The sequence below is a fragment of the Adiantum capillus-veneris genome, chromosome 7 (genome assembly GCF_014529385.1).
Source record: "Adiantum capillus-veneris isolate H3 chromosome 7, ASM1452938v2, whole genome shotgun sequence".
Lineage (NCBI taxonomy): Eukaryota > Viridiplantae > Streptophyta > Polypodiopsida > Polypodiales > Pteridaceae > Adiantum > Adiantum capillus-veneris.
In genome coordinates, this window is record NC_140937.1 from 93,578,386 (window position 1) to 93,650,474 (window position 72,089).

At 43.1% G+C, this 72,089-nt stretch overlaps 2 protein-coding genes across 2 annotated transcripts in view; both read left to right on the top strand.

Annotated features, from left to right (window-relative positions):
- The first annotated feature begins 21,278 nt into the window (after window positions 1-21,278).
- LOC147454234 (polyadenylate-binding protein RBP45-like) lies at window positions 21,279-47,629 on the top strand. Its single transcript, XM_086516244.1, has 6 exons — window positions 21,279-21,679; window positions 44,479-44,956; window positions 45,799-45,872; window positions 45,953-46,083; window positions 47,059-47,155; window positions 47,242-47,629. Exons 1-6 carry the CDS (start codon window positions 21,425-21,427, stop codon window positions 47,419-47,421), a joined length of 1,215 nt encoding a protein of 404 aa, XP_086372370.1. The 5' UTR covers window positions 21,279-21,424; the 3' UTR covers window positions 47,422-47,629.
- Window positions 47,630-71,720: 24,091 nt separating this feature from the next.
- The window catches only part of LOC147454235 (peroxygenase-like), a 2,565-nt gene continuing 2,196 nt past the window's right edge, over window positions 71,721-72,089 (top strand). Inside the window, exon 1 of the mRNA XM_086517300.1 lies at window positions 71,721-72,089. This exon is cut by the window's right edge and continues 20 nt beyond it. Within this exon, the coding sequence (XP_086373426.1) occupies window positions 71,974-72,089 (116 nt within the window). The 5' untranslated portion in view covers window positions 71,721-71,973.

Genomic DNA, 72,089 nt, shown 5'->3' on the forward strand with positions numbered 1-72,089 from the left:
AGCGACCCTCTAAGTGATACGCTTGTTTCGAAATATCACACACTTTAATCAAAAAAATCAAACATTAAAAACGTAAAAAACACGAGTGAAAACGGACGCTTAAAAAAGGTAAGTGATTAACCTTCGAGATTATTCACCGACGCTTGTAGGGTGCCAAAGGCACATGCATCTGCGCTATGGTCGTGTGCTAGAGACGGAGCAACTAGAGAGAATTTCGACTTACGCGAGTTCTCAATATCCACCTACTTTAGGTTATGGGCCCTCGAGCGGGGACCCAAGGTAGTACAAACCAAGACCCGAACATAGCGGCTAGTGACTCTTCCTCTGACTACGACGTCATGGAGGGTTTCCCAATGCCTAATCCCGATAGCTCAAGCCAAGACATGCATGCCATGGGCCCGCGTTCCGGGCTAAGCGTGCTTAGCCGCCTAAAGGAAACCTTTAGTAGAGCCACTCGCTCCGAACATGGAGCTAATGATGTAAATGAGGGGGGTGGGGAAGTAAATTCTCCATTCGTGACCAACGTAGACCCTATACCCTTAGAGAATGTGCAAGTGAATACTTCATTCACTACACCTCTTGACTCTTCAGAGTTATTTCCCTCCGAGGTCATATTACCCCATGGTAGAAGCTTTGTCAAAGTGCAAGAGGTTGAGCGATATATCCTTGCAGCAAGGGAAAAGGAAATCGAGAGCTTACACAAGGCAGAGCAACGAAGAGAGTTAAAAGAGAAAGCCCCTATGTAACTATCCTTGCTAAGAGAGCAATCGAATTCTCCTGACTTATTAGCAACCGCTTAGGGCCAACCCCTAGAAAGCAACATTGCATCTAGCTCAAAGGACACCCCTACCACCTCAATCCTAGATGGAGTGTTCTTAAATGAGAACTGGGAGTACGACATACAAACGGAAACTCTGACCGACCTATACACAGGTCACACCTATCACGTGGGTTGGTTAGATGTCCTACAATCCACAGTGGGTGCTACTAGTGTGGAGGATCAACAACAAAGAGTTTGTGAGGTCATCCATAGGGTGATTGAGTTAGAGAGACAGAACAAGGGATCAACATGCCTTCAACGAGTCTCATGAGATTCTTGGATACAGGGAAGGCTAAACAACCGACCTTATCGCAAATGGAGACTCCCTCGGTAAGTCCGATGGATCTTCCATATGTTGTTTCGCTAGGGGTCTCAGTGCAATCTAAGCCCACAAGTGATAGCTTTACCTTTCCAAGTCTAGCTCATCTTTCCCTTGATGACACCACGGCTACCATGCCTACCCCAATGATGGGCATGCCAAGAAACACGCCATGGACCTCATTTATTAGTAAAGCACCATTACATGGTAGCTCAATGCCTGCAACAGTATCTACAAGTGTGTACCAATCGTATGCACCTATGGGTCATTGCACTCATGTAGTCCGTACCCCTCCCATTGTCTCAACTACCTATGCTCCGCAACCACAACACCCAAGCTCTTATTTCCATGGGACTATACCGGCTAGCATTAGCATGTCACATCCGACGTCTGCTATGCCTAGGGCCACCCATATGAACTATGGACCACCACATGGCACAACATCGTAACCAACGTGTAACCCAAGGGCTTCTTATGCGCCAAGCCCAATGCCAATACCTACTCCACATGTAGTCTCTGGAGCACCTCCACCCACGGTTCCTGCTCACTTAGGTGACTTGGCAACATTTGCTCAAGCTATTGGTCGATCTATTGTTGAGAATATGCGTAACGCGCCTGATAGAGAGCCTAGAAGTAAGGCAGTACAAATAGCCAAGCTCACACAAAATTTAGTGGAGACGGGGGGTGTGAGAAAGCATATCGAAGTGTTTGAACAAATATGCGATTCTCTAGGAGAACACAATGACCTACATAAGAGCAATGCTTTAAGCCTAACCTTAAGTGGAAAGGCTAGGAATTGGTATAGAACCCTAAGGGTGGAAGAAAAAACGATTTACCATACTCTTAGGAGACTGTTCTTGAAAGGATACATACGAAAGGGAGTACTTTGGGGTGTAGCCTCCAGCTCCAGAAAGCCCAACGAGAGGAAGGAGAGTCGGTGAGAGACTTTATAGTCGCTTGAGGCATTTGAATTCTCGATGTAGTCATAATGAGCGCTTCAACAATAACCAATTGCTTGATAGATTCAATAGGGGATTACGACATGAGGATATCTACAATGGCTTAGTCATTAGAGGTATCACCACTTGGGAAGCAGTCACCACCAATGCGATTTAACTGGAGGATAATTTAATGATTCAAGGAGAAAGAGTGTTTGTTGAGTCTAAATCTATTAGCTCACAAGCATCGGGGCCTCAGCCAATGACCCTAAAGCCTATTGCTAAGGAGCCAAAGATATCTGAGATTACTTTAGCAGATCTCACCAAGGCTATTCAAGAGAGTCTTAGAGACAATCGTGCTCCGCAGAACAATCATATGTATCCAAGAAGGGAGCAACAATGGTGCTCAGTATGCTATGGACCGCATAGTACCAGTGAATGCCCTACTTTTAGAGTAAAATTCAATGGGAATTGCAATGCCTGTGGGAGGAATGGTCATCAAGCTAAGGATTGCATAGTATTTAAGCGCGCGATGGCCAATAGACCAACCTTAGCATGGGCAGACACACCTCGAGTGCCTGCATTGATGTCGGCCCCACCTCTTGAACAAACAGCACAACACATGGTCCCTAGGGCTTAAAATTTTGTTCAAACAACACCTTTACCACCTCCAGTGCTAGGACCGCAACCACCACATCCGAGAATCACTTCTGTGAATCAAGTGGGTTGTGAGTCATCTATTGCTTGTTTGGAAGGCTGTGAGGAAGATATAGATCCTAATATTGCCTATGGGATGGATGTGCTTGAAGAAAGTCCAGAATACTACATGGAGGACTATTGGGGACAAGTCAAACCTATATACCAAGTAGCTACTCCTACGGCAAGAGGCCAAAATATCAATTACACTGCTAAGAGACCACCTCTTCAATGCTATGAGTGTGGAGGTCCACATCGTGTAGCCAAGTGTCCCATTAGGTTACACAAGAACGCCACACTAATGCAAACCAATCAAGCGAGCACGTCTACAATGCCGATACTCATGTGTAATTGATGTGGCATAGATCATTTGATTGCCCAATGTCCAAATAATCCAAATGCACCGAAGATCATGCCATTAAACTTGATTGAAGTTACCGAGGAGCCATCACAAAGTACACCTGTGGTACCAATAACGTACTCACACAATTGATGCTCCAAAAATAAAATTATATTCTTGAGAAAAGAGACACGGCATCAATTGCCCAATCTCAGAAAAAGAAGAAAACACGAAGAAAGAGATAGCAAAAAGCAGCGAAGTCAGACCCCAGTTCAAAGACCAACATAGGGATTGGTGACGACCCCGTATATATGAATGATGCTGAAGAGGATTCTGATTCAGGAGAAACCATGGAGACCAAAACGACTACTAAGATAGAAACCAATAAGGAAGATCTTCATGAGCCACAATGGCCGGGATCCAAGAAGAAGATAGGGACTTATCCAAACCCTACAGAGGAGATTGAGCGAGTCAAGCAATTAAGGATTTTGGTAGAAGATACCCAAAGGGATCTAGAACCAGCACCTAGGAAGATCCAGATTACAGACACCGTGTTCCCTACGCAAGAACAACCTCACCAAGACCATAGACCCTTAGCCATACCTAGTGTCATCCAAGAAGAAAGTGACTTAAAGTCATGGGAAAGTGGGCGTACTTACTTCTTGATGGAAAGAATGTTTACAGAGGGACTACTAGATCCTATCGAAGAAATGGAGATCCCATCTTCCCCACGTCAAGGGACTGCTCAAGGCCAAAAGGTGTCGTTAAACATTGCCAAATTGATGGATTTCATGTCTTCGGAAGTTAGAACCACCATCATGTCCAGACTATATAAAGACCCTGAGCTAGTCTCAGCTCTTCGAGCATTCTTCAATGGAGAACTAAAGTTTGGGCTACCACAATTTGCACAGATGGATGGAGCTGGGGAGATGCCAATAGAGGAGGAACGCTTAGATCCACAACCCAACCTAGATGAGAACCTTGTTATAGAAATACCTGTTAACAAGTTGGGACAATACTTTGAGGTTGATGAATCCAATGCGACCATACCAATCACTACTAAGGGATTAACTGTGAAGGGAATCCTTGATGGTGGTGCTGGGGTTAGGATTGTGACTAAAAATTGCTGGGAAACTATGGAAAGACCTCATCTTGCGACCACAACCATACTAGTGAAGATGGCCAATGGGTCTATTGTTAAACCTATTGGGATGCTAAAAGATCTCAAGATCAAGGTCTTTGGACATAAAATAAGGATTACCTTCATTGTTATGGATTTCTCCAAACACACTATGGCATAGGAGATGATCTTAGGATGTCCTTTCATGAGGGAAGCAAAAATGGTGCATGACTGGTCTAAGAACCATGTCTACCTGCAGTTCCAAGATTCTGTCATTTGAGTGGATCTTGTGATGGGTCAAGCACATCCTCTAGGAAACAGGTTTATAATTGATCATAGATCTGACACCACAGTTCACTCGGCCCCATTGCAGTATTGTTACACGTGTAAAGCGGACACTGATGTTGGGGAAGATTCTCCTTATATGGATGTACTACCTGGAATGATTGAGTTGGACAATGTGGATTGGGTCCACTTAGCAGCAACCATAGACACTTGGGGAAACAGAGGGACGACCTGGGTAACACCTGAGGGGGATGAAATGCCAGTACCGTTAAATATGCTACAAGCAATGCATATAGCTTCTAACAAGACTCGTCCTAATATAACAAAGAAAACATACAAGTGGGTCCCTAAAGCTTCTTTAGCGACCATGGCTGATGCTAAAAGACAGACACCTTGTAAGAAATGTTCCACTCGCTCCAAGAAAAGTAAGAAAATGTAGCGATGGATTCCTAAATGACTATTCGAAGCCCAAGGCTACTATCAAGGAAATGATCAAATCTGGGTGCCAAAACGTAGATTGTGTTCTTACTTGTCACCGGACCCATATGAGCTCAATCCTGTGGCTCCAAAACAAATTGAAGGATCGCGGAAAGGAAATAATCATGGAATGCGACACACACGTTCCAGAGCTAGTACCAAAGAAAGAACGATTTGTTCCACTTAGCTCAGGAACAGGGAAATCAAATGAAGCTTCTTGCTCTTCATGTAGTTCCTATATGGAAATAGAAGCTTCGGCACAACCTCCACCTACCATTGCACATATCCATACAAGCAAGAAAGAGTTTGCACCTCCCATTGTAAGTTCACCACCTACAACAATGTTGCAAATAAAATCATTGGAGAGTACCTTACCACCCTTGCAACTAGATGAAACGCATAGGGCGGTCGAAATCTATTGGTTAAAGCCTTCACCTATAACAACTGGTTTCAAAGGGTGACGACATCATTTCAAACGATATGATCTACCCAAGAAAGAGGGGAGTGTTTGCTGACAGTCATCATTCACTCACTCCCCTCTCAACCTTTCTCCCTGAATTCTTAATCTCCAATCTTAGGGAATGTATATATAAATCCTTACACTCACAAAAACAAGATAAAAAAGTAAAAGAGCAAGAGACATCGCACAAAATCATAAAAACACATTATGCACAAGAACACGACCCTTGTAATATTTACACTCTAACCATCATCTATTTGCGTGTACAGATATGGCTAGTACACTAGAGTCATCCACTCCTGCCTTGGGTGAGAGGTACCCTCATTAGTTTTCACAAATGTTTCACATGGTCTTTCCGGTGCTTGCCTGTGAATGGGATTTGGTAGGTACGCTAGCCTGTGAGAGGAATTTCGAGGAGTTAGAATGGCTGATACGTCTCTTAACCACGACTGATCCATACTTAGTAGAGAGTGTATCTCCCATTGCACAAGCCTACCCTTTTGACCAAGATGACTATAGGCGTCTAGTGACCTTCTTAGTAAACATGGGTACCTATGATGAAGAAGAAGATTTACATGACTACATAGATGGCACATATGGTCTCATGGATGATGACTTTGTTTATCTCGACGACGAGGATAGGGGTTTAGAGTTAGGGTTCCCCCCAATCTCTAAAATATCATATTCCCTTGACTCTTTAGGAAGAGTGCAAATAATTAGGTTAGGGTTCCTTATGTTTTTTGTTGTGTTCAATAAGTGTTGGTACCTTTTCCCACTGATGTGCCTCCTAGAGGTATTCTTTGTGTTTCCTAGTGTGTACAGGAACGTGTTGTTGTGGTTAGGATTTGGACACTTCATGGGATCTTTCTCTCGTTCATGCTTCAAATCAAGCGCGACCATCAACACAAACAGGTGTTTCTTGTCCATTAGCATTGCCCCTTATCTTTTTTGCATCCATGTTTGTCTGCTTTGATTGTGATTGGTAGCATAATATTCATCGCATTTGCTTAGTATCAAACATTTAATTCAATGTAATTTTTTGTCCTAGGTTTAAAAATTAAGCAATCCGACTAAGCTAGTTTGACCAAGCTAAGCGTTAGAGATCTTCTCTTAATACCATGGGGAATGCCTTCCTAATAATCAATGGTTACTTAGATTCTTAATCCAATTTAGGTAGCATTGTGTGAAATGTACTAGGCTTTCTTGTGGGCTTAGTCCCTATTGACCTTTAGCTTAAGTATTGTAAAGGGAGTTTACTAGTGTGATGAGCCTTGGGAGGTGTAACAGTGTCATATGACCCCCCAAAGTTACAAAATTAAAATGCTGAAAACAAACAAACAAAAAATCAAAGTGCCACAATGTAAAATCTTAAACAGGAAGAGAAATCTCAGCTTGATTTGGTATTTCACTCACATGTATCGCCTATGGTACTAGAGCCCTAGAGGTTTCCAACGTGGGCGCTTTTCCTTGAAAAGCAAAAAACCCAAGCCATACAAAATAAGCACACACATCAAAATTGAATCACCGTGAAAAGACTTTGGGGGGTCAAAGAAAAGGTAATCAGTCAGGCGATGATTTCATGAGAAATTCCTTTTATCGTAGCTTAACTACAAGGTCTTCTAGGTATAGCCTCTAGTCAGCCCTCGAACATGAAATACTTGGCTGTCGCGATTAAACAACTTAATTGACCAGAGAAAATTAAGAAGCTTACCCATGGTATTAATAGTCGATCTTTAGTGCCTTTCGATCGTTAAATTAGCAATCCCAGACTTGTTTAATTTTTTACCTTTACAGCTGTTTATGCGTTTGATTATATTGCAATTTAATGTTTATTGTTGACAAAAGGTTTAAAATTCTGTTACCAATCAAATTGTTTGCCTACAATTGCATATGCTTTTTAATTGCTTATGAGAATGCAATTACTGTGCCAATGTTGTTTGATTTTGCAGTGACTGAAGGAGGCTAAGGACATTCATCTCAGATGCTCTTCCACCTCGACGAACGAGCTACAACTCAATAGCTTCGAGGACAGGATCTACATCATGAAGGGGGACATGTTAACCCTCACGCACATTCATATCACCTACAACAAACGTCGTATTATTTATTTGGTAGAGTCAAGTACTGGGCTTGTCGGTCCAATAGGAAAGGGGTAAGAGTGATCGTCGATGAGAGGCGCACTCTAAAACTGGAACGTATAACGTTTGGGTAAGATTGGCTAAGTGTAGGCGCCCAAGTGTGAATGGGGCGAGCTCATATAAAAGTCAACTAAACCTAAAATTCACTCATTCTCTCATTTGTGCAATTGAAGAGTGCTCTTGCTCCATCTCCATCTTCTTCTTCTTCATCTCCTTGTGTGTGTGTGTGTGTGTGTGTGTGTGTGTGTGAGAGAGAGAGAGAGAGAGTGTGTGCGATCGAGCATTGCGACGGCACGGCGGTGGCGAGGCGGTTGAGCGCGGCATAGCGGCGTCTCTCTCTTCTTTGCGGCGAGAAATCCTCCACGAAGCAAGCGTAGAGCGGTGAGTGACACACCATCGTCATCTTTGAGCTTACTAGTTTAGGCTTGTTGTGTGCTTGGAGCCATTTGTGGCTCGCACGCAGTGTATCGGCAAGTTCCTTGCATCGACAGTGCGACATACGCACACACCCTTGAAGGTCAAAAGGTAACGATTATAACCATACCAGTGTGTGTAGTGGTGGTCTCTTGATCAACTATCTTTTTAGGGATAAGTTGCTCTTCTTGGTCTACAAGTGAAGGTGGGTCTTCATAAATATGATGTGTAGGTAGGGGTCCTTTGAGTGGTCTTAAAAGACTAATGTGAAATGCATTGTGAATGTGTCAATGTGCAGGTAGGTCTAAACGAAAAGAAACATCATTAATGACAGCTAAAATTTTAAAAGGTCTATAAAAACGAAGAGCAAGCTTAACAAAGACATTTGTATCAACACTTTTGATCCTTCGTTTTTCAATGCAAAGTAAAACATAATCACCTTCTTTGAATTGGTGTGCCTTGCAGTGCTTGTTAGCATGCTCAATGTAAAGTTCTTGTGAGTGTTTAATGGCAGAATGCACACTTGCATAAACATCATGAAAGTCAGCAGTGAAATCATCAACGACATGCACAATATTGGAAAGACGTGAAGCAGGAGTAGGAAGAGAGTGACCATATACAACTTCAAATGGAGATTTACTCGTGGGAGTGTGAGTGTATGCAAATTGTAAAATATGCAAGTAATCATCCCATTTCTTTGGTTGAGAAGAAACATAAGCCTTTAACAAATCAATGATAGTGTGATTGGTGACTTCGGTTTGACCGTTAGATTCAAGATGGAATGCAGAAGTGAAGTCAAGTGTAGTGCCAATATTTTCAAACACAATAGTCCAAAAAGCACTACAGAATTTGGAATAGTGATTAGAAATAATGATTATAGGTAAACCATGATATGGAAAAACAGTCTTAAGAAACAAAAGTGCAGTTTGATGTCCCGTGATTGTTTTCTTACAAAGAATGAAATACGCTTGTTTAGAAAAACGTTCAATAAGAGTCCAAATCATGTCATGCTTGTGCACTGTGAGTGGGAAACCAGTAACAAAATCCATTGAAATGTGTTCCCATGGTCTTTCAGGAACGAGGAGAGGATGTAAAAATCCCAATTTCTTACATGTTACAGCTTTGATCTTTTGGCAAATCAAACAAGCTGAAACATACTGTTTAACATCAATTCTCATGGTAGGCCAATAGAAATCACGACATAAATTTGAAAAGTTACAGCAAATCCTCTATGTCCATCATAAGGAAATTCTTCAATTATTAATGCACGAAAAGGTTTAGTCACACATAATTTTTGTTTGAAATAAAGGAAGTTTTCTTGAATAGTGTATTCGAGAAATGTGTGCACAGAATTGTCAAGCATATGCAACCATGTCGTTTTGAAGTCATCATCGTGTGCATAAGTGTCAGGCATAGTGTCAAATGAATTTCCCGTAATGGTTGATAGATTATTAAGCGAGAGTCTTCTACTCAAAGCATCAACTACAACGTTTTCTTTACCAGGCTGGTATTGAATGTTACATTGAAAACTTTGAATAAAAGTGGCCCACTTAATATGTCTATCATCTATTAAGGGTTGAGAAAGTAAGTATTTGATACTTTGTTGATCAGTTTAAATGATCAAGTCAGTACCCATTACATAATGTTCTAGATTTTCAATGCATGTACCACAATAGTCAATTCTTTATCATAAGTATTGAACTTTGTTTCAGAAGGTTTGAATTTACAGCTTTCAAAACCAAGTGGATGGTTATCTTGCATAAGGACTGCACCAATATCTTTTCCACTAGCATCAATGACTACGACAAAGAATGGTCTTTCAAAATCAAACAATTGTAATACAGGTGCATTAGTCAAAGCATGTTTAAGTGCATTAAATGAACTTTCTTGTAAATCACTCCATTCATAAGGTGTGTTTTTCTTCAACAAGAGAGTCAAATAATGTGACTTGTAAGCAAAGTTACGAACAAATTTTCTGTAATAGCTACAAAGACCGATGAAAGAACGTAGTTCATGCAAGTTTTTGGGTATATGCCATGACTAAATGGCTTCAATTTTCTTGGGGTCTACATGTATTTCCTTACCCGATACAATATGTCCCAAATATTCAATTTCAAATTGGAATAATGAGTTCTTTTCAGGATTCAAATACAAGTGATTTTGTGCAAGCAGATCAAACACACGTGTTAAGTGCTTTTTATGCCCTTTTTCAGATTTACTGAATACCAAAATATCTTTAAAAGAATATAATCACAAAATCTTTATGGTCAATGAAAATTCTGTTCATCATGGGTGTGAATGTGGCTGGTGCATTTGTCAAAATTAAATGGCATGACAAAAAATTCATAGTGTCCAGTTTGTGTTCTGAAAGCAGTTTTGTAGACATCATGTTCATACTTGGTGATACCCTGATTTAAGGTCAATTTTGCTAAAGATGTTTGCCCCTTTCAATTTGTCTAACATATCATCCACTCTGGGAATAGGAAACATATTCTTAATGGTGATCCTGTTTAAAGCCCTGTAGTCGATACACATACAAAAGGTTCCATTTTTCTTCTTGACAAGAAGTATTGGAGCTCCACATGGTGAACTACTGGGTCTGATTAGGTCTCGGTCAAGTAAATTAGTGATTTAAGTTTGTATCTCCCTATGTGCGGTTGGATTTACACGATAAGGTGCTCTATAAAGAGGTTCACTACCCCATATAATATCTATTTTGTGATCTTTGAGGCGTGAAGGTGGAATTCCAGGTGGCAGATCATGCATGAAACAATCTTGAAATTGTGAGAGAAATTTATCGTGTGTAGAGTTGCGTGAAGTGAGCAAAAAATTGATTTACCAACACTAGATATATTTTTCCATGTTTCCGAATTGCTCTTTTGGCTTGAGTGTGAGAGAGAAGTGGAAATTTTGTGATGTGCTAGTGTTGCTTGGATGGAGAAATTTTTATTACTATGAGTAAGAGACATAGTACGCGTTTTATAATTAATCAACGGGTCAAATTCATGAAGAAATGGCATTCCCAAAATCATATCAAGCCCATGCAACGGCGCTACCAAAAATGTACGTGCTTGTGTAAATTCACCAATGCAAACTTCAACAATGACTTGGGTTTTACAATTCAAACGTTGATTATTAAAAACAGTTTTGACTTTGTGAAGTGATGAGATTTCAGAGAGAGATAGTTGTTGTGCCAAGCGTGTAGAAATGAAATCATGGCTACTACCATCATCTAACAAAATTGTAACACTTTCACCCTTAACAGTGCCTTGCACTGTAAACAAGGTGTGAGGAGATATAGAAGTACTTGGAGATGTGTTGTCATCGTGATCATATCCAGGATCATATTCCTCACCGTAATTACCTTCCACCTCATTGTCGTCGAGATTAGCATCTTCGATGAGGTTAACAGTAGCACTGTTGGGGCGGTTGTTGTTGAAGGGTTTTTGGCTTGGATTTCGATTGGCCCCATTGGATTGGCCATTGCTCTTAATAGGACCTTTTGGGCACTTATTTGCATAGTGACTATATTGAATACATTTGAAACACTTTACCTTTTTGTTACCATTAGAGTTTTGAGCAGGACGTTGGTTGAAAGAATTTTGGTTGCCTCGTGGTTGTGTGTTGTTGTTGTTGTTGCTATGAGATTGAGCAATTTTAGCAAAATTGTCAAATCTGCGTCTCTTGAAAAAGGTACGACTTTGATGTTTGTTCCTGTCAAAGTTAGTAGAGAAAGGAGGTCTCTCGTTACGGTTAGTGTTAGCGGTTTGATCAGTGTGAGAGGGTTGTCCACCTTTCTTCTTCTCTGCATTGAGAGTCAAATTAATAGTCTGTGATAGAGAATCTGGTTTAAACATATCTACCTCAACACCCATTTGTAGTGCCAAGCCTAATATGTACTTACACTTCAATTCTCTGCAAATAACATGTTCAATAGCTTGCAATCGAATTAAACAGTTCCAAAAACGATCAGTGTAACCCAATACATCTTCGTTCCGACCCTGTCGAATTATATCCCATTAACGTCGTGCCTTAGCTTTGTATTGTGTGGGCAAAAATTGAGGTAATAACACTTTTTTAAATGCATGCCAAGTGCGTGGTCTTCTCTCGTGTTGTTTGGTGGCATTCCACTACAATGCAGCGCTGCTAGTTTGATGCACATATTACCATTTCGCGTTCGAAAAAGTCTTCATTATGAAAATAGTCATCTAATTGACTGACCCATGTTAGAACCGTGGTAACATCTTTAGTGCCATCAAAATCCTTGAAAGTGAAGGCTTTTCTGGTAATTTTGTTTTGCTTGGGTATCGGTGCAGATTCCATGCGTGCAAAATGCAATAATTTATCTTCAAGTTCTTGCCTTTGCATGTGTTCATATGTGAGGGATTGTTGCAGATTGGCAAGCTGTTCGGTAATTGTGGGTGCTTCTGGAAGGTGTGCCATGATTGCTTACTTTTCTTTTTCTTTTTTTTAATTATTATTTTTTAAATAATGATAATGCTTAAAAAGGCTATATGGTGATATTTACAAATGCAATATGAGAAATAAGTGAGAGAGAGTTAAATAAATAATTGAAACGAAATGTACTTAGTTGAAAAATCACATTCACGTCAAGTCCAGAATGGCGATGTGCTAGGAAGTTGCCGAAAGAGTGAGCTGTCAGACGGTTGGTCGAGTTTCACGACGTCCGATCTCCCTTGTCCCAAAAATAATGACAATACAATCGGCAATTTATGTTACTTTCCACCATAAAATTAAAATGATAAAGTTGGTGGTAGTTGCAAATGGCGTAGTTTGAGCAAGCTTTCGATTAGTGGTTTCGTGATGTAGTGGTTAGCACTTTGGACTTTGAATACAACGACGTGGGTTCGGATCCCGGTGAGACCTTCCTGCTGAAGTGGCTAAGGAAACCGTCTGAAGATTAATCATGCCGAGGCGAGAGTTCGAACCCTTACCCTTCTCTAAGTCCGAAAGGGATGCCTTAGAAGCAGTATGGAGGTTAAAAGGGCGGTAGACAACCAAAGCTAAGGAGCTTTTAGGAGAAGAAGGGTGTGAACTCTTTTATAAAAGTTTTTTTTAAAAAAGTTTGCAATGGGCAGCCGGCCATTCTTCTTTTAATTAAAGCCTCACCTTTTAGGCAAAAGGTGTGTATTCAAGTGCATGGCAGCGTGTAGTAACGAAGTCGACAGAGCACGAGAAGGACAGAGAGTGATGGCGACTTACAAGGGCCGATACATGCTGCGTGGAAGAAGAGGAATGTGACCAGCTAGCCTGGGCGCCCCTATTGGGGTTGACTGTGTCGGTTTTGGTGACAGAGAGGTCTTTTTCTCGACAGAGATGGGTTCCCACGCCCACTCGGACAAAGTCAATTTTCAAGAAGTTGGAGTGTGTGTGTCGGTGGGTCTTCTTACGGCCGTAGAGAGCCGGTTTTTGCTTAGCTCTTGGGTCTATTTCCTTGCTTCTTGTCGGGTCAATTTCTTCTTCCGCTTTTCCTTCTCGATTGCCAATTCTTTTGAACCCAAGACTCTTTTGAATCTTCAAGCTCCTCGGTTTTCTTCGACTCTTTCTCTCTCTCGCCTTCACGATCGACATGAATGAGCCATCAATTAAAATTTAAATTGAGCATATCGAATCTCGTTGTCGTTAGACAAATTAATTTGTCGACTTGTCGATTTATCGATTAATCACCTATTAGCTTCAATTTGCAGATATGCTATCGCCAATTGAAAATTCCTCCTCAGAGTTGGAGTTTGATTGCCGATTTCCCTCGAACCTGAGGCTTTGATACCACTGTTGGGAGAATAGGGGGAGAAAAGGGGGAGACCGATTGCTTAAAAAAATTCAACACATGCTCACAACATCACCGTCAACCTGTTCACCTCTTTCCCCAATTTCCAAGCACACACACACCTAGACTATCTCACACACACACACACACACATACACACACACACACATACACACACACACACACACACACACACACACACACACACACACACACACACACACACACAAAGCATGGAATTGACATAGACAAGAGTATAAGAGAATTGTAAGAGATAGAGACTTGATTGGAGAGTACACAAAAAATTAAGCATAGCATAAGAGTCTAGAGAAGAGAATCTGCAAGAGAAAGGCCTAAATCTAGCCCCAAACTCCACGCACCTATTCTTGTGGAGTTTGGTATTTAATATATTATTTGTGAGTTTAAGGTGCCAAAATTTGAGTCCCCTCTTTTACAACCACTTCACTTTTGTAAACGAGTGAAGCTCATTAGTTATTGCATGTCCCATAAGAGGAAGTTCCCACTACAATTATTTGCAGATCCACATCGGCTTATTGAAATGTAAATCTAAAATACTGCGCGCGTATAAAATGGCCGAGAGGATTATTGCCTACACCTCTTCGTCAACTCCCCGCATTCCACTCTACAAAATCATCATCATAAGCTCAATTAGAAAAATAAAATAGACAGCACATAATTAACCATTACGCCAACTATCCCAATTGCAGCTAACCACTACAACAAGAGGGTGCCCAGTCTCATAACACCTCACAAAAGAGAGGCAGCACTGCCTTGGAGGTATCGAACCCATTCAGACTAGGGACAACGATTCTTAACCAACTGAGCTACGCAATCTACGGGATTGTCCTTGGTGCTGTCGTTTGGCTGCATACACAAATAAAACCACACCTGTCGCACTCACCGCTTGGATTGTGCCCCCCTCTCCCCCAATGCCCCCCTTTCTTTTTGCATCTCCTTTCATTCCAAAATCTTCGGAGAGTATCTTCGTAGATTCCTCTCCAAAAATTCATTTCCATAATCGTTGGCACACACCACACATACTAGCTCAACATAAACGAAATCCCTTTACTCCAATTTCCCTAGATATTCCTCTGCCCCCTTCCCCAGCTAGTCTACGTAATTTACCCCCATGCCAGCTTCTACTACATGTCCATGGCTCTGCATGCGCAATCGACCACTGCTTGTAGGACTGAGGGTTGCATCGTGCACCTCAACACATGCCACATAGGTGTGTCAACGACTTGCCCCTACCCCTGCCTGCTCATCGATAAGATTACCCCCGAATATATCCTCCCTCGCCCCTCTCCCCCCTTTGCGCCCCCTACCTGTGCCAGGCTACGGCGCTGAGCTTCCATCCGTAGCGCGATGGTCAAGTACAACAGGACCTACTTGGCAGTGAAGGAGAACGAGCGGAAGTGCGACGCGAGAGAGAGTGCGAGAAGAAGAGCACGACGATATGGTGAACTCGCTCTAGTGTAATGTGTAGAGCATAGTGAGCTCTTATTAGGTTTTTACAAAAGAATATGTGTGCATACCTGGCGGCCCGCCCACTTACCTGGGCGACCACATTGGGCTTTATACCCCAACAACCTCCCACTTAAAGTCCAATGTGGTACTTTAAGTGTGAGAGAAGCTACTATACAAGCTAATATACAAGAGATGTAGAGAAGCGATGTACTACCCTACACCTAACTGCTTGCGAAAATGCGCAAAGCTCTCTGAGGGAAGTCCTTTTGTAAGTAGATCAGCAGGATTTTCTGTGGTGTGAACTTTGACAAGCTGAAGTTGCTTATCCTCGAGCATTTCCCTGATGAAATGATACTTCACATCCACATGCTTTGTCTTTGAGTGATAAACTGGATTGCGAGCCAATTGTATAGCACTTTGACTATCACAATATAACACAAGCATCTCTTCTTTGATTCCCAAATCTGTTACAAGTCGATTAAGCCAAATTGATTCTTTGCATGCCTTTGATGCTGCAACATATTCAGCCTCTGTAGTAGACTGAGTAACACAATCTTGTAATCTAGAACGCCATGATATTGCTCCACCAGCCAATGTAAAGACATACCCTGACGTAGACCTTCGGTTGTCTAAGTCACCTGCATAATCTGAGTCTGTGAAACCCTTTACACTTAGCTCCTGACTCCAATAGCATATACGCATACTCTTTGTAGCTCTCAGGTATCTCAATATTCCTTTCACTGCCTCCCAATGTTTCTTGCCTGGGTTTGACATGTATCGACTTACTACTCCCACTGCAAATGCAATGTCTGGGCGAGTAGCAATCATTGCATACATCAAACTACTCACTGCAAACGCATATGGAATCTGATCCATTTTAGCCTGTTCTTCCTCAGACACAGGACAATCTTGTTTGCTAAGTTTCACATATGGTGGCAATGGAACACTCAATGCCTTTCCCTTCTCCATATTGAAACGTTGCAAAACCTTGTCAATATACTCTGTTTGAGATAACCAAATCAACTTCTTTGATCTGTCTCTCTCAATGCGCATACCAAGTATATGACTTGCCTCACCCATGTCTTTCATGTCAAACGATTTTGCTATCTTTGACTTCAAAGCTGAAATTTCCTCCAAGTGCTTGCTAGCAATCAACATGTCATCCACATACAAAATAAGGATCAGCCAACTGCCATCCTTAGCCTTCTTTGTATATAGACAGTGATCGAACTCACTACGTTTGTAGCCTTGAGAAAGCATAAACTTGTGGAATTTATGGTACCATGCCCTCGGTGATTGTTTTAAGCCATAAAGACTCTTTAACAACTGGCATACCCAATCTTCCTTGCCTTTCTCAACAAACCCTTCTGGCTGCTGCATGTAAATTTCCACATCTAAATCACCATGCAAGAACGCTGTCTTGACATCCATTTGGTGCAACACCAAATCTAATATGGCAACCAATGCAAGAAAGCATCTCAATGTAGTCATCTTGACCACCGGAGAGAAGACTTCATCAAAGTCAATGCCTTGTTCTTGCTTAAAGCCCTTGGCAACAAGCCTTGCTTTGTACTTTGGCTGACTATCATGAGCGGTGATCTTATACCTGTAAACCCATTTACAGGGTAGAGCCTTTTTGCCCCATGGTAATTTAACTAGCTTCCATGTCTGGTTTTTATGCAGAGCTGTCATCTCTGACTGCATGGCCAATTGCCAATTCCCGGAGTCCTTCATTTGCACTGCTTCCTTGTAACATGAAGGCTCATTGCAATCAGTCAACATGACATAGTTCATAGATGGAACAAACCTATCAGGAGGTCGCGTGACACGTCCAGATCTACGCACAATAGGTGGCTCAGGCTCAGCCACAACCTGTGGTTCCACTCTATCCTGTCCTTGCTCCTCTTGAGCCCTGACATTATGTCTTGCACGTGCAGGTCCATCTTCTTGGAAGATAACTCTTCTAATCTCCTCAACCCTCTGTGGTTTAGAATGATATTTGGATTCATTAAAGTGAACATCATTGCTGCGGACAACCTTTCTGGATTCGGGATCCCAAAGTCTGTACCCCATCTCACCAGAATTACCATAGCCTAGAAAGATGCACTTTCTACTCTTTGGCTCAAGTTTGTTCCTAAATTCCTTTGGAACGTGAGTATATGCCTCACAACCAAAGACTCTGAGATGCTTGTATGAGGGCATTTTGCCTGACCATACCATCTCTGGCACTGAATCCTTCTCCAAAGCCTTGCTAGGAGATCTATTTACAAGATGAACAGCTGTTGATACAGCTTCAGCCCAAAACCCATTTGGCAGCTGTGCATTAGACAACATACTTATGACCTTCTCTTGTATGGTCCTATTCATCCTCTCAGCAACACCATTTTGAGGAGGATTGTAAGGAGCAGTAAGTTCACGTTTTATACCTTTTGACTCACAAAAGTCCTGAAAGGCCTTTGAAACATACTCTCCACCATTGTCAGTGCGTACGCATTTAAGCTTCTTGCCACTTTGATTCTCCACAAGTGTCACAAATGTTTTGAAAACACTAAACGCTTCATCCTTGTGCTTGAGAAAGTAAACCCATACTTTCCTCGAGTAATCATCTATAAATGTCATAAAGTAAGAAGCTCCCCCTAGAGATAGGTTAGGCATAGGTCCACACAAATCACTATGAACAAGTGCGAACTGTGTATCTCTTCTACTGCTTCTATGCTTATGTGGCTGCTGTGTTTGCTTACCATACAGACAATGTTCACAGAATTCAAAATCATTAAATTAAAAGCCAGGCAAATAACCAGAACGAGACAAGATTTCCATTCCCTTCTTGGACATATGTCCTAACCGGCTATGCCACAAATAAACGTTCAGCTGCTCGGTTACATTGATTACATTTTTAGAGACATTTGATACATAAATCATGTAAAGTCCTCCAGACTTTACTCCATGTGCTACTGTCATAGAACCCTTGGATATCTTCCACATGTTCTATCCAAAAGTGGTGATGTAGCCAGCATCATCAAGTAAACCTGTGCTGATCAAGCTCTTTGTAATTGCGGGAACGTGTCTCACATTCTTCAGCGTGAAAGAAGAGCCATTCTGAAACTTCAATTGAACATCTCCAACACCTAAGATCTCACATGTCTGCCCATTGCCTAGCCGAACATGATCTTTAGTGGTCACATAAGAAGTAAACCACTCCTTGTTTGGAGACACGTGAAGTGATGCCCCTGAGTCTATAATCCAGTCACTCAGTGCATTTCCATCAGATGCTGTAAGAAGAGCTGAGTCCATTGTATTCTTCAAGAAGTAGATGTCTCCTGACACTAGACTGTCATCCTCTGCAACAATGTTTGTCACATTTATTTCTTGAATCTTCACTGAGGACTTGTTCTTCTCACCATGGTCTTCAGCTTTCTCTTTGCCTTTTTCTGCTTTCCATTCTCTGCAGTCTCTTTTCATGTGACCCTTCTTGCCACAATGGTAGCATTCTATGTCACTCTTGCCTTTAGCACTGCGGGACTTGCTACGAGACTGATTCCTCTTTCCACCTTTGTACTTTTCTTTGGTCCTTCCCGTGACAACTAAGGTTGTTCCTTTGCCTTTGTCCATTGTCTTTCTATTGGTTTCTTCGGTAAGCAGACTTCCTTCTACACCTGCTATGTTCAAACCAAATGGAGGTGCATAATTACTCAAAGCTGTGCGAAAAGTGTCCCAACTTTCCGGCAATGTGATCAACAGGAACATAGCTTTATAGGTTTTATATGCTTCTTTTGTACCAACACGTGCCAAATCTGCTTCTTCCACAATGGGAAATTGGTTCCATCCAGCTTCTTGATATTGTAAAGAGCAGTGTCCTGTGATCCAGCCATAGCTACGCTTCACAGTAGTTTACTTTTCTGGGAAAAATTCGGCAGAGTTTCCCATGTAAATTGACCTCTGAACCAATATCAACCTGTCCAATGAACCAAGAAAGCTTCAGATTATGCAGAAATTTCGGCAGAGTCTCCTTTGTAAAATGGCTCTGCTGTACTAAAAAACACACCAAAAAACAGCTCAGAAAACACTGTCTCTCTGACACTGTAAGCTGCAGGTAAACCTGTCCTGCACCTGTACTGTCTCTCACTGTCCTATAAGCATAGACTGCGACAATGCCTCAACGGCAGTAAAGCAAAGATGCAATCCCAACTGTCTAACTCACAGTCAATACATCCTAGCTGCCTATCTAAGGGTGCTCGAGGGATCGCTCCAAGACCTATATCACCGAAAGGATCTCAACATTCGAGAATCCCCCAGCTCAATAAAACCTCACTCGACCCTCAACAAAGGCTGCAGTAAATTTGACAGTACATAGACTTCCCACAAAGTCATACATCCACAAATTTCCCACTGTATGCTGTAACCGCTGCGGCGGCTGTTTGCTGCGTGACTCACAGCCAACAAACCCTCAACAAACATACATCATCTCTGACAATACATCCCATGTGGAAGTACCTGCAATGTCAGGATGAAATCTGGAATATCAAGCAACAAACACAAGCTACCTGATGAACTAGTGGATGTCGCCTATAGTTTGTGTGTAGATGCGCCTGTGTCGTATGTGACACGCCTCCAAGAACTGTGAGGCGTCCTTCGATGTGTAGACAGCCACAAATCAACACTCTGGGAGTGTCGATATCCTCGGCACCTGCAGCCGTAGGCCGAAAACCCCAAATTTGCAGAGTCGGATCTGCACCCGTGGAGACCACATAGTCAAAAATGGCCTGCGCAGACCTTTGTCGAAGCCAAACGGTGGCCGAGATGACCTCAGGATTTGGGGCCGTGTCTTCGCCTGTCGAATTTCACTCCAATCTGAGTTGGTGACTCTAGCCTCCTGCAGTGCTGCCCCGAGCCTCGATCTGAGCTCTGATACCAGTTGAAGGAGAACGAGCGGAAGTGCGACGCGAGAGAGAGTGCGAGAAGAAGAGCGCGACGATATGGTGAACTCGCTCTACTGTAATGTGTAGAGCATAGTGAGTTCTTATTAGGTTTTTACAAAAGAATATGTGTACATACCTGGCGGCCCGCCCACTTACCTGGGCGACCACATTGGGCTTTATACCCCAACAGGCAGGCCTTCACGACACTACTGCCCCACAGAGACTGTTAGGCCTGGCCACACAGCTATGTCAGATGAGGTGAGGTGGCTCACTTGACGAGAGAGAGAGAGAGAGAGAGAGAGAGAGAGAGAGAGAGAGAGAGAGAGAGAGAGAGTCTACGCGGTAGCACAAGAGGGCTCTATGCAGGTGACCTTGAACTAGAAGGACGAGAGAGAGAGAGAGAGAGAGAGAGAGAGAGAGAGAGAGAGAGAGAGAGAGAGAGAGAGAGAGAGAGAACCTTATACCACTCACTCCCTACATTGATAACCTGCCTTAACCTGCTCTCCCTCTGCAAAACCTGCGCACAAACCTCAACAGGGCAAGCTTTACCGAGTCTACATAGTGCGTCCGCGAGAGAGAATACTAGAGCGAGAGAGCTACCTTAACCGCCTCCAGATAGGGTTGCGTCGAGGTGTTGTGTGAGTGTGAGCGAGAGAGGGAGAGAGCCTACTCGTGCTCAGTACACGCGGAAGAGACAGAGAGAAGGGTGGCATCATGCATGGCAGCCACACAGAGCATGCAGATGACTCTTCTAGAATCCTCAGCGATCGCACAGACTTTTCTTTCACTTCAAAAATGTTGAAATCTATAATAGATTCTCACTCTCTAAACATTTGTTTGAAATCGTGCAGACATATCAACCTGAGATTCTGCTTATTAACCTTTTTTTAAAATGTGTCCGACATATTATCCACAGCCGGACATATGGGTAAGTATTAGAGTGCTGTACTCCCCGTTGTGGCCAAAATGTCAATGAGATTTGGGAGATTCAAAGAGATATCTAGTCAAGTGACGGCATCGATTGAAAAGTGACCAAGATCGAACGGTGCAGAGACTGTGTCATTTTGGTGGATTGCGGCAAAACTTCTCCTTTTCCGCAGGCCCGTCCTTGCCTTGCGAGATCTCCTCTGCGTTTTCTTGGGTGCAAAACCCTACGTGCATAGCGCTGTGCGCACACACTAGAGGCCATAAAGCCCTAATATTAGGTATTCAGAGGTTGAAGATGATGATGCAGCCTGGAGCTGGAGTTGGCCCTTCCCCAAATGGAGTAAACATAGATCCACAACAGCAGCAGCAATGGGCTATGGCGGCACCGATGCAGGGCATGGCAGGCATGCAGCCTCAACAGCTCTACGTGCAGTGTAATGTGGCTCCAGGACCACAAAACGCCGACGATATTCGAACCCTATGGGTTGGAGATTTGCAGTTTTGGATGGACGAGAACTACATTGCAAGCTGTTTTGCCCACACAGGAGAGGTTAGCACATTTTCTTGTTTGCAGGGAACTGCTTTATTTGGATTTTTGAGCCCGTTGCTTGTCAAGCTGTTTTAGGTTTACCTCAGGCTGAAAGATTCTCCTTCTATAAGATGTGCTTATGCCGTCAGAATTTTTAAATAATTTTGGTGCTTAAATCAGCTACTTTTTGAAGTTATGTCATCTGTCACTCATATGTAACTGTCATGATGGGCATATTGGTGATTGCTCGGGAATCTGTTTGGAGATAGAGATCGAGAACCACCTTTAACATTGTCCATGCAGTTGCTAGGAAGAGGCACCTAATTTGGTTATAAGTCAATTGTTATCGATTTCTTTGCAGCTTGCCTGAAAAGTGGTTTTTAGCTTGGCACGTAATTTCAGTGATGTCACCAAATGCAAGGGTTAGAAACTACAACTTCATCACTGTTTTAATGAAAACAATGTAGTAGAGGAAGTGGCAAGAGTTCGAGTCTTGCGTGCAAGGATTATGGTACAGATGCATGTCATAGCCTTAGTAGTCACATGTTACCACTTAATTGTATATCCTGAGGATTCAAATAGGGGAGTGAAGCTAGATAGAGAAGAAGATGGTGGGACAGTCCATGTTGCAGCCAAGTATGGTATGGCATATCAAACATGATGATTTATTGTTTGTCTATAATATGAATCATTAAAGATGATGTATAATATTTGGGTTTTTCCCACGAAATATTATTTTGCTGGAAGTCATAGATGTGAAAATTTTTATAGAGTAAAAACTATGCTTTTGAAACTTATGCTAGGAAGTTTCATGAAAATCTATGTTTTTCAAACTTCTGCTGGGAAGTTTCATGAAATTGTTGCCCCCTTCCATCTCCCCCATTTGCGCTGCCCTCTCCATTTCCCTCGCTTGCGTTGCCCTCTCCCCTCCCCCCCCCCACCCCCCCAAAAGCCCGCGCGCGCTGCTATGTACTGTTGGAATAAGCCATTTAGCTTACATTCAATGCATGACCAACCTCTAAAGCCAACCATGCCAACCATGCACCATTATGTGCATGTATGCATCCCACTTTATAGTCACATGTTATTCTCCATAGCCACATGCTATCTGACCCCTTTCCCACGTGATGAATGTCACTCTAGCATAAATTGCCACCATCCTCTCTGCTCCTATATAAGACCATATTGCTTGGCTTGTATTTTGCTCTTCATCCAAATCAATTAAGCGAGTCTATTTTCATTGAGTGCTCTCTCTCTCTCTCTAAGTTGTGTTGCTCCTAATTATTATGAAGTCCTCACTACCATAAATGCAACTAATCTTTATCCACCTTAATTAATCAAACCTTACAAGTGATATCAGAGCTTGTAAGTAATTAGTATCTTCTAATTACGTTAATTAGATCCCTAAGCTAGATTTAGTGCTCTCTCTCTTTAAGCACTAAATTGATTCATAACTCTTTTAGGATTAGATTAGTGTAACTCAATTTTAATTATCTCTTTCATTAGATTTGGGCAATACATGTTATATTTAATGATTAAAATTGAAGGTTTTTTGGAAAGAGCTGCTAATCATTTGCTCATTTAGCCTTCGATTGTGTGTGTATGTGTGTCATTTGAAAGCTTGTGTATGTGTGTGTACCAGAGTTACCCAGAACGCAGAACGAGAACGACAACGGGCCTCCCTGCGGAACTGGGGAACGAGAATTGATTCGGAACGGGAATGGCGCGGAAAGAGAGACTAAAAAAACACCCATATATTGTTTTTTTAAGCGTTATGTGTTTGAATACAAGTAGTGCTAGAGTCCTTTGACTCTAATACCCACAAAAAACACGATTCAAAGACCATTCAACCTTATTATGACTTGATTGGGATGTGCGGCGCCAGAGTACATAGCACATACACAACATTGAGCAAACACAATGTCCATATACAATCGTCAATAACATATGTAATTACAAATCAGAGCTCTCAAATAATTGCAAGAGTAGTAGTCAAAGATAACACTTTTCGCTTAATTATGGCTAACAAGGCCCGCCAAGGCGCTAAAAAAAACCAAAGGTGACATACCATAATGAGAGGCGAGACTACAAGGGGGGCAAACCAGTGACCACAATACCAAAAGACCGAAGGTGACAAATATCATAAAGATGCTAGTAGCTACAAATCTCAAAGAGGGCAAGGCTCAAGCAGCCATACAAAAAGATAAGGATAATGGAAGTCCTAAAGTCGCAACTCTCGAGCCTCAAGACTCAAGACTCAAGAGCCACTAGCCTGAGAGGCCTCCCAATTCATAGTAGCTGGCTGTAAATCATGCACATCCTCCCATTCCTCATCATCGAGCTCTAGGCCCGGCTCGATCTCAGCCATGGATGAAGTACCTGGTGTTGATGGATGTGCATATCCACCTGCTCGAGGAGCCTCTTGGTCCATCTCCCACTGTGTAGAAGGATCTGTCTGTTTGTATGTACTCTTGCAAAGCATTTTCAAACATTTTTTTTTCCTGAGAAAAAGATCCTTCTATTAGTTAATGAAACCGCCCATAGGGCTACAACTGCCTCTTCGAGAGAGGGCTACAACAACCATGAAGGGGAGATTCTCCCAATGAAAAAACAACATATTTACAATGGGGCTAAATCAAGAAATGGGAGGAGGGAAAAGCCACACAGGTGGTCGGTAGTGCCATCTGAGTACACCCTGGACCATGGTGAAAAAAGGCCCAGGACGCCAGAGTGGAAGGAAGGCCTCTCTACGCTCCCGCATGCGGTCGGAGCTGCCCTGGAGTCTCTCTAGCTGTCCTCTAAGAGTGTGGATCAGCTCTAGCCAAAGACCGCGAACAATCTCTGCTAGTGGTACAGGGCGAGCCTCAGAGATGCGGAAACAGCGGGCCCGCCATATGAACCATAGTGTCAGGCCACTGATGAGCTCCCATCACTCCTCTCTCTCACTGCACCACTCCTGTGGAGTAAGCTCTGTGGCAGGCTGGAGCGTAGGTCGCCCCCCCCCCCCCCCCCCCCCTGCATCACTATCATCGTGTTAGTGGAAGATAGCTCAAACTGAAGTGTCGGGCCCATGAGAGTGGACCAAGCCGCTGCCCCCCAAGTGTACTGCCGAGCCGCGGAAAGAGCAGGAATCAGCCGAAGAACACGAAGCCACACCTGCTGTGCCAAAGGGCAGTCCCAAAGACAATGACGCTGACTCTCTACAAGGTGGCCACAAGCTGTACATGCGGCCGAGAGACCACTATGCACTAGCCAACTCCCAACTGCTGTAGCTCTGTGAGCGACCAACCATTCAAACAAAGTGACTCGCCTTGGCTGTCTGGAGTCCCACAACCTCTCGCAAAAAGCTGCCAAAAACTCAGCTATGAGACCTTTCTCCTGCCAATGAGGTGCTGCAGCGGGGCGAGCCTCTCTCTGTGCTGCCAGTATGTGATGTCCCAGTCGAACAGTGTACTGAAAGAAGCGAACACCTGGGTGGTCTGTTGAAGAGAAAGGGTCCCTCTAGAGCCACTCACCAGGGTCCCACTGTACTCGTGCCAGTGGACAACACTCCCAGGCCCACAACCTCCAAATGTCCAGTCTCAAGAGCTGCTGATTCACGATCGATGACACAAGTCCTCCCACAGATGCCCACCACTCGGATCCTTTGAAAGCAGCACTCTGCCACCTGCGGGGCCTCTACTGCAACTCGCTGTAAGCGTCCCTCTCCCTGTAGCTCGAAGAATAGGGAGAGAACAATCTCTGAGCAAGCCCGAACAGAGTTGAGAACCTCCAATTGCGTGAAGGCTCCCATCCATCTGGCCGTTGTTGACTCGAGAGGCGTGAGCCACTCAGCTGGTACTGCCTTTGAAATGTCATGACACATGCTCTGCACCCCTCTCATGCCCTGTAGGCTGAAAGCCTTGTAGCTTCTCTGACAAGCCTGAAAACTGTAACGAGTCACCTAGAGAGCGTGCTGGACCCGCTGCCATGGAACCCCACGAAACATGAGGCCGACTACTAACCAAGTGCCCTCTCTGAGTGCTAACCATGGGGTTCCAAACAAGTGGCTGTCGCAGGCGCTCCTCCGTGCAAGTAGGCTGGCGCTGCTCCAGGCCTCGCCGCAAGTGCTCCCAAGATCGAAGCAACCCCCCATCAAAGCGATCCTCCAGTCTCTTGCTCAAACCAACTCTACGCATCTCTGTGAAGATCCATTTGGTCGAAGGTTGCCAAGGGCCTCCTGCCTGAGGCACCCTAGCACGAAGCCGCTGTAATAAGAGCTCCTTCCAGGGCTCCTCGCCTGGAAGAAGACCTCGGATGATGAACTTCCCAAGAAGGTCTCTACTCTGCTGTGCTGGGTCAATGATCCCAAGCCTTCCGTGTGAACAAGGAAGACTGATGAATTGCCAAGCCACGTTGGCTTGGGTAGTCAAAGTGTCTCGCCTTGACCAAAGGAAATTCCTGATCAGCCGCTCTACCTAGCTGATACAAGAACTCGAGAAGATCCAACAAGAAGTGATGTACCACATAGTAGCCAACAACACCTGGTTGGCCACTATAACTCTGCCAGCCAAGACAATCGCGTGGAGCTCCAATGTAACAACTTCCTCCTGATGGACAAGAGGAGCGGAGCAATCTGCTGCTCGGGAGACAAGTCCAAACCAACCTGACAGCCCAAGTACCGAACTGTAGTCCTTGGGGGAATCCATCTGAAACCCTCACCTGGCGTCCAGTCGGGCACAGGAGCACTACCAACCGAGAAAGCCACAGTCTTTCTCCAGTTGATCAGTGCGCCAAATGCACAACAAAAGGTCTCAAGAGCTTGCTCACACATGTGAAGGTTGGCCTCCTAGCCATCTAAGTACAAGGCTGAGTTGTCAGCAAACTCAGCGTCCAGTAGCTCATCTCCCCGAATTGGGAGTGCTAAGCCCCGTAGACCAACCTGCTGTGACATCAAAAACCTGCTCATTGCCTCAACATAGACTAGAAAGAGGAAGGGGGCAAGAGGACAGCCCTGTTCGACTGAACGTGTGAGCATGAACTGATTACCTCTACCTCCTGCCAAAAGAACTTGACTGTGTGCCTGTCTGTACAAAGCTAACACCCCTCTGATCCAAGCATCTGAGAAGCCCATCCTGTGTAGAGTGCCCTCTAGAAAGTCCCAGTCAACTCTGTCGTATGCCTTCTCGAAATCGAGAAGAAGAATCACCAGGTCCTCACCACGGAGCCGCGCTAGGGTAGAAGCCTCCCAAAAAGTAAAGATGTTGTCAAGGATACTGCGCTCCTTGACAAAACTTGTCTGAGTCCCATGTATAAGGCTCTCTAGTAGTGGCTGGATCCTCAAACTCAGAGCCTTGGCAAGAATTTTGTAGGCTGAGTTGAGGATGGTGATGTGGCGTCACTGTCTAATCTCATCCAAGGAGCCACCCTCCTTGGGAATGAGGTAAATCAGACCCTCACTGATGCTGTCAGGCATCACTCCTTTGTGCAAGATGTACTGAAAAGCACTACAAAGATCTGGGCCAAGCCAGTCCTAGTACTCCAAGAAAAAACTGGGAGTCAATCCATCCTCACCTGGACAGCTACCACGAGGGAGTGCACTAAGAGCCGTGTGCAGCTCCTCAAGCTGAAGTGGCAGCTCAAGCCTTTGACGCATCTCCTGAGTCACAAGGCAAGGCATCTGTGCCCACACTTGCATGTATCTCGATGCTTTGACTGAGGCTCTGCAGACAGTAACTCACGGTAAAAGTCAGTAGCAACTGCACGCATGTCCTCTGGCTCAGAAGCAACTGACTCGTCGGGCCTGAAGCAGTGAAGTGTATCTTGAGATACTTGAAAGGCACTAAAGACTTGTGCATTTGTGTTCGGAAGAGTGAGACATCTGTGCATGGCTTTACAGATGCAGATTTTGCTGGACATCCAGATTGCAGGAAGTCTACCTCTGGATATGTGTTACTTTCACAGGAGGTGCAGTTTCTTGGATTTCCAGACTGCAAAAATGTGTTGCTTTGTCTACCACTGAGGCTGAGTATGTGGCTGCCACTGAGGCATGCAAAGAAGCTTTGTGGCTCATGCGTTTGGTAGAAGAGCTTGGCATTAAGTCACCGGTTCCTGTGCTACACTGTGATAGTCAGAGTGCTATTATGCTTGCAAGGAATCCTGTTTTTCATGCCAAGACAAAGCACATAGAGGTGAAGTATCATTTTATCAGAAGTGTGCTTGATGACAAGAGCATTACACTTGTCAAGGTGCAAGGAAGGTGAACAAGCAATTAAATTTGACACGTTTTTTGGGTATAGAGATGCTTCAAAGGCTTTGTCTTTTATACAGCAGTTTGACATAGCTTTTTTAGGAGGGCGTTACTCAGAGCACTCTAAGATTCGGAGGGCTGCCTCTTACTATAAGGGGAATGCTTGAACTTGGTGGTCCATGCTTCTATTAAACAAGACAGCGCCAGTTAAATGGCTCAAATTCAAAAGGCTTTTTATTTCTTCTTGGCGGACTCGAGAGTATGAACGCGACATACGAACGATTTGGAACCATCTTCAGATGACCAAGAAGGATACAATGAATGCTTATTGCGAGAGATTTTGGAGCTCTTTTCTACCTGCCTCTTCATTTAAGAAGATCGTGTGCAAGGAACAGATTGAGAGGTTTACCGTTGGTCTTTCTGCAAGATCCAAGATCACTGCTTGGAACAAAAATCAGCTTCCATCTAGGAGTTGATGAGTCATGCGAAACGGGTTTTTGCCATTCACTTGGGCAGTTTGACCTATCCCATAGATGAAATCATGACGCAAAGGGCCGAACAGACTTCGACAAATAAAAGTAGAAAGACGAAGAGCACTCCAGAAAAGAAAGAAAAGGATGCACGACTTGAACTCACTGCTCGAGAGAGAGCTCTCTATATCAAGGAGGGGAAGTGTTTTGGATGCGGAGAAATTGGGCATATCTCTGCGAGGTGCTCTAAAAAGGCACAGAAAGAACAGAACGACAAGGACGATGAGAGGCCTGAGAGTTCGAGAGCAACTAAGGAACGTGGAAGAAAAGGCAAGATGAAAACACGTTTGGTTCCAGATTGCGTGAGTATTGATCCCAGCACGATGGACGAGAGTACAGAACTTTGCCGAGCTTGGGGCAAAGTGAAAGACCAAGAAGCCCTGATCTTCTTTGATGGAGGAGCCAAGGCCAACTTCATTTCACCGGAACTGGTGGCGTGGCTCGAGATCACTCCCGATCGGATGGGACCACTAGCAAAGGTAGTTCTAGCGGCACCCGACAGTGACGTAGCCATTACACGTGTCATTGGCAAACTTCGGTTGCATTGTCAGGGGGGTTTGGGGCATGAGGACTTTTACGTAATGCCTTTGGAAGGTTGTGATGTTCTCTTGAGAATTCCCTCTACCACAAGAACAACGCCGTGGTCGACTATCAGGCGAGGAAAGCGACTTTGACGATAGTGAAGGGTAGAACCATTGTTTTCGATGTAAAACTTAAGGGCGAGTCTGTCCCTATTGTATCGCCTTCGGTCATTTCCAATTAATGAAATTTAGTGTGTTTGTTTACTTTATCTTTTTGAAAGAGTTGAGTGATGATAGGATAGGATAAATATGTCTGAACTTGATAAAGAGTGCCAAGATTTTCTCCACGCTCATGCCGATTGCTTCTAAGAGGGTGAAACCGGCCCGTGGGGCGGTAAGCGTCGGCTTTCACCCGAAATTCTTTACTTTAAACGCACACACAAAGCACTTTGCAAAGGAAACCTGCGACGGGAATTAACACTTGAATACACACACGGCTCGGAAGCTAGAATGCCCCGAGCAGACGCCGACAACATGTAGGCCCCAAAATTGGCGCCCCTTTCGGTATTTCTTTATTCTTTAGGAGGGTAAATTATAAAGAAGAGTCGTGGGAATCTTGTATCTGTGTCAAGCTAGATACCACTCATTTTGACCAAATTTGGGCTGCATAACAACCCCAAAACTTGCGCGAAACCAATTTCCTTGCTGGAACTCTCTTCCACTGGCATAAACCCTCTGATTCCTGCCCATAAACAGTAAATTCAGCACGTTGTATTTATTGGTTTTTGCCCTGTTTTCAGCCCCAAACAGTCCCCGAACTGTCCTCTACCAGTGGGACACTATTCTCAATGGTTCTGGCGTCGTAAATTACAGCGCATACGCAGCCTGAAAATGCACCTGTACGGTGAGGTTATGAACGTCACCGGTGCCTGCTTTCGAATAGCAGTTAGCTACCCTTGTTCCTGCTCAAGGAGGTTATTGTCTGAGCACAAAAGCATGAACCCACATAGCTGTACATCAGTCAAATGAAGAGCCCTCTTGTGGGGCTTCACATAACTATACGTAGGGGAGAGAGAGCAGTGTGTAGTGTGCAGGGCATCACTCCTAGCACCACACTGTACATGAGAGGGAAAGAAAGCACTCCATAGCTCTTAATCTGTGACAGGTTCTCAATGAAGCATCCCCCCAGCATAAATCGAGCGCCCCCTCTGCTGCCCTTGACCTGTAATGCATCTGTGAACAAATAGATGCAAAAAGGGGAAGATTTCCATGGCTGCCAAAACCTGCGTATCGCTGAAAACGCAGCAAAACAGCTTTGTAAACACGTATCTGATGCCTTCCAATGCTGAAAATGAGCTCCTTGGACCTAGGCAAAGTCACGGGAAGCTAAAAAATGGAGAGAAATGGCTGAAAATCAGCGTTAACAGCCTCCAAAACTGCTCCAAAAAGTCAGTTACGAGTTCTCTTCTTCCAGACTTGGTAAATTGGCCAAAAAGTGCCACTTGGCACTCATACATGCAATTTCCCCGCATTGGGCTTCTCGCTTAAAAATCTCTCAACTGGTGCATCAGTTGACTTTGCAGCAGAGTAATAAAATGTTCCCCTTGTCATTCTGAAGCTAATGACGCGAATAGATTTTACGGCTCAAAATACCAGTTCCCTAATTTTTAGGAGATGCTTCCGTTGGGCTCCCGCTGATCATCTGACTATCTATCCTCATTGGGACCGCATCCAAAAGTGCAGTGTGGCCTAACTGTCGGATACTTTTTGTTGGTGATCCCACCTTGACTTTATGTCTTTATTGAGTTCACTTCCTAGTATCCACCAACTTGCTAAGTGCGACAGGGGCACCTACATGATCTTGAACTGAGCCTAGATATCCTTTTACTTTACGAGTTCCAGTGTCGACCAATTTTCCGTCTGCGGGTGAAACTACCGTTCACATTGGCCATACAATGTCCGAGCATTTGCAACTTCAAAAAGAGGGTCTTAAAAATTAAACAAAAATCATTGGAAAGAAACCAACAACTAAGGTTAGCAGTTGCCACGTCCTCGTGACAGAGGGCCTGCCAGGCGAGTTACCACCCGCTCGTCCTGAAGATCATACCATTATTCCGATACCTGGGAGCACACCACCGAACCAACCACCTTACCGTGTGAGTCGAACCCAGAACGAAGAGATTATGAACCAAGCGAAAGACCTCTTGGAAAAGGGTGTCACCAGCATGTGACTACTATCTATCTTTTTTGTTGATTTCTTTCTTATTATTTATTTACTTTCACTTTTTGGAAACACCCCTCGGGAAATCTAACTGCCTTGCATTGCATAGCTAGGTGGAACTGTTCAGAGGAGTCCAGGCCTGAGGGCAAGAGAGCATTAAGGTTGGACAAGGACTATGGTTAGCCAAAGTGGGGTCATTGACTAGCCAAAGTGGAATCCTTTGCTACAGAGGCTACATTTCAATTCTGGGTGTGGTTGCAGTGTACAAAGGGGGTCAGATGACCTAGAGAGATACAATGGCAGCATCTCCTAAAATTTAGGGAACTGCTATTTTGGGACGTGAAAATGTGTTTGCGTCATTACCTCCGGAATGACAAGGGGAACATTTTAGTACTCTGTCGTGAACCCCGAAACGGGAAATAGGCTGTAAATGTGCCAAGTGGCACATTTCTGTGCACTTTCCTCATGCAAGAAGAAGTGGCGCTGAATTTATAGCTTGGAGGCTCATTCTGCAAGTTTCTTTCACAGGTTAAGAGCTATGGAGTGCTTCCTTTCCCTCTTATGTACAGTGCGGTGCCAGGAGTGATGCCTTGCACGCTAGGCACTGCCCTCTCTCTCCCCTATGGCGGTATGTTATGCCCCTCTAGTGGGCTTTTCAATTGACCAATGTACAGTTGTGTGGGTTTATGCGCGATTGCCGAGGCAAGAGCCTCTTGCACAGGTACTGGGTTAGCTAGCGGCTAATCCCCCGCAGGTACAAGTGAATTCGGAGAGGTTTCACGCCAGAAATCTCGTCCGATTCAAAGGGCAAGTAGCCCTACAGGTGCGGGAGCTCGAGGACTTGCTACGGATGCGACCGGCACGTGAAACGGAGCCCGAAACAGTAAATTACAGCCTGCTGTGCATTTTTGCAGGTTTAGGGTTTTGGCCCTAAACGGTCCCTAATACCCCCAAGAGGTTCGGGGACGCGAGGGGACCGCTGTACAGGTGATCTGGCGCATTTTCGGGGCTGAAAACAGAGAATTCAGCGTGCTGCAGATTCTAGCCAGGTTTTGCAAAGTGCCCGTATTCGTCGGGAAAGTCATCCAATGCGTGGGAATACTGAATGTGCAGGTTCCTAGTACAGTTATGTTGCCGAAATCGGGCCAGAACAGTTGAAATTCAGCCAAGGTTGTGCGGGGCAGCTTGTAGTGAACCACAGCGTTTATTCCCTCTTTTAAAGAATAAAGAAATACCGGCCTATTTAGGAGCCAATCTGGTGTCGGTCTTCTCATACAGGTGCAATCTAGCAACCTGTATCCCTTTCCCCTTTTGTTGTGTCTTGAAAGTACAAGTAAAGTGGGCGACAAATTAAATGGGTGAAAGCAAATAAGGTTTAAGTTTAAGGTCTACCGCCCTTTTTGAAAGTACAGGCCGGTTTCAAAAGGGTCTTGTCCAGCCTAGTACTTCACCGTACTGCTCTCTATTGTTGTTGGTTTTGAAGAAAGACGGATCTTGGAGAATGTGCATCGATTATAGAGCTCTCAACAAAATCACCTTCAAGAACAGATTTTCGATTCCTAGGATCGATGATATACTCGACAGATTACATGGATCCTCGTGTATTAGCAGGATTGATTTGAAGAGTGGATATCATCGAATTCGAATCGCGCCTGGAGACGTCTACAAGACAGCCTTTCGGACGACTTTTGGGTTATTTGAGTTTTTGGTGATGCCTTTTGGCTTAACCAATGCTCTTGTGACATTTAACCGAAGGATGGACATGATTTTTCGAGAGTATAGACTATTTGTTGGTACTTTCTTTGAGGATATTATTGTTTTCTTCAAGTATGAGGTAGAACATATAGAACATCTGCTTCAAGTCTTTAAGGCATTACGAGATCACAAGTTAGCGTTTCATGCGAAGAAAAGTGAATTTTTCCTACCAGAGATACACTTTTTGGACTCATTGTGTCAGCAGCAGCAGGAGTGCAGATGGATTCGGCCAAGATAGAGACTATCTGTGATTGGCTCGATTTGAAGAATGTCCGTGAAGTTAGAAGCTTCTTGGGACTGTGTTCGTACTAGAGGCGGTTCATTCTAAAGTTTGCAGAGGTTGGTTCCCTTTGCATATCTTGACACAGAAAGGAGTCCCTTTCTCGTGGGGTTCTACAGAGGTGACTACCTTTCAGACATTGAAAGAGAACTTGACTATAGGACCAATTTTGACTTTGCCGGACTTGCAAAAGTCATTTGAGGTATATTGTGATGCTTGTGGTCGTAGTCTGGGTGCGGTCTTAATGCAAGAAGGCTATGTCATTGCTTACAAGAGCCGATTCTTCTCAAGACCGGAATTGACAGCATAGATTTATGAGAAAGAGCTTTTGGCGGTTATCCATGCTCTTTCTCAGTGGCGGCATTACCTACTCGGAGCGGATTTTATTGTCTTTACAGACCATCAAAGTTTACGCTACTTCTTGTCGCAGAAGCAGCTATTGGAAAAGCAGATGCGTTGGGCGAACATCTTGTCATAGTTTCACTTCCAGATTGTCCATGTGCAGGTACAGAAGAATTTGGTGGCTGAACTGTTGTTTCTGACTATTTTCGCTACACATCATAGGAGCTTCGAGGATATGGTTGATCAGTATGCCACATATACAGATTTTGCAAACTTTTCACACGGATACGGGATGGGAAGACAGTAGCGGGATATTCCATTTGGAATGGCTAGGTAATTTTAGAAACTCTAAAGAGTTCTATAAATCAGCATGGCCTCGAGAGTTGTTTTGGATGAGAACTTTGCATACTTTTTTCCCTAAAGGTTTCAACTTGGAAGGAAAGTCTTCTTTACGTAAAAATAAGACAATTTACCATAAGAAACCTATGCTTTGGCGAAGGCATCCCAAACCCGAGTTAGTTCTCCCTTCAAGTCAGTTTAAAAGAATTTGGATTCCTAAAGGTTCTTGTTTAGATCCGCCTTCTATCCCTGAAATCAATCCAGTTGTTTTGCACAACACTATTTCTAGTAGAGTACAAGGTCTCCCTAGGGCTTCAATCTCTAGAATTGAGAGTGATGACCCTTCTAACCATAGAATTTTTGCTTATAGAGATTTCAAACGGAGATTGATTTACTTATCTAGCGCCATGGAATTGGGTTCTTTTTCTTATAAAATATTTGAAAGGTATAATATAAGGATCCTATTTAAGCTCTTGTATACCCTTGAGAACTACTCTTATGAAGATTTGGAGCTAAGAGAGTCTCATAGTACTCAACTTCGAGTACTGTTAGGCAAATTTCTGAAGTCCAAATGTCCTAGTCTGAAAAATCCCTTGGTTGGAAAGAAAGATTTGTTGATAACTATCTTTACCTCCCCTGACTTAGACAAGATTGGATTAAGCTCTATTTTGAGATCTCAAGAAGCTTTGGATGCTCTCCCTCCTTGTGTGAGAAAGGTATGGAACCATCCTGTCATAGCTTTCAAATATGTGAAAACTTTAGGACAAAAAGCTTTCAACTATAGTGACATAGGACGTAATCTTAAAAAGCAAGAGAGGCTTGCAATCTCAAGTACTGATTGCCCTTGTAGTAAAACTGCCTTTTCTTCTTACGTAAATGGAGCTCTGGGTCATGTAGTTACTGCCGATTGTTCTATCCTTCCTTCGGATTCTTTTAAAGACCTTTTCTCAAGAGGTACTAAATATAGGCTCCCTTCCTCAAACGACTCTTGCCTTCTCAAAGCCATAGAAAAAGGAATTTCCAGTTTCGTAGTCAAGTTTGAGGAGTCTTTAGGAGTTCAAGGTATTTTTACCCATTGGAAGTGTGTAATCCTGAAGAAAGCTTCTTTGAAATTAGCATCTTGCTCTCGGAACGTTTCTTCAGGAAGGAATAGCTTATCTTCTTCTGATCGTGATGCTCTTAGGAAATTTCATCGTGATTTTGTAATCTCTTATGTAGATAAGTGCTCTAATAACTTTGTTGTTACGTGCAAAAAGTTCTATTTAGAATGCTTGTTAGGTGAAGTAAATTCTCAGACTTATAGTGATTGTGATCTTTCAATGCAAGAGGTTATCTTGAAACATGAAGACTTTTGTAAGTCTTTTGGTTTTAAGTGCCAGCCTAAATTACCTTTTTTATATACCGTTTGGAAGTTCCACAAGAACCCTATAAAGCCTGGATTTATAGCTGCTTCTTGTAACACCTCTTTGACCGAGGTTTCCAAATGGCTTAGTTATTGTTTCAAAGCCATTTTACCTAGCGTAAATGAATTGTGGAATAATATGCTAAAGGAAGCAGACGTACCTACCGATTCAAGTTGGATTTTAAATGATTCAGTAGGTGTGATTCCTGTTTTAAAGTTTTTGAACTCTTCAAGAAGCCTTAAGGAGAAATCTTCTCCTTTATGTCTCCGAACTTTTGACTTTACAACGGTATACATGAAGCTAAATTTGGAGGACCTTAAATTTAGAGTCAAGTTTCTTATTTCAAAAGTTTTTGCGTACAAGCTTGAGAAGGATAGGTACAAGGCATTGCTAGTAGAAAAGTCAGCCTTGAACTTTGACTTCTTATGGCTGAAAAATAAGAATGTAGATGTAGACAAAGGAAGAAAGAGATTCACCAGGATTGTAGGTGACATTGACATCATATCTTGGTTAGATTTTCTTTTGGACAATTTATATATAAGCATCGGCGACTCTCTTTTCAAGCAAACAATTGGTATCCCTATGGGTACCAATTGTGCTGTTTTTCTTGCTAATTTCTATCTTTTTACTTATGAGTTTGATTTTATGGAGCGTCTTGTCCTTGATAACACTTGCCCAATATTTTTGCACAAGTTATGCAATGTAAGACGCTTTGTAGATGATCTTTTTGTCCCTTACGTTCCTTCTTTTCAAGATTTTATGTACTTGAATTCGAGTTCTGTAGGCGGAGGGATTTATCCCAAGGAGTTTTGTGAACTTAACTGTACCACAAATAGTGATTGTTGTGCCTTTTTAGACCTTAAGATTTTTTAGACTCCGTTGGGATTAGAAGTAGATATCTATGATAAGCGCCTTGAACCAGAATATGCCAATCTAAAAATCATCCGCATGCCTCACATTTCTTCGAACATTTCTCTTTTAGCTAAGTACGGTGTCATTTGCTCTCAACTATTTAGATGTTCTCGTCTTTGTTCTAGTAAATCTACTTTTGTTGTTCAATCTTGCCATCTTATTTCTTTACTAGTTGAAAAAGGATACTCATTCAAAAGAATCATGAAAAAAGTTCGTTCATTTTTGCATCGTAGTAAGTTTATTTTTAGTGTTTCTTCCTTTGGAATGTTCAAGATAATCAGTAGTAAATTCAATAGAAGTGGGGAGCTAAAAAGCTGACTTATTGTTTGACTTAATAACACCTTATGTTGTTGTTTTGATCTTTAGCGTTTCTAGTATTTTCACTATAGCTTGACAATTGCTAGCCTTTATCATGGCTGAGTATGCCCATCACCTCCGGAGGGTGATAGAAACTCAGCTCGTTGGTTTTGTAGAGTACGTTCAAAGCATGAATGACCTCTATGTAAACCTGCACCTACTCTTGGGCACCGACGACGTGAGTAGGGATGTCATAGCTGTTGTCAAAGCTATGCATGATAAAGGTGATAATCTTATTCTTCCTGTTTGGACAAGCAGTGAAGTTGAGATCACATATTGTCAAGTTTGGTTCTTTGCTCTTCGTAGGTTTGTAGTAGTATTCATTTTTCGATTTCATATTTAGCTTACCTGAGGACTTAAGAATGTGTTTCGTTATAGGTTGTTGTGTGAAGTTTGATTTCTAGGATTAAGTTTTTAAGATGTCTTATCCTTTTTTTTTTTTTTTGCTTAAAGTTGAGTACTTGTTTTAAGCCAAGTAAGTTGCGTAAACTTAGTTTACACATACCTTTTTTGAAAACATTTTTAAGTTAATAATGTTTTGTTTTATCTAGTTTTGTTTCGAAGCAATCAAAGTGATTTAGTTAGTTAGTTTGTTTGTTTTTGTTTTTCTTTTCTTTTCGTGTGTCCCTTGCTTTTATAGTTTTATGAGTGCTTTATTCCCTCTTATAATTCGTGAGTTCAGACTATTCTGAACTTATGAAGGTATACTTGATGAGGAAAACCATGTGGTGCGTTACACAATCGTTGAGGAAAAAGGTTATGACCGAATGCCACTATCCACCTTTTACGGGTCACTGCGGCATTGCCACCACCTTGAAAGTGGTAGAGAGATACTTCTTTTGGTCGGGACTCAAGAACGATGTGGACGAGTTTGTCCGCAGTTGCTTGGTATGCCAGAAGGTCAAATTTGACAGACGAAAAGCACAAGGATTGTTACAGGCTTTGCCCATACCCACCCGCCTCTCGGATAGTATTTCAATGGATTTTATTTTTGATCTCTCGAGAACACAGAGTGGTCACGATGGTATCTGGACTGTTATTGACAGATATAGCAAGTTGGCTCATTTCATTCCAGTAAAGAAAATAGTCATGCCGGATCACTTAGCGAGACTGTTTGTGGCCCAGATTTTCAGATTACATTGCATGCCCGAGCGATCGTCTCCGACAGGGACCCCAGCTTACGAGTTTGTTTCGGAAGGCAATTTGGGAGAACATTGGTACACGGTTGCAGTTCTCGTCATCTTTCCACCCGCGGACTGACGGGCAATCTGAGATTGCCAATTCAGTGATTTTAGATTTATTGAAGTCTTACATCTCATATCAAAAGGCTCAATGGGAAAAGTATCTACCTTTGGTTGAATTTGCCTACAACAACACGATACACTCTTCGACGGAGAAGGCGCCATTTGAGATTATTGAAGGTGCTTCGAAGGTTCCACCCTTCCTAAGCATGAGAGATAAGATTTTTGAAGCCGATGAGTACACGCGCGACTTGGACACAGCTTTTGCCAAGGTCCGCGAGGCTTTGCAGAAATCTCAGGAAAGATAGAAAAAGATAGCAGATCGCCATCGTCGCGACTTGAAATTGAAGGAGAATGATTGGGTGCTCGTATGTTTTGAAAAGGCACGCCCGAGAAAGAAGAAGGCAAATTAGAGGCTTTTTCCAAAACTTAGTATGCGATACTACGGACCTTTCCAGATCTCCGAAAAGATCAATGATGTCTCCTTCCGACTTAAATTGCCTGACACATGGAGGATTCACAATGCATTTTATGTGAGTCTCTTGAAACCTATTAAAGGTGATATGCCTGAAGACGGCGAGCCTGATAAGTAACCCGAAGTGGAAGAAAACGAGGAGATTCTTGTTCTTGAACAGATATTGGCATATAAGGACAGAAAGAATAAGGGTAAAGTCAGAAGGCGGTTCTTGGTTAAATTCAAGAACTATCTTGCATTGGCTGCGAAGTGGATGGAAGAGGAGGATCTAGCAGATACTTCTCAGATTGTGAAAGTTTACCTTAAAGCTTTTGATTTAGCCTAGTCTACTCCAAATAGAACCCCAAATTCAGCTTGGCCGGAGATCTGGTGCAGGGGGCTGCACAAGAGGAGAGTCACCCCTCTCATTTGTCAATAGATTCTCGATTTTTGAATACACGTCAGTGATGTCTCTTTGAGCTTCAGGGATACTGAGAGCTGACAGTATTGTGCTGTATGACTTTATGAAATGGAATTCCGGGTTATATGAATGTCATTTGTTCTTGACTTGTTTAAGTGTAGGAACTGATAGACGAAATGACTGCAGCATTTTGGTATGAATGATCTCGATAGACATGGTTGCAATAGGGATTAGTCAATCGGGCATCTATGAGGTCTTGAGTGGATCTAGATGCGATTGCTAATTGCATTGCCGATAAATCATGGTCTGAGATCCGAATTTGTGTTGAATGTGATTTGTCATGTGATGTCCTGTGATGTCAAGTGATGTGACTATTGATTGGTACATGTGCTAGATGTGTGTTCTTAGCACGTCGATACTAACAGTCAGTGTCTGTTAAGACACTTTATGGCTTCTGTCTGTTTTGCAGGCATAATCGAGGGCGATTACAATGCTTTCAAGAGGGGGTATGTCACAACTTGGTGATGTGGCTGTCCACTATACACACACACACACACACAAATCCTCTGGCTAGAACTAGAAATGCTGACGTAGCTGGTTGGCGGCAGGGAACTAACACGTGGCAGGCTGTACTGACGCCCGAGAATCGTAGCGGAATTTACGGGAGTAGGAAAAGCAGGGTAATTGCGGCAGCTTTTGCTTTTGTTTTGCTGCGCAATTGAGAGAGATAGAACTCTTTTGTTTTGCTTTATTTCCGCGAGAGAGAGAGAGAGAGAGAGAGAGAGAGAGAGAGAGAGAGAGAGAGAGAGAGAGAGAGAGAGAGAGAGAGAGAGAGAGAGAGGGCTTTGCTTTATTCTACAAGGCTTTTGATTTTCAGCTTTTGGGGCTCTTCTTTTGGTATCCCTTGTAAACTCTTTAAATTAGTAGTTGGGCTCTCACTTCTCAGAGCATCTAGACGCAATGTCAGAGGGTGAGTTTCGGCTACTCCCTTGTACTTTGAGTTGCGGATTAATACAAAAAGAAATACCGAAAGGGGCGCCAGTCTGGGGGCCAATATCTCTAGGCACGGAACTATGCCGGGCCAGTGTGGAATCAATTGTGAATTGTGAACTGTTTTGAAGTGTTTTATTGTGGTGTCGCTGTAGATTCTCGACTTGAAGTGTCCAAGTTTGTTACATCTTTTGCTAAGTCGATTGAATTTGTTGTATTGCCTTCTCTCGCCTCAGTAGTTGTAGAAGAGGTCAATTGATTCTTTTCGGAATCCATAGGTTTCGCGAGAAAAGGGATCGGTGCGACACAGCAAAGATGCCTTAAAACAATTCATAAATTACGAGAGTCGACACGGCCCGACGTAGTTCCGTGCCAAGAGAGATTGGCCCCAAAGAGTGGTGCCAATCTCTCTTGAGCAAAGTACAACTTCTAGCGGGTACTCGCTCTCAGGCTTCGAGTCGACATGCTTTGAGAAGTGAGCCTCCTTGGGTCACTTTTAAAGATTACAAGGGATGCTAAAAGCATAGCCCCAAAAGCATGAAACTCAAAAGCAATTCAATCCCAAAAGCAACTGGTCTTCCAAAAGCTGTCAAGAGCACCAGCGCCAATTGCGGAAATCCGTACAACAAGGCCACGTCAGTAGCCAGTGTAAAACGCGGAAGTTCGTATATTCTGCCACGTCATCATTGTCAAAGCTGAAACCAAAAATCCGTACTCTGCCATGCAGCACTCTGCAACGTCAGCATGTCCATACATTTTGTCCACGTCTTCAATTTGTGACACACCAAATTTCCCTCGATCAGTTTGTAGCCAACCGCGGCATGGTCCATAAGCTCTTGCATGATGGAGAGTTGCTTGGAGAGACAATCTTCTTGCAATGGTGATGGTAGTCTAATGGTGTATCGCTCGCATTGAGCCTCCAAGGAAACGAACCTAAAGGACACCGGAAGGGACACTGTCACGTGACACATCCAACCCTATGTGTCCGTGGACAAGCTACAACATGATAAGGGTTCAGTTCAGTCAAGTCAATCTAGAATAGGAAGTGGTTTGGCACTTTTGTGAGTCTGTTTGTAGACCGTGCATGTCCAGACACTTAGATTAGATGCATATTCTCTGGTTGCACACAACATGACCATCAGATTCCAGTCAGATCCCATCACTAGCATTTTTACAGTGCATAGACCTATTTTCCCTATTTTTGACATTTTTCACTTATTATTTTAAGTGACTTTTGTTGGGAACTAGGTAGGGCAATTTTGCTAAGATAATATATAAGCAAACCAGAGTTAGCACTTTCTGGCAGAAGAGGCAGCATGAGCACCTTGCTCAACAGGCAACTTCTCAGCAAGACCAACCCCCGTGACAACTCTGGCGTTTTCTCTCAACACAAGGCCTAGTGTTTTTGCACCAGATCAGCCAGCGTTTTTGCAATAGCAGATTCCCGACGATAGCAGACAACAGATCAGCCCTAGCGTTAGCACATTCCCACAGCAACGCAGTAGATTTCCTAGCGTTAGCAGATTTCCTTGCAAGGTCGGGTTTCAGCCTCAGCGTTTTTGGTTTGCAGATCAACCTCAGCGTTTTTGCAGATCTTCGCGACGGAATCAGCCCTAGACTCAGCATTTTCAGCTTTCAGCAGCCAGTACCCGCAGTAGAACCCCGAACCTCGCAGATCTCACCTTCCCGCAGCAGATCCTCGCCGCACGGTCAGATCCCGCGCAGTTCACAGTTTCAGCCCAGAAAACGCAGATTTCAGCATTTGTGTTCTCAGCGCGTCGTCGGCGCATCGTCGCCATCGACATAGAGTTAGAATTCAGCAGATAGATATTTGCAGATTTCAGCCCTTAGAGTTTTCAGATTTCAGCCCGTCTCGTCGTCGTCCTCATCATCGTCGGCAAGTCCAAGCATTGTAGATATTTGTGCAATCATTAGTAGAACACTCTCGCCATAGAGAGTGGGGCCTTCGAAGGAGGGTTTTACAACGTCTGTGGTGTCGTATTCTCTTCTCTATCTCTCAGTCTCATGCACTTCCATTCACAGTGTCCATTCACTTTGTTTGTATCCATTGCACTCTCTCACTAAAGGAACGGAAGGCTCTCCCTTCCGTAAGTAAAAGGAACCTTGAGCACAGTTCGGAGCACTCATCTTGAGCAAAGTTCAAACATTCATTCAGTTGCACCCTTCATTGGTATCAGAGCTTTGGCAGTGTTCTGTATCACTCAAGGAGAGAACCACATAATTTTTTTTTGCTTGTTGCGGTCACACGTAACCCAAGTCCACTTGGGCGTGTCGATTTGTTTTTGAAGAGTGACAGGAAACCCAAGAAAGAACGGCTTGTCGAGCCTCCCCTTATGCCTCATTGAGAGCGGACCGTGCACTTAGCGGCCGGCCAATCGACGTGAGGTGGGAAAAAGCAACCTTGGTGTGAGCGCAAGGCCGCCAAAGGGTGCGCCCGCAGAAAAGAGCAGAACTCGGGTGAAGAGAAGATCCTTCTCTAACACAGATTGCAAGCGCAAGAAGAACCTCAAGAACCTCAAGACCCGCAAGAACCTCAAGACCTCAAGAACCCAAGAAACAAGACTCCCAAGAACCCAAGTTCCTCGTGGACTTTAAGAACCCAAGACCACAAGAACCCACGACTTCTGAATGGTCATCACTCGAAGCGGAATGGATACTTCGCTTAGAGGTGATGAGCATGAGAGAGGCGAATTTTTCCCACCAGGAGGTTTTTCCGACCCTTCCCCTTCCCCTTCCCCATCTACGCCAAGGATTGCACTAACTCCTATGGAGGCTTTCGACAAGATGGTGATGGACATGAAGTTAGACCGCGAAGCATGAAAAGCAGAACGAGAAGTAGACAGAAAGGCCTACGAAGAAGAAATGGCGGCCATAGAGCGTAAGTACGACTTGAACGAAAAAGAAAGTTAAGCCAAATTTGATCGCGAGAACCAAGCAAGAAAAGAGCGGCCAACACATGAAAGAGTTCTTGCGACTCTTTTCTCAAGTGCAGACATAGATGCAAGAGATTCAAGAGACGGAGACTCTCTCAGTCTCTTCTTCTCCCAAGCATGACACACAGGATTTGCATGATTATGAGAAGCATGATGAATTGAATGACAATGATAAGCATGATGATTTGCATGATCAAGATGTGATTTCTCACAAGCATGATGATTTGCATGAAGTGTGATTGTTCACAAGGATGATGTGTTAGTTGATACTTTCTCTAGTGAAGCTAACCTCATTGTAGATTCGATCAGTCAGGAAGAACCGATCTTGGCTCTCGAGCCTAGGTCCAAAGAACCCTTACAAGAAGTACTAGGTGTTCGCATGATAAGTCAGCATGCATTGTACGAGTGTTTCTTTCGTGATCGTTTCCTGTATTTTCGTGAGCGTCTTTTTGTGATTCCTTTTCCTAGACATGACATATTGTACGTTGAGCACGTTTCAGCGTTTTCAGTTTTCAGCAGTCAGTACCCACAGTAGAACCCCCGAACCTTGTAGATCTCACCTTCCTGCAGTAGCAGATCCTTGCCGCACGGTCAGATCCCGCGCAGTTCACAGTTTCAGCCCGGAAAACACAGATTTCAACATTTGCGTTTTTAGTGCGTCGTCGTCGCATCGTCGCCATCGACATAGGGTCAGAATTCAACAGATAAAGATTTGCAGATTACAAAGAACCCTTACAAGAAGTACTAGGTGTTCGCATGATAAGTCAGCATGCATTGTACGAGTGTTTCTTTCGTGATCGTTTCCTGTATTTTCGTGAGCGTCTTTTTGTGATTCCTTTTCCTAGACATGACATATTGTACGTTGAGCACGTTTCAGCGTTTTCAGTTTTCAGCAGTCAGTACCCACAGTAGAACCCCCGAACCTTGTAGATCTCACCTTCCTGCAGTAGCAGATCCTTGCCGCACGGTCAGATCCCGCGCAGTTCACAGTTTCAGCCCGGAAAACACAGATTTCAACATTTGCGTTTTTAGTGCGTCGTCGTCGCATCGTCGCCATCGACATAGGGTCAGAATTCAACAGATAAAGATTTGCAGATTTAAGCCACATGAAAAGCTTGAAACTGAAAGTGGCTCAAAAACAGATTCCCAAAAGCTGAAATCCGTACAGTACAGTGCTGCCACGTCAGCAGTTAGCGCAAAACACGGAAATCTGTATAGTTTTGCCACGTCAGCAAGCCAGCGTAAAATCCGGAATTCCGTAGAGGATGCCACATCATTAGCCAGCGCGTTTTGTGGGATGTTCGTATAGCAGGTGACACATCATTAATTTTCCACGCTGTCTTTTGTGTGTGAGGGTCCAGCTTTATTTTAATGCCTTTACGTGACTTGGGCCCCATTGGAGGGGGTCCCAAAAGTTGGTGGAACTTCTTTAAAAATAGGTCACTCGGGCAAGACTTGGTAAGTCGGTAAAAGTTCTTCTGCTGCTTCTGCTTCTTCACTTGGTGTTCAAGCCCCTCGGCTAGGATCTGCAGGTTGGCTCCGTTCTTCAGTGGCTTGACATGTCAGAAGTTTGTGAAATTCGACACCTCCTTGACATGCAATTTAAAATGATGTGCAAGTACTTTTTGGCCTGTGTGGGAGAAAGACACACACACACACACACACACACACACACGCGCGCGCACGCGCACATGCAGGTGAAACCCCAATCACAAGGATTGCACATGAGCACTCCAAGTCCTGTTAATTGGAGTCACTTTGTACCTTGGTGTACCAAGTAATGCACATCCTTGAGCTGTGTGATTTTGATTTTATAAAATAAGCCCTTCCAAGTTATTGTCATGCTCAACATTTCTGATTTCAAACTGCAGGTCCTGAATGTTAAGATTATCAGGAACAAGCAGACTATGGCATCTGAGGGCTATGGATTTGTCGAATTTGTGTCTCATACTTCAGCTGAAAGGATCTTGAACACCTATAATGGTGCTCCCATGCCACAGACAGAACAAGCTTTTAGGCTCAATTGGGCATCTTTTGGCATGGGAGAAAGGCGCATGGAAGGTTCTGATCTTTCTATATTTGTGGGTGATCTTGCTGGAGATGTTACGGATCAAGTATTACAAGAGACATTCAAATCCCGCTATGCCTCAGTGAAGGGTGCCAGGGTTGTGACTGACACTCTCACTGGGCGCTCGAAGGGCTATGGCTTTGTTCGATTTGGTGATGATGCTGAAAGAACTCGTTCAATGACAGAAATGAACGGTGTCTATTGTTCCAGCAGGCCAATGAGGATAAATGTCGCAACACCTAAGAAAGCATTGAATCAACAACAACAATTCAATGCGAAAGGTACATTCAATAATTTTGGTAGCCATTACTGTTATGCTGCGATGAAATTTTGATTACTTTATCTGCTGATCTACTAAATATTCGTTTGAAAACAGTTAGGCGAATTGTGGATGTTTAGCTGTCTTTAAGGAGTGTGTGATGCAATTGGTGAATGTCCTCTTAAAGAATGTAGTGGAAGCATTGAGTGTCCTTCAGCTATTTCAGTTTTCTTTCCCTTTTTCCGTCGGGATGCGCGCAGCTTTGGTGCCATGAAAGCTTTCTAAAATTTATCTTGGGCAAAACACTAGGAGTTGGGAATTTAAAAGCTTATAAGGCTATTTTGTCTTAAAACAGGCGGTCAAGAGGCTCACTTCATCTAGGGGCCCGGAGATTTCCGAAGTGGAAAGCATCCTGCTTTAGGTGGTGATCACTTGTTTAGGTCAGTTATTTCATGATTGTTATTTTGCTGCACATCCCGCATTTGGCTTTAGCTTCAGAGCTTTGCTGCTCTCTTGGTTCTTGTTTGTAAGTTGTAGGCTAATTGTCACTCATTAGCAGTGTTGATTGATTTCTTATTCTTTTAATATCTTCCCTTTATGAGGGTCTTCCTAACAAGGGTGGGGAATACTTTAAGGGGCAGCGCATAGGTCAACCTATTGAAACTATGGAAGGCCAGTAGTGTATATGCATGCGCGTTGAAGAAGTACAAGTCTGCTGAAGGCTTTGTGAGTTTGTCCTTTAGTTTTTGAAGTTCTGGCTGCGTGTGCTGTTGTGGTGGTAATTAGGAATGAAAGTTAGTCAAAGAACGGCATTACTCCAAGGTTGAAGGTGGCTTTCTGTTTTTTGTTTGATTATATCAACAGCATCATCCTCAACGTATCAAGGCTATGGTTCTTCTGCACAGGGTTCTTCAGAGAATGATCCGAACAATACAACTGTACATTCCCTTCTGTTTTGTATTGCTTCTGATGCCTGTAACAATTACACATTTCGTCTGACATTTATTTCACTGCCCAGGTTTTTGTTGGTGGGCTTGATCCAAATGTGAAGGATCAAGATTTACGACATATCTTTGGTCAATATGGTGAACTGGTTTCTGTAAAGATTCCTGTTGGAAAAGGCTGTGGGTTTGTTCAGTTTGTTAACAGGTAATTCGATTCTTTTTTTACGACGACTGTTGTCTTCTTTTGGCACTTCATTGGAGATTTATTATGGTGGCTTCTTTGTTTTTAACAAGCCATAAACTGTTTGAAATTGTAATGCAATTCATCTTGCTCAATTGGACTACTGAACACAGATAGGAGGGAAAACCGGTTCAAGAAAACCAAATGTGAAGAAATGGAGGCTAATTTTTCCGATTTAATGCTCCTTTTAGTGCTAGGCTTCTTTATGGCTGAGTCTGCCCTTGATCTCCGGAGTCATGACAGAAACTCAGTACGCTGAACTATGTGTTGATCTATGCTCATGTGTGTGTGCATGTATTGTGTGTTGTGCTGGGGAGCATATGTTAGGACCTAGTTCTACCCCCACTATCGGGCACTGACAACGTTAGTGGGGAGGTCGTGGTATTTAGTCAATACTATGCATGATGGAGCTGGACTACCATGGGTCTATACCTTACACTTTCCTTCAAGGGTGAATCTGGGCTTATCCTGGATTTATCTAGGTATATATATATATAATGGAGATTACATGTCTAGTTCATATTTTGTCATATATAGTTTAGTTTTCAGTGCTCAGACATCCAAGGCTCAAACCATTTGAGTTCTCGAATTTATTAAAACTACCCTTTGTTCTATGTGCCCAAACTTTTATGTTATCCTGGAAAATGGCCAAAAAGCCATCGGATTTAGCGATTTCTAACTAAATCAACAGCCATTTAGATGTTTTTAGCGAAAACCAGCTAAGAAAGGCCCGAGTTTGAGAAGGCAAGAATGTCATATTCTCCTATGTGTGTCAATATTCTAATAGCCTATTACTTAATCTAGTTTTGTGTGCGAAGCTTGATCAGAAAGAGTTAGCCATAGCACACTTGATTTTAGTGCTTAGGCTTCAATCTGCGTTGCATGCACGTCTCTAAAGTTGGGAGTGGACACATTTCTTTGCTGTATATAAAATTGCAGATCTGCTGCTGAAGAGGCTATACAGAAACTTCATGGATCTCTTATTGGTCAGCAAACTGTTCGCCTTTCATGGGGAAGGAGTCCTGCCAATAAACAGGTGAACGCTGTATATTTTGCCAAAAAATAGTTCTTCAAGTTGAATATGAGGTAAGCAGTTGCTAAGTGTGATGTGCTTCTGTGTAGCCTGGTCAGTATGGAGGCTGGAATCAGGCTCAATCAGATCCCTCTCAATGGAACCCCGGTTATTATACGTACAATCAAGGGTATGAGGGTTATGGCTATGCACCCAATCTCCAGGATGGCTCTGCATATGGGTATAGCAGTTATCCTAGTTATGGTACTTATCCACAGCAGGTTAGTTAGGGACATACCTGGATGAGCTCTAGGCTTTTGATGAGAGGATCTCTGCCCATATCTCACGGCCTGCAAATCTGCAGGCATTTTAACTCCAATGTGTGTTATAGTGACACAAACTGGCATCTCTGTACTATGGGCCTCAAATTTATTTTTGTGGTTTTCCAGCTCTGGTTTCTGTAGTGAAGTATCAGAATAGATTATGAAGCTTTGTTGATTCTTTTGTCTTTGAATTTGTAATTTGTTCCTTACAAGTCTCTGCATGTATGGTGGTGGTTATTTAAAGTACTCTTTTACAGCTTACTATGGTTCTCCTCCTTAATTACCCCCCCCCCCCCCCCCCCCCCAAAACCACCACCGGCTAAACATGGGCCTGCAAAAAAGAAACCCCAAACCTAGCATGTATGTTCCCCTTTTGTAAACGATACGTCGGATAATATTTTCTTAGTGAAACATCTTCAATTCTGGGCAAATTTGTCATCTACTAACATAATATGGCGGAAGGGGGAGCCCTTTACAGGTGTCGCAGTCTGCGACCTGAAGGCTAATGTCCAAAACTAAAAAAAGCCCCTTTGCACGTGATAAAGAGGGGAGAGAGGGGGAGAGAGGCGGCTGGCCGTACTTTGCTTATAACACTGGGAAGTGGGAATGGAAAAAAAGGTGTCTGGTGCTGTTGAGGCGTGTGAATCAGAGGGACCTTACCTAAGCGAACTTATTTTGGAAAGGATTATGGAACGGGGGCTTTTTGGTCTTTAGATCCTTACTGTCTACCTCAATTTTTCCTAATCATGGCGATGCGATTCTTCCTACAGTTTTCACATGTATGGCTTGCTTAAGATAATGAATACTGGTGAGCAATTGGGGACCTTTTTTTACTGAGAATCAGAATGTCCTATTGATTGGCTTCCTTTGCCTGTGAAATGTCCTGTTTAAGCTGTGTAGTTAGCATTATGGGCATAGGGTAAAGGCTGTTAATATTAATATTCGAGGTTTATGTCAGCATTAACTAGGGGTGTTGGAAATATTGAAGTGGAGGGTCTTTTCAGGATTAGTATGCTTTTCAACAAAAGGTTGGAATGACCTCTCAATTATTACAGCTAGAAAGCCTTCTTATGAAACCTGTAGAACTCCTGACCTTTTTAAATCAAAACTGGTCAATATTTTATCGTAGATTGATGCATTTCATCATATTGGCTCATAATAAAAACCCAAAAAGCAACTAGATACTCTACGAATATTCCCCCCCCCCCCCCCCCCCCCCCGGGACTATTTGATACCATTTTGTCAGGTGGGATCGGCGGTCCAGGATATCTGAAAGATGTGGACCGTCCGTTTATTTTCAAGAATAAAAAGATTCCGATCGGTTTGTCCCCACGATTTGAACCCACCACCTTCCACACTCGAGACATTGGCTTTCCCATTAAGCTATCGCGCGCCACTTGAAAAGAGAGTGAGAATATAGTATAATATGGCAAAAGTGACGGGGTGCGGATCATACGGTGTTCACATGAAGATCACTTTGGAATGGTTGGGGTCACACGATGATCACTTGGAGATCACTTTAGAATGGTTGGGGTTACACGGTGATCACTTTGGAATAGGTAGGTTCACAAGGTGATCACATCCAATTGGGAATCACACGGGGATTACTTGGCGATCACTTGATGTTCACATTGAGTTTCCTTGGGGTTCACTTCGATTGTGATCACATGGCGATCACTTGAGGATTAATTCGCCATCGAACGGCGCAAAACCAATCCCGTCGCCCCACTTTGATAGCTACCATTGATCCCACCTGACACAAGTGGTGTCAAATAATCCTGAGGTCCCCCCCCCCCCCCCCCCCCCCCCCCCCCCCTCTCTCTCTCTCTCTCTCTCTCTGGAAATGCACGTGTGCTGCTCCCATCCCCTTTCCCTTGACCTCAGGAGTCACGACTCCTGCTTCCCACGGGCTCGCCTTCCGAAAGGCTCTGTGCACAGAGCCGTTGCCTCTGCCACCCCCCTCCCCCCCTTCACCCCCTTCCTTCTTCCTCAATTCGGTAGCTGCCATTGCCGTTGCATGCATGTCGAATCCCAATGACCCCCTTTGCAAATCTGAACAAGGCTTGCTGGTCGACCCATCCCTCACTGGACCATTGCTTGCTCCGACCTTAGTCTGCACGTCTGAGAGAGAGAGAGAGAGAGAGAGAGAGAGAGAGAGAGAGAGAGAGTATTGCTCATCAAACTCCTCGCTCGTGGCTTAAAGGCCTACCACAGTTGCCGCCCACGGTCCTTCAGAGGCCTGGAGAGAGATATATATCTGCTTATGGGCGGTTTCGGCTTGGTTGTAACAAACTTGGACACCCCAAGTCTAGGTTCTTTCGTGACACAAGAGATAATCACTTAAAATACTTCACAACTTTAAAATCATAGTTCAATTGGTCGACATGGCCCGGTGTAGTTCCGTGCCTCGAGAGATTCACCCTAGAATTGGCCCCAAAAATTGGCGTCCCTTTCGATTTTTTCTTTTATATTAATTTTTGAGCAAAGTACAGGTCCTCCGCTCTTAGACTCTTCGTCCAGATGCCTTGAAGGGTGAGGCTCTTAGGGTTCTTTTATTGTTACAAGGGATTCCAATAGCAGAGCCCCAAAATTAGTCAAACTCAAAAGTAAAAGTTCTAAAAGCTTCGAACTTAAAAACCTCCAAGTCCAAAAAACTATTAACCCAAAAAACTGTCCAAAAAAGCAATCAACGCAATTTATGGAATTTTCAGTTGTCAACGCAAATTAAGGGCTTGTTCGTACAGCCTACCACGTTAGTATGTTAGCGAAAAATTCGGGTGTCCATACAATTGTCACGTCAACTCGTCTCAGCGCATAAAGCAGACGTTCGTACAATTTGTCCATACTACCCCATCAACAGTCCACGTGTGTGTCTCTGGGAAACTGCCACATTACAAGTTTGTGAGGTACCCCTCCCTTGAAAGAATTGTAATTGCCCTCGACTACGCATGCAAAACAGATAGAGACCATAAATTGTCTTAATAGACATTGATCGTTAGTATCGACGCACTAGACACAACAAATCTAGCACATGTACAAAGATGAGTCACATCACTGTACATGACATCACATGACAATCAATCACAAAAACATTCAATCTAAATCTCAGACAATGACTGCTAGCAATGAATTTAGTAACCACATCTAGATCCATTGCGGACCTCATTGATGTCGGGTTAACTAATCCTATATTGTGATCATGTCTATAGAGATTTTTCGACTCAAGCACTGTCGTGTGCAAGTAGTCATTTGCCTCGAGCACTGTCATGTGCGAGAATCGTTCGCCTCAAGCATTGTCGTGTGTGAGAATCATTTTCGGGGATCCCAATTTATCACTCAGTTTATACTGAACAGAGTGGTCTACTCATTCATTCCATTGAATGAGTCGTGATTCATGATTCGTTGTCAGGTTCAATCAGATTCTGCTCACTGCTCCATCTCATTCTTCTTTTTCTAGAATTAACAGATTCTTTCATAAAAGATTAGTTTTATTCAAAATCTTAAATGATCTTTCAAAAAGTCTTGTTTCATAAAGTCATAAAACAAAATAAAGCTAATTCAAAAATCTGTTCTAGAACGAGTATCGCCTCGTACTGTTGTTCTTTCAATTTGCACGTCATCCTGATTCTTGTGCCTTTTTGGAGCACCGTGTAGCAATATGTCCTTGTTCTCCAGATTCAAAACACTTTCCTGCTTTGAAATATTAATCTCTTTGGTCTTCTGTGAGAGAAGGTCGTCTATCTCTTCGTCAATTGTTTGTGCTATGACTTGTTGAAGGTTCATCTGGTGGGTACGTCAATTTACCCGAATGTAAAGCGAATCCCCGCTTCGCGTGTCCCATCAACTATTGTATAGACTCGGACTTCCTTTCAAGACAGTAGCCTCGAATTTCCTTGGGAAGCCGACAACAAAATCGTTCAATCTGCTCCTTAAATGATCTTCTTAATCTTTCACAATAAGAATTCAAAGATTCTGTCTTGACCATCCGAACATGATTCCAGTCAATAATCACGGCTCGTTCGTATTCTTGTGTGAGCCATGAAGAAATAAAGAGTTTCTTAAATTTCAACCACTTTGTCGGCGTTTGTTTTCTTAACAACAGAGTGGACCACCATGTCCGTGCATTGCCTTTCAGAAAGGATACCGCCCGTCTGTGCTCTATATACCGGCCTCCAGATTATGCTATGTCAAACTGTTGGACAAAGGCTAAAGCCTTGGGAGCATCTCGAAACCCTGAAAAGTGCTCAAACTTTACAACCTCTCCTCCCTCTTTGAATTCTTTGGGTTTTTGGCCCTTGTCATCGAGGACATCATATTGACTGGCTTTGTAAAAATGCTTCCTCTTTGCATAAAACATGTGATTTTTTTGTCGTTTCTTGCTTTTCCTGTCCTCATCGCTCGAGTCAAAAGAAGATGACGTGTCCGAGCTGTCAAAAGACGAGGACGAAGTGGGCAATCCTTTGAAGCGTACACGCTTCTTTTGCTTTCTGGCGTTTTCAAAAGTGGATTTTTAACCCAAATAACCGGGGAAATTAGTTCCCTTGTTACGTTGCTTCAGTTCTTTTCCGACTGCTTCTTCGTATCTAGAAGCTGATTGATTTGGGCCTCGAACGCATCATGGAGTTCTTCTTTAGTAAGCATTCTCAGAGTAGGAGGCTTCTTGCTCGCCGGTTTGATTGGTGACTTGGTGGTTTTGTGCCGTTGAATATGCACTTCTGCGATGGATTGGTGAGACAAAAATTTTGCAAACTTTGGGTCCTTCGCAATTCTAATCATCTGCTTTGTTGCCTCATCAACCAGTTGTCGACGTTCCATCTCTTCAATCTCGAATTGAGTAGGCCTAGGTGGGCTGTACTCTTCCTCTGTTTGCGCATGAGAATCTTCTTCGTGATTTTCTCCCGCATTTGTAGATGCACAAGAAGTCGAGTGTTTGTTGGAATCCATATATAATGTTGGATTCTTTATGGCTTTATGCCCTGTAACACAGAGCAATGAAGACGGCAGCTCGCCTGCTGCGCAATGTATGAAGGGCGGGAGTGGCTAATAAGTACGGGGTCGGGACCCGAAGATACCAAAGATACCTCAAATAACAATTTCTAAAGGTGCACTGTTGTCTGCAATTTGATAGGACCGGTATGCTTTGAAAAAAGCACACGCCTGATGCTTTGATACCATTGTAACAAACTTGGACACCCCAAGTCTAGATTGTGTCCTGACACGACAGAAAATCACTTCAAAGACTTCACAACTTTAAAATCACAGTTTAATTTGGTCGACACAGCCCGGCGTAGTTCAGTGCCCAGAGAGATTGGCCCCAAAAACTGGCGCCCCTTTCGGTATTTCTTTTATATTTATCTTTGAGCAAAGTACAACTCTCGTAGGGTCCTCCGCTCTCAGACTCTGCATTTAAATGCCCTGAAGAGTGAGTCCCTTAGGGCTCTTTTATTCTTACAAGGGATGCCAAAAGCACAGCCCCAAAATCAGTCAAACTCAAAAGCAAAAATTCCAAAAGCTTCAAACTGAAAAAGAAATAAGTCCAAAAAGCTAATGGATCCAAAAACTGCCAAAAAAAAAAGCAGTCAGCGCAATGCACTGAATTTTCGTAAAGTTGTCAGCACAAATTAGAGGCATGTCCGTACAGCCTGCCACATCAGCATGTCAGCGAAAAATCCGGGTTTTCGTAGAACTGCGCGTCAGCCTGTCAGTGCATAAAGCGGGTGTCTGTATAGTCTATTCGTATTGCCATGTTAGCAGTGCACGTGTGTCTGTGTCTGAGGACCTGCCACATCACCAGTTTGTGACATCGATTGTGCCATTCGTCTCGAACTCTACCCTTCTGCTTGCCTCCCCGGCAAACCTCTGGCCTTCCCTCCAAACAGAATCATCTCTAGATTCTGTTTTTTAAAAAAGATTTCCATTCAGACATACGGGGACCTTTTAGTAAATAGAGCATGGAAACATGAGATCTTTTTCTAGATGAAAAGAGAAGTATGTGAGGGTTTTTTTTAAAAATTAATGCCAACTACAAAATCTGGACTCAAGCGATCTCGATTGCCCTGGGAACTTTGCTGTGCAAATTTTTGGCTGGATGGATTGTGTTGAGAGTTTTGGTAGATGTTAATATATCATTTTGTTTCATTTCAGTTCTCATTGGTTTCTTTGCTGCAAACTTTGACAAATAATGGGCTTTAATGGACTAGGGAATGGTCCTTGAATGACCATTTCCTGTAAAACTGAGGCCGGGAGTCATTGGCGGGAGAAATATTGCAGGGAATGGTTACTCAAGAACCATTTTGAGTGACCATTCCCGACCATCAAGGGTCCAGGGAGGGGGGCCAACACTCATTTGCTGAGAGAGGAGGTGCTGCAGTGTGACTGGGTGCAGGTGCAGGAATAACCAGGTACACGCGCAGTTGGATCTTGCAGTTTGTGTGTGAATGCAGCCGGTGTGCTGAGGTGGCTCTTCACCATTGGATGAGAAGAGCTCTTAGGTGGGGGACGGACGTTGCTTCTTTTTCTATGCTAACTTGGCACCCAATAATTCAGTCTAATTGGATAGAGCACCTCTAGATCTTTCGGCCTGCTGAGATGTACATGTGTCAACACATATGCTCAAATTACAGCCATAATGGAGTGCACATGGAGGGCGAGGATAGCTTAGGCCGCCGACCCGGACCTTGACAGATGGGAGTGTCTTCTCAACATGCCTTTTAGAATCATTGAAATTGTACAATGATGGGGCCTGATTGTTTCTCAATGATTGCCTATGTGCCAAGGCCAGTCACTTGTCCCTTTCTCTCCATTGTGTGTGTATGCGCACCTACACCCAGGGTTGTGGGCGAGCAGCTATGGGTGTGCAACCCTTAGCTTTAAGTACCACGGGGTTACAACCATGGGATCAAAGCCCCTGTGCAAAATCAAGGGCGTGCGCATATCTCGGATGTCGGCGCGTAAAAACTAAACTCGGGATCTCAAGTTTAGTTTTTATGTGGAGAGCTTGAGTTTACCTTCAAATTGATGTGAAACCACATCTATTTCAACGAGGCATACATGGGCATGTTGGTCAAGGCGTGTGCTCCTCAAGCTGACGGTGAGGGTTCAAAACCTGAATGGGGAAGTGAGGGCATCCCGAAATTAGATCCCTCACAGGTCCACATGGCTGACCTCCCGAGATTAGTTTTGTGAAATCTAAACTCGAGACCTCAAGTTTAGATTTAACCAATCAATGGTTGAGATCGTCCACCATCCCGCCTTTCAATTGGCCCGTGGCACTTAAAGAGGAGGGTCTGCAACCTCGTTAAATGAATGAAAGTTGACCAGACTCAAACGAGACACAAACAAGGTAAGGTAAGAAGAGAGGTAAGGGTAAGTAGAGAGAAACGACATACTCCTGGAAGACCTTGATGATGTGTCCCACTAACTTTCACGAAAGTGCAATCTTTGACCATTTGAGAGTGTGTATGCAACGGACTTTATCTATTGAGGTGGATGTTCTCCATTGTGAACAGACATACATCTAGCCTTCCATAATCCCCATAATTGGACGGTAGACACTTGTGAGGATGCAATCCAAAAGCATTGACTAGGTCTCCCTAATATGAAAAAATATTTCAAAACATCTTAACTGCGTAAGGGTGAGGTTAGGAAATGAAAAGACACATAAAGGTGGAAAGTCAAAAGACACAAAGGTCGAAAGTCAAAAGTCATGCGTAAGGGTGAGGTTAGGAAATGAAAAGACACATAAAGGTGGAAAGTCAAAAAACATAAAGGTGGAAAGTCAAAAGACTTTTTGTGTGATTACGAAGAGGTGGTAGACTTCACATTGGTACATTTGTGTTTCTCTTCTCGTTGAATTTTCCTTTAGCTTCTTCTTCTCTTTAAAGTGACCTTGCTCTATGTAGGTAGTGATTTTTAAAATTTATTTTTTGAAGTTATTAGGTATTGTTTTTAGGTGAGGTAGCATATCCAAGGCACACATGTATCCAAGCTCTCGAAGCATCAAAACACAGTGCACCCACGATCTAAAGCATCTACTCACAGACCCAAAGTGGAGGTCTACTTGTGAAGTAAAGGTGAATTCATCGCCAAACAAACCATGTGGGCCAAATCATAAAGGCATGCGAGAGATCAACATCAAACCAACAAGGTAATTTGGTTGGTGTGTATACATGACTTCGTTGTTCGAGTAGAATATGTCGGCCAATAAAGTAGATTACAATCAACAAGTGCTAGGTCAGTTGATAGAGCAAGAGCCTCTTGTGTCTAAGGTCTTGGGTTCAAACCTCCTAGACAACTTGTGCGACATGTAGGTCTTAGGGACTGTTCCCCTAGTCCATATGATGGGTTGGCCAACCTTATCCAGCTGGGATGCTCCACCTCACGGAGTCGGGTGTGTGAGTTGTAATTTCAAGTTACTATTCTCTTTTTTTCTGCGCCTCCTACTCGCTCCTCTAGTATTTTATTCAATTTGTACTCAGAATCTTCTACCAGATTCTCCTTATTCTCTCTCAACGATCTACTACCTTTACAAAAGGAAAGGGCGAAATTGAACCAAAGCTCGTCAATAAATACCCTATCAATCTACTCTCATAACCACTCCAGCAAGCCCGTCGCCTGACTCTCATTGGCAATTTATGCAGAGAGACTATATAATGATTTGCCTCCGCCTGCGCCAACGCTAACCATTCGGCCAACCCTATGTCACCGAAAGCTTCAACACCCTTTACTGATTACCCCCTCTTTGCAACTGCGTTTTTTCCCGCTTATGTCTCAATTGCGTTTTCGCTTTGCTATCCTTGCACCTTCAGTCCCCGCTAGTTTCTCCTCATCCCTCATCCCGCATGGAAGCGACGTGCTCTTATTTCACCCTACCCCACCTTCGACCTGCGTACTCAATTGGAAATCGAGGGAGAGCATTTTCAAAGATTCCGGAGATTTACCCATTTTCTCCAGCTGGGTACCCCCTATCTCTCTTTAAAAAAAAAAAGTAGAGTACTCAAACAAGGAGAGAGTCACAAAGGACCATTACAACCTCAGAGTATGTGTGTAAATGTCTACATATTTGTAAGCGAAATTATATCATGGAATGAAATGAAAAGCTATTTCTTAAAGACCTTGCATGTCATTTGCAAATCTAAAGAGATCGACACACAGGAACATTTTTTTGGCCTGCCCAAAGGGCAAGGCTATAGCGTTGCCTTCTCTTTTTGCTCACTAAAATAGGAAAAAGGTTGAGTTGTATTTTTAAGCATTTTTGGATAGGTCAAAAAATGTTGATTGGTTGAAATAAAATAGTGGACACTCATTGAAATGAATTGTGTAAATCTAATGATGGACATGTCTTGAGTTTTAGAAATATGAAATGAACTGTCATATATCAAGGAAAAGATTTTGGGTTGTCCAATGCCGTCGAAAGCATGAATCGTTGACAGCCTTACATGTTAAATGATAAAACCTTAGAGGCTCCACAAATCCCAAGAGTCACCTTTTCATTTTGAAATATGAGAAGTTGTTTTAGCCACCTTTTCATTTTGAGAATTTGGTTTACCCTTTGAAACTCTTTAGGTAATAGACTAAACTTGTCATTTTTGTTACTTACAACTTTATGGAAAGAATTTATCATTTAGAGCTTTAACCTTTAAAGATTTTTTATTTTTATTTTTAGAGATTTTAAAGCTAAGTTTAGAACTTAAAGATGTAGAACTTTTAAAGTAAGGTCTCCAATGATCCAATGAGGACCTAGAGTTTTTTTTTAATTAGAAGGTAAAACTTTGAATTAAAGAAAATGAAAATGTTACATGGATTCACAAGTAGAGAGAGGGTCACCCCAAGACGCTAGAGTTTTAGGACTTAGAACTTTAAAGTTTTTAAAGTGGGATTTACAACTTAGGGATCTACAGTTTTAAATTTGTAAAAAGGGCTCTAAAGCTTAAAACGTAGGATTTTTAAAGTGGGGTGTAGAGCATATGGATCTAAAGCTTAGGGTGTAGAACTTAAAGGGTGCTTTTTTAATTCAATTTTATGTGTTTATGTTTTTTTTAAAAAAACTTAGAGATGTAGTGATTTTAAAGTGGGATCTAGCTTCAGATCAAGGCCTAAAATTGACGCCTATTTTTTTTTGTCAAGGGCTATTTTGCCTATCAAAACAATCTCAAAATTGCCTGTCAATTTTTGTATTTATATCTTTAAATTAACGTTATATATGGCAAATTATATAAGTTGATTGCATTACACAAAGCATATGAAAGGGGGCTTGAAAAATTGCATGTCAAAAAGAAATTTTTATCATGCTTGGCAGGCCTTGTGATTTTATCACTTGTTTAAAATTGAATGCAAAAGGAAAGAAGTACCCCGAGGGTGTTGATGAAAAAAGTTTTGTGTGTAGCATTGGCCAATGACGGTATAGTGAAGCTGGTTTTTTCACATTGCTTGCACAAAGAGGTGTGTGTTTTGGTAGGTATCCCACATGACTAAAGCACACGGGGTCTTTAATGAAGACCTCGTCATGGGATCGACGACGGGTGTGGCACGCGCGAATTTTGAGGGAGATGGACGTCCAACAAACAACGCAAGTCAACGTCCGCCAGGCGATTCGAACCCGGCACCTTAGCCATGACATCTTGGTGAACTAACCACACATGCACGTGCATTTCGGTGTCAACAAGACGAGAAATAAACTATATAACCTAAACTTCTACGGGGAAAAGTAAATTAAGACAAAAAAAGTAAACTCGAACATGTCCGTTTAAAATCAGACGGCCGAGCTTACCTCTGCTTTTGTGCTCGTAGCTGCTCGCCGTGGATCCCATGACGGGGTCTTCATTTAAGACCCCGTGTTACTTAGTCCTGAGGGTAGGTATCAAGAAAAAATTAAGTCACATGGTTGGCCATTGAGAACAATGCAAGTTTTTTTGAAAATCCTAAAAAGAAAATTCTCTACTATTAACAACGTTCCACCAGAGCACGCTTAAATTTAGCCTTCACACATGTTAGACTTGTAGTAGGCACCACGTGGTCGACATCAAGATGGATTTTATCTACCAACGAAGACTTGGAAGAGCCATTGTGAGACTATCTTTCCCCCTCCCCCCAAACCCACTGAGTGGATGTATTAGCTTTTCCAAAATAAATGTACAACATAACCTCAAGCTCGTGTCGAGCCTTGAGGGATTTCGTATTAGATCGATAACTTATTGAGCCTCACCACGAGGCAAAAACCTACCCATATTCAGGCTACTCCATCAGAATGGCCTTAATGGCCCTATACCACTCGTTCAAGACCTTCCTTTTACCAATTCCTTGCTTTCTTGCACAATCTCTGTCAAATTGGTATTTGAGAGACTCTTTCGACTGCTAGAAGTAGTAGAATCTAACTATTTGCGTGTAGACCAGTAAAATGGCTTTTCATCGTCATCCCTCTAAGGTATAAGTCTTTCTTAAAGAACTTTGTTTTCCAAGTCTTTTGTACCCATTTGCACATCTTCCTTGCTATAGGCCACTCTCGAGCCATGCTGAGATTATCTTATCCATGGGATAGACTCATCACACCAGGTTGTGGTCTACAATGACTCAATCATACATGTCACATCATCTGAGGGTTGTCCACCTTTGGGTATGATTTGGGATGAATTTTGGAAGGAGCTATAATTTTGATGGGTTCATCAGGAGAGGTTTTTTAATTTTAAAGAGTTACAAGGTTATATAGACAAAAAGGGGTTAAAAATAAAATATTGGAAATAAGTTACAAGTTTATGAAGGGAAAGGGGGAATAAAATTTATGGTGGAGCATGTGTGTGGAGGAATTTTAAGTACACCTCTTAAACACAAGTGCCACAAGGTAAATATTTTTGGAAGGTGGACCATGCAAAGCAAAGTCATATCTTCAATATGGGTTCACCTTAGAAAATGTTGAAACAAAATCCACTAGCTACCGCTAGGTGCAGTAATACATCAACATTGATTTTATTTTTTGTCTTGAACATGGTTGCTTGCATGTTGCATGTTGAACACACTATGCAGACCCCATATGATTCGTTGTGAAGGTGATTTGGTAAGATGGGGGATGGTTGAGGCATCCGTCGATGACCTAATTGCTTTAATTGGTGCACACAACACAAGTATAGGGCACACAGTTGGGAGCTAGAGGACCCTCCAAAGGCACCTGTGGGGGAATGGGAATCCCCCTAATGGACTATGTGGAGAGCATGACATGCACATATGATTGAATATACTCTCTCTCTCTCTCTCTCTCTCTCTCTCTCTCTCTCTCTCATATTGCTTCAAGAGGGTAGGCCAAGAATGACCGAATTCATGAGGCCTGCTGATTAACAAGTAAAGAAGTTACAAATGCGGAAGGATTGGGCCTTAGGTTACTCTAGAGTGAAGTTCTTGCTTCAGATAGTATTAGGTTATGCATTAAATAAAAGTAATGGTGCCCTTTTATGGATGAGTGGACACCACAATGGGAATAGTGGTTGACACGATTATGCTTTCATTTCTAAGGATGTCCTACTTTCTTAATCGTGAAAATTGGGCTTAAATTTGTGACACAGTGCACTATTTGATGAATGGTTCCATCTTAATCATCAATCAATTTATTTTTCGTCAAAAACAAGGGAATACACTCTTTTAAAATCCAACAAACCACACAATTTTAAATGACAATGCATAAGACTTTCTCAATCAATGATTATTTTGTTACGAAAACAAATTAAGAAAGATATCGAGGATTTGAAAACATAGCAAAAATCTTTTTAGCCAAAGCCAAAAAGAGTGAAGCAATACAAAGGGCAATACCAAAAAATGAGAGACCCAAGAATAAAAGACATCGTGGGTGTTGATAAATCCGAGCAGCTGGCTAAGTTGAGGAGAGGCTGTATTGTTCTCAGGCAGTCTATTAAGAGAAGGTGCAAGGTAAAGCACTACCAGGCAGTCCTCTATCTGTGAATTAGTAGCTCTGGAAAGGGGGTAGAATAAGGGCAACAGGAAGCATTATAGAAGGCCAATAGTGGTATCAACTTAAAGATGGTAGGCGGAGTAGAGAAGGAAGATTGTGGTAGTGATGTGCAACTGGTTATTTATGGAGGAGGTGATGGGGTAGGCAAGTTGCGATGAAGAGGGCATTGCACTAACGTTCAACAATTGCTAGGCACTGATGCTTAACTTCTTCCCACCTTGCACGCCAGTGGTGGTTGTGGAGGTGAATGAGGGAAACTACCATACACAACTCAACAACATCACCAACACCAATATCATTCTCTCTCTCTCTCTCTCTCTATTTATATATATATATATATATATATATATATGAAAGACTCGTCAGATAGATCTATGAGGTGTCTTGGGATTTATCCTACATACATTGAAAACTTTTCTCTTTCTCTCTCTCTCTCTCTCTCTCTCTCTCTCTCTCTCTCTCTCTCTCAACAAAAGGATCATTGATTCAAGGGATTTTCTTTGAAAAACATAGGTTTATCAAGTGGCCTATGTCGCCTTATACGTACACTGGGGGACTTGTAGCCAATCAGAGCTCCTTTTCAATGAGAGTCAAAAGGTCTATTAAGAAAGGATGCCCTCTAGTCCCCCCTACTTTTCACCATAGGATCACATCCTTTAATCACGATGCTGGAAGCTAGTGCTAAGCGAGGCAAGTTGCAAGGCTTGGCTTTACCAGGAAATATCCAACTACTAGCAAAACTATTTGTAGACGATTATCTCCTCTTCTTGAAGGTGTGCCCCCAGGTTGTCAGGAAAGCTCTGGAGATTGTGCAAATGTTCTAGGTGGCTTCAAGGTCTCCAGTGTAATATAGAGAAGTCAAGGCTGATCTCCCTGTCGAAAAACGACTCCTTTGACCCTTCTCACTGGTCGCGGGAGATTGTCACAAAAGGGAACATTTTCAGACATCTTGGGGCCCCCTTGGGGACGGAAGTAACCAAACAAAGATTTCAGTGGGTCCTTGAAAAAATCAAGAAAAAATGAGTAGGTGGGAGTATTCACTTCTCCCATTCCCAAGTAGGATTAAAGTGATGAATGCATTAATGCTCCCTTATATTGCCTTCACTAGCCCACTTCTCAAGATGGCAAAGTGTCACTAGAAAGAGTTCTTAAAGCCAATAAAAAGTTTTTAATGAAAAAACAACACGAAATCCTCCAGGCGATGGCAATGGCAGTTGGGAGTTAGTCGCTCGGCCAGTGGATCAAGGAGGCCTCAAAATTCTCAACCCTATGGCCCATGCAGAAGCTCGTTGCACAAAATTTGTAGTCTCATTTTTAAATAGGATCAAGCCTGGGCTATCATGATCAAAGACATGGTAGAATCAACTAAACTTGGTTCGAAAGGTGGTAAGTGGAAAGGGGCAGAGGTTAATGACAAACTATTAGCCTCGATGTGGTCTACCTATGTCTGGGGGGCATCTTAGGAGAATTAGTAAGGAAATGCAACAGAGAAGCATGAGTCTTAGAGTGGGGGGAAGAAACCAGATACTTCAAGAACTCTATTTTGCACTTGCTCCTCTGGCTCTCTGAAGTTGTAGATCCACCACAAAGTCCCTATTGGATAGAAAAAACTAGGAAACTAGGAAACTGATTAAAAGGGTCTAAATCGACTTGGGCACTTTTGGGATGGTGAGAGAAAGAGATGGAAAACCATTGACCTTCTGGTAACCCAATTCCAACTTAATGGCCTAGAGGTATTGCTAGTCAACAAAGTGATGAAAGAGCTTGACAATGTAGTTATGCTAACCTGTGAATTGGGGTTTGAATGGGATGCCTAGAGATGGCCCAAAAGCAGTCTCTTATGGAAACCCCATTCTAAAGGCATATATCATACAATGATGCACAAGAAGAATTGGTCCAGCCCCCTTAACAAGATATGGAAAAACAATGGCCGGAGGAATGGTGGGAGCAAGTATTGGAGAACATCTGAAAGCCAAAGTTGCCGCAGTACATGAAGGTTTTTCTATGGAAGGTAATTTGGGTGCTCTACCAACGGGGGTGAAGATGCAGGAGAGAGAGATTGGGACAGATCGATGCTTGGGGTGCAGATTAGATAGTGAGGATCTGGCCCACCTATTCATAGAATGCCCGACTATCAAAGGCATCACATGAAATATATGCAAGTGGATCCAAAGGACATGGAAAATTGGTTTTTTTTGAGGTAAGAAGTTAGGAAGTCTTGCCCTCCTCATCAACACTCAGACTGTCAGGTACTTATTCTTCCATAATGCATGGCAGGCAAGGAACCACCGGGTGTTTAAAGGAGATCCTGAGGTGGCAAGCTTTGCAAAGATTATACAAGAAAGCAAAGTGCTAATATGGACGCTCGGGCACAAGCAAAACTTGGATGATTGGTCTAGGACTACCCAAGCCTTGTTGTCAACAAACGATAAGTAAAGCCTAAAAATTTTATTCACATTCTGTGGTGATAGTCATCTTTCACCTTTTTGGCCTACCCCAAAGGGGTGAGGCTTTAATGATGCCTCCCCTTTTTGCTAAAGAAAAAGGGAGAGATTATTTCTTTTAAAATACCTATTTTTTATTAGTTAGTGGGCAGTCATTGTGAGGGAGACACTCTCAAGAAATGATGAAGCGAGATGGGTCCATGATGTGGTCAGCTCGAGAGACATGGGTTCATGTAGTGTCTAGAGTCTAGGTGTCATATAGAGAGCTACGATTTCTCTCTCTCTCTCTCTCTCTCTCTCTCATGGCCAATGACATGGACACTTGAGGTATTGATGTTGTTAGTCGTCTACGTATTGCCACTCTCATATTGATCATCTTTCGGAGGGGGGGGGGGGGGGGGGGGGGGGGGGGGGGGGGGGGGGGGTCGATGCAACTCGGTCATGTGCGTTTTTGAGATGGGCACTTAAGGAGCTGCCATGATTCTCTTAGTGTAATTTTTGCTCCTTGAGCTCCTGAGATGTTGGGCGACTCATTTGACATGAAGACATCTTAGCCTTTTCAGGACAAGATGTTGGAGATGGCAATATGGTAGTCGTAGGTGAATACAAGGAAAAGAAGCACTACTCTTGCAACAGTTAGACACCCTTCTGAGCATCAAAATTAAACCTGGGATTAGAGCCTAAATCCTGCTTACAAAAAATTTGCTTTAATTCCTTTATCCGGTTGAAGTTACACTGCCATGGCCGTTAGCACTGCTTGAATTATCAAGACCGGCAACACTCCTTGCCTTGCTTGCTAGTTATACTCTAGTTGGAAATATAGAGCAAAAGAGAAAATTTGCGTTAAAATATGGTGACTCTAGTTGCACTACAATTCCTCGCTCTTGTAGGAACGTCCGTTTTGTTTCTGTTTGATTCACTGTCGCATTCAATGGAATTCCCCTGGTCTTCCGCTATATATGTAGCAGCAAAGGTCTAGGGGATGAGATGTAGCAGAATAGGAAGAAGACCAATGATGTGCAGCTGGAAGAAGCCGACATGGATGCAGATAGTGCTTAGTGATATATGGCTAGGGTGGAGCAGGCATAGTAGCATGAAAGGTAGGCAATCCATAGCCACTAGCAGAACCATACAATGATGAGAACCTTGCACTAGAGGGACGTGGGGTGGGCAACGAATGCTCATCCATAACACCACATTTGCTCCATACTCCTTGAAGGTGTTGTTAAGTATGGAGCCTCATTTACCCTTGTAATTTTCTGTGGTACAAGCGCACATTTGTAAGGCCCCCATTATGAGGAGAAGCCATCGTGCGTAAAGGAAAATCACTCGCCGGAAACCAAAATTTTCATAGCCAAAAATCAGGGGCAACTTTTTCCGCCCCCGAGACTTTTTTTTCCTCGCCGGAATATTATGGCCAGCCGGCGGCCGGAAGTGGTCGGAAAACAACCGTCAGTTGGCCGGTAGTCAATGGCCGGTGGCCGAATTCAAAAGCGGACTTGTCTTCTCAAGGGCGGCCACACATGGGCAGATTGAAGGGTCCGATTTGGACTTATCTACACAAGGGCGGCTACACATGGCTACCTCTCATGAGAGAGGGCAGCCCTTTTGGCCTATAAAAGGAGGCCATTTCTACACACATTTCATAGAGTGTGAAGTTGATGCAACAAGGTGAGGGTGAGGTGGTGAGAGTGAAGTAAGGCGAGAGCTCCATTAAGGGTATAATCCCTTTGTAAACTACTTCTTGTTTTGAAGTACTAAAGCCATTGAGTGGCTGCTTTCCCGTGGGCGTAGCCCACATTGGGTGAACCACGTATATCGTGTGTACTCTCTCTCTCTCTCTACTCTATAATCTCGTGTATGTAAATCTGTCTCTCTCCATTAAGTAATCTACTCAATTATCTATTTAGCTACGTCTTATTTCCTAACAACTGGTATCAGAGCAAGGTTTGCTCGTAGCTAAGTTATCTCAAGGAAAGGATTCCTTGAATTGAGTGGGAGTTATGGCGGAGGAAGGGAAGCTCAAGATTGAGAAGTTCAACGGCAAAAACTACCAACATTGGAAGATGCAGATTGAAGACTATCTCTACCAGAAGGACCTCTATTTGCCACTAGGCGGTCTTGCAAAGAAGCCCGCAACAATGGCAGATGAAGCATGGATTGTCCTTGATCGAAAGGCACTGGGAACAATCCGGTTAAGCTTAGCATCAACGGTGGCCTTCAATGTTTCGGAGTTGAAGACCACGGAGGACTTGATGAAGTCACTTGACGACTTCTACAAGAAACCATCGGCATCCAATAAGGTATTTCTTATGAAACGCTTGTTCAATCTAAAGATGACAGAGAATGGTTCAATTGCAGAACACCTAAATGACTTTAACACAAACATAAGTCAACTTCGATCGGTGAAAATCAATTTCGATGATGAAGTGCGAGCTCTCCGTATACTATCATCTCTACCGAATAGTTGGGACAGCCTTGTGATGGCTGTAAGTAATTCTATTTCTAGCACAAATACTCTTAAGTTTGATGATGTTGTGGGTGTTCTCCTAAGCGAGGAAATACGAAGGAGAAGCACAAGAGAATCATCAAGTGCTGCATTGTCAGTGGAAACAAGAGGAAGGCCTAAGGAGAGGTTCAAAAACCAAAAGGGTCGTGATCGCTCAAGGCGGAGCAAGTCACGCACAAAGTCAGTTCTTGAATGTTGGAACTGCGGCAAGAAGAGCCACGTCAAGAAGGATTGCTGGTCCAAGAAGAAGAAGGAGTCAGAGTCTCAAGACAACAAGTCAACATCGGAGGCCAATGTGGCAAGTAAAGTGGAGCAAGATGCTCTAATTCTCTCATTAGACAATGTGTCTAATTCCTGGATAGTAGATTCCGGGGCTTTATTCCATGCGACACCACACAAGCAACATTTCCAAGATTACACCAAAGGTAATTTTGGGTATGTATACTTGGGAGATGATGAAGCTTGTGAGATTGTCGGCAAAGGTACAGTTTCTGTCAAAACTGCTAACGGAAATGAATGGAAGCTTAAAGATACTAGGCATGTTCCTTCTCTTTGCAAAAATTTGATCTCTACAGGACTATTGGACGATGAAGGTCACAAAATTGCATTCGGAAACAAACAGTGGAAGATCACAAAGGGATCTTTGGTGGTTGCCAAGGGAGAAAAGGTCGGTACACTTTACTTGTGTACTGTTAGCACGCAACCTTCAGCTTGTGTAGCAACTACAGAAGTTGATAGTGCGGTGTGTTACTACCGACTTGGGCATATGAGTGCCAAAGGAATGCAAATCCTTCAAACAAAGAAGCTTCTACCAGGTTTGAAAGAAGCGGACTTAGAGTTCTGTGAAGATTGTGTTTATGGTAAACAAAAGAGGGTAAAATTTCAAAAATCAGGAAATGAAAGAAAAAATAAAAAACTTGAGTTGGTTCATTCTGATGTTTGGGGTCCTGCAAGTACACCATCACTTGGTGGCTCATTGTACTATGTAACATTCATAGACAATGCGACTAGAAAAACATGAGTTATGTCATGAAGAATAAATCCAATGTATTTTCCATATTTCAAAGGTGGAAAGCCTTTGTGGAGAATGAAACAAGTACCAAGGTTAAATGCCTCAGATCCGACAATGGAGGCGAATATTGCAGCCAAGCTTTTGAAGGCTTTTATGCTAGCAATGGCATTCGGAGGCAAAGGACAACCCCAAGGACACCTCAACAAAATGGGATTTCGGAAAGGATGAATAGGACAATCATGGAGCGAGCACGAAGCATGCGGCTACATGCAGGCCTACCGCTTGAGCTTTGGGCGGAAGCCGTAAGTACGTCTGTGTACTTAATCAACCGGTCACCCTCAACGACATTGGATGGGGGAGTTCCAGAAGAGGCATGGACAGGTAAACCGGTGAATTATGCATTTCTCAAAGTATTTGGGTGTGAGGCGTTCATGCACATAGATAGAAGCCTAAGATCAAAGCTAGATGCAAAGTCCAAAAAGTGTTTCTTCATTGGCTATGGAGAAGGTGACTTTGAGTATCGCCTATGGAATCTTGAAGATGGTAAAATCTTAAGGAGTAGGGATGTAATTTTTAACGAACAAAATATGTACAAAGATTACTTGGAAAGAAAACAAACAAAAGAAACAGGTGATGAGTACATGGAGCTTGAGGATGGTGAAGACTCAAGGACTGCAAACGGTGACAATGTGCAACAACGCCAACCAAATGAGGAGCCTCAACCTATTCCCCGAAGATCTACAAGAGCAAGTAGACCTCCAGAAAGGTTTGTTCCTTCCTTCAACCATCTCTTGATCTCAGATTCTGGAGAGCCAGAATCATACGAAGAAGCTATGCAACATGAATCCAAAGAAGAATGGACGAAGAGCATGCAAGTGGAGATGGACTCACTACATCGCAACCAAACATGGGAGTTGGTTGAGTTGCCTAAAGGTAAGCGGGCACTTCAAAACAAATGGGTGTACAAGCTGAAGGAAGAAGAAATTGGGAAGAAAAGGTACAAGTCTAGGCTTGAGGTAAAAGGTTTTTCTCAAAAGAAAGGTATTGACTTCAATGAAATATTTTCTCCTGTTGTAAAACTGAACTCAATTAGGCTTGTCTTAAGCCTTATGGCTGCTCATGATCTAAATCTCGAGCAAATGGATGTAAATACGGCATTCCCTGACGGTGACTTAGAGGAGGAAATCTACATGCTTCAACCAAAGGGGTATGAAGTAAAAGGTAAGGAGAAAATGGTTTGCAGATTAAAGAAGAGCTTGTATGGTTTAAAGCAAGCATCAAGACAATGGTACTTGAAGTTTGATCGATGGATGTTGGATCATGGATTCACAAGATGCAACTCGGATCACTGCGTCTACACGAAGAATTTGGGAGATGGGAAATTCATCATCCTAATGTTGTATGTTGATGAAATGTTGATTGCAAGTGCTAACATGCAGGACATCAAAGACCTAAAAGAGGAGCTGTCTGAATCTTTTTCAATGAAAGATTTAGGTGCTGCAAAGAGGATACTTGGTATGAAATATCAAGGGACAGGACGAAGAAGACAATAAAGCTATCTCAAGAAGATTACATCAAGAAGGTACTAGAAAGGTTTGCAATGCAAAATGCAAAACCAGTTTCTACACCTTTGGCTGGTCACTTTAGACTAACAAAGGATATGTGTCCAAAGACACAAGAGGAGATAGCCTATATATCTAAAGTTCCATATGTTGCAGCGGTAGGTTCTGTGATGTATGCTATGGTCTGGACAAGGCCAGACATTGCACATGCAGTGGGAGTTGTGAGTAGGTTCATGGACAACCCAGGTAAAGAGCATTGGCAAGCTGTGAAGTGGATACTTAGGTATCTAAAAGGGACAACAACAAATGCTTTGTATTTTGGAGGAACTGATATTTTTCTAGAAGGGTATGCTGATGCAGATATGGCAGGTGACAAAGATACTCGAAGGAGCACTACTGGCTATGTGTTCACGGTTGGAGGCACAACAATAAGCTGGGCTTCAAAGCTATAGAAAGTGGTTTCACTTTCTACCACGGAAGCAGAGTATGTAGCAATGACGGAGGCAAGCAAAGAAATTCTGTGGCTTCACAAATTCTTAGAAGAGCTTGGATTCAAACAAGACAATTGTGTTTTGTACAGTGATAGCCAGAGCGCTATCCATCTTGCGAAGAACTCAGCCTTTCATTCAAGGACAAAGCACATTGAGGTGAGATATCACTTCATACGCACTCTTTTGGAAGAGGGACAGCTAAAGCTAGGAAAGGTGCATACAAGTGAAAATCCTGCAGACATATTACAAAGGTGGTCAACAAGGAGAAGTTGAGCTTTTGCTCATCTTCAATTGGCATTCAAGAATAAGAAGCCAGGATGGAAAGCAGTTCACTGGTTTGGTTTGGAGATCAGTCTCCAAGTGGGAGATTGTTAAGTATGGAGCCTGATTTACCCTTGTAATTTTCTGTGGTAAAAGCGCACATTTGTAAGGCCCCCATTATGAGGAGAAGCCATCGTGCGTAAAGGAAAATCACTCGCAGGAAACCAAAATTTTCACGGCCAAAAATCAGGGGTAACTTTTTCCGCCCCCGAGACTTTTTTTTTTCCTCGCCGGAATATTATGGTTGGACGGCGGTTGGAAAGTGGTCGGAAAACAACCATTGGTTGGCCAGTGGTTGGTAGTCAATGGCCGGTGGCCGAATTCAAAAGCGGACTTGTCTTCTCAAGGGCGGCCGCACATGGGCAGATTGAAGGGTCCAATTTGGACTTATCTACACAAGGGCGGCTACACATGGCTGCCTCTCATGAGAGAGGGCAACCCTTTTGGCCTATAAAAGGAGGCCATTTCTACACACATTTCATAGAGTGTGAAGTTGATGCAACAAGGTGAGGGTGAGGTGGTGAGAGTGAAGCAAGGCGGGAGCTCCATTAAGGGTATAATCCTTTTGTAAACTACTTCTTGTTTTGAAGTACTAAAGCCATTGAGTGGCTGCTTTCCCGTGGACATAGCCCACATTGGGTGAACCACGTATATCGTGTGTACTCTCTCTCTCTCTCTCTCTCTCTCTCTCTCTCTCCCCTTTTTAGAAGTGTCTTATGAACATGAATGTCAGCAACCTGGCTCTACAACAAGTTAGGATACAACTGGCATCGTTTTTGGCAGTGATATGGAGGGGTGTATCTAGCCAATTCTAGCTCAAAGTGGTGTTGTAGCAGTGTCAACGAGGCTCAACACTAGCATGCTGGTGATACATATTGCAAAAAATACTTGTATACAAATCTCTAATCTCTCTCTCTCTCTCTCTAAACTAAACATTCCAGCCCTTTTATGTGTAGGTAGTTGTTGGGCCTCATTATGGTAGGGGCATGTGAAAGGCCTTGATTACTTCATCAATGATCAAACGTTAATAGCAATAGATGGATTGTTGCAAGCATTCAATCATGAGTTACTACATACCACACAAATTTTTTGCTTGCCGATCCCATTCTCATTCCACCCGACCTTAACGTGGTCACCTAACTCTCCCCCTAACCTCGTTATCATTACTGCCTTGCCTTTGTTGATGGTTTTGTAGGTCTTGAAAAAAAAAAAAAGAGGACCAAGAGATTCACCTTCTTTTTGTTATTTGTAGTTGCAATTGATCATTACATATTATAGGAGGTCAAGTTGATTAGTTGCACACCACCTTGGAAGTGGTGAGAGACAGATCGGGAGTGTATAGGGGTGAGAGCGACATAAAAAATCACAACTACATGAGATTTTGTCCTTTAATGAGTGCAAGCTAGTGACTTGTGTGGCGAAGTACAGGGTGGCTAATGTGCCGATTGAAGCTGCTTTCCATTTAAGTGATTGTTGATTATTCATGGTGTTGTGTAATGTAAATAGGTGGAGCTATCAAGCTACTTACCTACGTGTTGGGCTCCATAGTGTGCAGGAATATGTGCTCAAGATGCATGAGACCCTGCAAATTGAGATGGATGATGATGCTTTGGAACTATGTCACAAGCATGAAATTCAACTAGATGGTAGGTAGGGGTTTACACACCTAGGGTCCAAGCTCATTATGGGACGGAACTACCTAGTGACAGATTACAAACACGTGAAGCAAAATGCTAGTAGTAATTACAAATATTAGTACGAAAAATGGTGTTCGATCGTGTGACATTAGTAGGTGCTATTAGTGTTCAGTGTAGAGGGTAGTGTTGTAGGTGGTCAACAAGGTGCCTTGTAGATTGTGGCATTCCAATGCATGAGCAACATTGATCTAAGGTTGTGAGCAATCTAGAGGGAAATGTGACACACCATTTGAGGCAAACATGGGGAGTCTAGGTACACACCATGACAGGATGGTTCGAGAAGTCAAGTGGGTCTCTATTCCTCAGTGCATTAGCATCAAAGGACCTTTAGTAATGATCACTTGAATGTGGACATTCAACTCGTGTAGGGTTGAGGAGAACTAGCTTTGGGCATTTGATCGGCGGGAAGCCAGAAACCATGGAGGAAAAGGTCACTAACCATTTGATCGGAGGAAGCCAGAAGCCATGGGAGCGTTTTACTAAGAAAAGGTCACTAACCATTCCCAACTGTCAAGGTCCAAGGGAGGGAGCAAAAAGTGATCCTTGACCACCTCCTGCAATGCATGATAGTTGGTGTTGAACGTTGATTGGTTGAGCATGCTTGCAGCATTATTTTATTACGTACTCTGACTTGTCAGAGATTCAACGGTTGAAGTAGATTATGTGAGTGAAATAATGGCAACTAGACGAACACTGCAAATCCTATGCCCCTCGACTTTGGACCTTGACGGATTGCTCTAATATTCACATACCTAATCTTTTTTTTATAATAAAAATCTACAAGTTCTCACTAATAAGCTGACAAAAACAGTTGTTTGTGTTTGCAAATAATGTGGCTCCATGTCGGCGAGCTGCCTTCCATGTCACTTCACCACGTCGACAAACTCCCATCAACCACATTTTGGTAGTAACAGTTGCATGTGACTCAACTTTTCCACTTTTCAGGGATGCGGTTCCTCATGGAGGGGCTCCCTTCCATGCCACTACATAAATGCCACTACATAAATGGAATCTCCACACTTAATAGAAGTTTCCAGAAACATTGATTATGCTATAATTTTAAAGGTTGAGGTTTGCCTAAGGTTTTGCCAAGTGGAATGTAATGTACTTTGTGAAAGAAAGAGGTTTGGAAAAGCAAGGCGAGCCACGTCGTAGAGCAGAGGCATGGGGGAGCACTACACGTGGCGCCCGCCCAATCAAAGCAGAGCTTCTTCTTCTACTTTCTCGAAGCTTTTCTGCCATTGGTTCTTTTCTGCATATAAACCATAGCATGCACACACCTCTCAATAATTAACACACAGTCTCCCGCTACTGCACTCCTTTGTGGCTTAATCAACTCTGATTAGCGCCTCTGGGTCTTAATAATTGTCTCGCTAATCTCTAATTAGCGCTTACACCTCCTGATCATCTCTTGTTAGTGCTTCATTTGGGTCCTAATCAATGCAGCTAGGTTAATTACTTGGCAATCCTGCATTTTGCTTGCATTCGGTCTGTGGCATCCTCGGTTTCTTGTTTACTGTTGAACAACATGGCTGCTGCTCGACCCGGGCCTACCAACTTAGACACGGCGACTGCTGATGATGCCATGAAAACGGCCACTCCACGCTGCCCAGAGACTTTCCGTCGAGATGTCGACGCTCGGGA

Bases quoted from the DNA above. Each gene is read 5' to 3' on its own strand.
- LOC147454234 (XM_086516244.1), top strand. From the start codon at position 21,425: ATGATGATGCAGCCTGGAGCTGGAGTTGGCCCTTCCCCAAATGGAGTA. The intron at 45,873-45,952 runs GTACATTCCCTT...TTCACTGCCCAG, and splicing joins ATGATCCGAACAATACAACT to GTTTTTGTTGGTGGGCTTGA. The intron at 46,084-47,058 runs GTAATTCGATTC...ATAAAATTGCAG, and splicing joins TTTGTTCAGTTTGTTAACAG to ATCTGCTGCTGAAGAGGCTA.